The 70,418-nt window shown below is 51.9% G+C and overlaps 3 protein-coding genes and 1 long non-coding RNA gene across 4 annotated transcripts; 3 read left to right on the forward strand and 1 right to left on the reverse strand.

Annotated features, from left to right (window-relative positions):
• Positions 1-411: 411 nt before the first annotated feature.
• On the forward strand, positions 412-13,083 carry CXCL17 (C-X-C motif chemokine ligand 17). The gene is made up of 4 exons (XM_059151168.1): positions 412-680; positions 9,798-9,878; positions 10,530-10,631; positions 11,959-13,083. Exons 1-4 carry the CDS (start codon positions 602-604, stop codon positions 12,054-12,056), a joined length of 360 nt encoding a protein of 119 aa, XP_059007151.1. The 5' UTR covers positions 412-601; the 3' UTR covers positions 12,057-13,083.
• A 3,293-nt stretch (positions 13,084-16,376) lies between these two features.
• On the forward strand, positions 16,377-32,052 carry LIPE (lipase E, hormone sensitive type). Its single transcript, XM_059151167.1, is given in 11 exon segments — positions 16,377-16,765; positions 23,717-24,252; positions 26,008-26,098; positions 26,201-26,346; positions 26,556-26,741; positions 26,924-27,218; positions 27,987-28,214; positions 28,437-28,613; positions 30,749-31,152; positions 31,427-31,624; positions 31,626-32,052. Coding segments are annotated over 11 exon segments (2,547 nt in total). The 5' UTR covers positions 16,377-16,548; the 3' UTR covers positions 31,695-32,052.
• Positions 25,836-35,329, reverse strand: LOC131817618 (uncharacterized). The gene is made up of 2 exons (XR_009348564.1): positions 35,179-35,329; positions 25,836-26,072 (listed from the first exon to the last, which is right to left on the reverse strand). It is a non-coding gene; the product is annotated as an uncharacterized LOC131817618 (long non-coding RNA).
• A 7,606-nt stretch (positions 35,330-42,935) lies between these two features.
• On the forward strand, positions 42,936-43,923 carry CNFN (cornifelin). The gene is made up of 2 exons (XM_059151169.1): positions 42,936-43,133; positions 43,489-43,923. Exons 1-2 carry the CDS (start codon positions 43,025-43,027, stop codon positions 43,686-43,688), a joined length of 309 nt encoding a protein of 102 aa, XP_059007152.1. The 5' UTR covers positions 42,936-43,024; the 3' UTR covers positions 43,689-43,923.
• The last annotated feature ends 26,495 nt before the right edge of the window (positions 43,924-70,418 follow it).

Below are 70,418 nucleotides of genomic sequence, written 5' to 3' on the forward strand. Positions count from 1 at the left end.
TTCAGGGGCAATGTTCTGAGCAAGAGAGAAACAGCCTCTCCTCTGCAGTCCTCTCTCCTTCCCACCTTCTGTGGCCACAGAATTGGGAGGAAATTGTAAACTCGGTGAAGACAGGACTTCTCAAGCAATACTCCTGTTGCTCCAGGGGCCCCGACGACAGAGGGGAGACAGATCATACCACCCTCTCTTCTGCTGACCCTTAGTACTTGATTTCTTGCCCAATATTAAGCTAGAAAACATCACCAAAATGTACAAGGAAATTCAAAGAGCAAAAAGATTTGGGGGAGAAATCATAGCACCCTGGGAGGTAGGAAGCGGGTGAGGAGGAGGGGAGGGAACCAGTATTGCTGCCAAGTTGTCAGTCACCTTCTTGTGTTCTTAAGAATGCTTCATTTCTTTTGTTTGGTCAGTTTTTCCTCCCAGATTCCTGTAAACCTGTTACCTAACGAGGTCAGTGTCACTTAGCCGTTCTCGCCCTTTAACAGGAATACTGGCCAGGGATTAAAGCCCAGACCACCATCTCAAGGAAGACTTTGGGAGCCTCCAATTGGGAACCCTCCACACTCTCTTCAAGTGACACACAGCAGCACCAACAGTCGCAATGAAAATTCTAATCCCTTCCCTCCTTCTGTTGCTGCCACTAATGCTGATGCCTGTGGTCTCTAGCAGCCCAAATCCAGGTAATAAGATTAATTTTCTATAAAGGGGAAATGGGGCGGGGGGGGGGGGTGTGGATGTGGCAGAACACAGAAGAAAATGAGGCAAAAACCCTGCAACAACCATGCATTGAAATGTAGCCCCTTCCAGCTACAGGGATTTGAGACAAGTTAGTTTCTGCCAGTGCCTGGTTCCTCATTTACAAAAAGGAGAAGACTATACTTATATCCAAAGAGTGTTTCAAGAGCAAAATGAGATAGTGAGATAGTGGGTATCAAAATGTCTGAAACTGTAGCTGCAAAATACTGATATATACTGGCTCAATAAAAATCTGCTCTCTGGAGGCGCTTGGGTGGCTCAGTTGGTTGAGCTTCTGCTTTCAGCTCAGGTCATGATCTCAGAGTCCTGGGATCAAGTCCGGCATTGGGTTCCCTGCTCAGTGGGGAGTCTGCTTCTCTTCTCTCCCTGTTCTCTCTCTGTCAAAAAAATAAAAATAAAAATCTGCTCCCTTACCTTCTGCCCTTTGTCCCTTCCCAAAAGAGCCAGTCTTGGTGAAGGCGGTATAAAAGTATTGAAGGCAACTGTACATTCAAGGAGGATGAGAAGTCCTTGCTTATATTCTTTAGGGGCACCTGGGTGGCTCAGTCATTAAGCGGCTGCCATCAGCTCAGGTCATGGTCCCGGGGTCCTGGGATCGAGCCCCACATCGGGCTCCCTGCTCAGCGGTAAGCCTGCTTCTTCCTCTCCCTCTCCTCCTGCTTGTGTTCCCTCTCTTGCTGTGTCTCTCCCTATCAAATAAATAAATAAAATATTTAAAAATATATATTCTTTATAGTACACCGCGATGCCACCAATAATTTTTAATACTATTTTTTTAAAGATTTTATTTATTTATTTGACAGACAGAGATCACAAGTAGGCAGAGAGGCAGGCAGAGTGAGAGAGAGGAAGAAGCAGGCTCCCCGCGGAGCAGAGAGCCCGAGGTGGGGCTCCATCCCAGGACCCTGGGATCATGACCTGAGCCGAAGGCAGAGGCTTTAACCCACTGAGCCACCCAGGCGCCCCAATTTTTAATACTATTTAATGGTAAAGTAAAAAACTAGAAAGATCGTGTCACTGGATAGTATCTATATTGGAAGCTTTAGCCATACTACTAAGCTCACATTTTTGGGAAGCAGGCCTTAGGTTAAAGACTCCAAATCAGCCCCAGCTTTCACTCCATCTCAGGTGAGCTCACCATTAGCAGAACAACCATGCAGAAGAGAGCTCATCCCATGTATGTTTCTACTCAAGAAAACCAACTCCTCAAGGGCTAGTTTGAGGTAAAATAGCTTTTTTACATATTTACCAAAAATTTGATCCTTAAAATCAGAAGCTCAACTTACTCCACCCCAATTTTACACTTCCCTTCCCTTGTAGAGAGAGATCTCTGGGAGGTGCTGGACCCCATAGTTCTAGAGCCTAGGCTGCCAGTCGGGAGGGGAAGGCTTTTCCATCATGGTGACCAACACCAAGGCTAGAGTCCTTACCCTTGATTCAAAGCCCTAACCACAACCTACCTTTCCAATCCACTCCACATCTCACTAACAAGTGCTCTGTGCTCCATCTAAACTAGACTGTTGGCTGTTCCCCGAACGGGTCTTGTGCTTCCCCACCAGCTTAACTTCTCTCATACACTCAGCTCAGAGACCACCTCCTCCTCACAGGCTTCCTGATTCCTCTCTCAACCAGATATGAGCCCTCCGTCCTGTGAACATGCTTCGTCCAAACGTGACCCTCTCTTTGCATTTGTCATATTCTGTCTCATACTGAAGGTATTTGTGTGCCTTTCCTACCTCCACCCCTGCCCTTCTAGACTGCAACCTCCTTGGTAGCACAATCTGGTATAGTGTTTCCATATCCCTCATTCTATCCAGCATAGTATTCAGTAAATATTTGCTAAGGGAAAGAATAAATGCTCAGGTTTCTAAGTTCAAAATGTTGCCCTTAAAAGACTCTACACCTGGGTTTGATAGCAGCTCTATTAACATTTGGGACTGGGCAATTCTTTGCTGTAGCTGCTATTCTGTGCATTGTAAGATGTCCAGCAGCACGTGTGTGACCTCTATCAACTATATACCAAGCCTCTCCTCCCCTGCCCCCAGTTAAGATAGACAAAGTTAACTCCAGGCGTTGCCAAATGTCCCCTGGAGGGGGTAACCACCTCCAGCTGAGAACCCTTGCTCTATAACAATAGTTCTCAAACCTGGCGACACGTTTAGACTTTCCTAGATCTGTAGACTCAGCTTTGGAACGCAGGGAACCTAGATCTAAATCCTCCTTCCACCCTTAATTTGCAGCCCTAGACAAGCTGCTTCACTTTTTGGAGCGTTTTACCATCTTAAAATGAGTAAAATACCATTTAGAACATAATTGTTTTGAATATTAAATGATCTATAATGTGTACCTAGCAAGGATTCAATAAATGGACTAAGTAAAATATCTCAAGTAGCTCCTAAAAGACAACAGCAATGAATTGGGGAAAGCTCGTTCTGCCGCCAGATGGCGCTATTACAGACAACCAGGCTCCATCCCAGTCTCTTTTTTTTTTTAAGATTTTATTTATTTTATTTGATAGAAAGAGATCACAAGTAGGCAGAGAGGCAGGCAGAGAGAGAGAGGGAGAGAGAGAGGAGGAAGCAGGCTCCCTGCTTAGCAGAGAGCCTAATCCCAGGAGCCTGAGACCCCGACCTGAGCCAAAGGCAGAGGCTTAACCCACCCAGCCATCCCAATCTCTTGATCCAGTTCTGCAGCACCTCTCTGGCTCGTGGAAACAACACTCTCCACCTTCCCATCCCCCCAAAATAAAATCTAATCTTACTTTATTTCTTAAAATAACCACATACATGCACAGTGTGTTTTTCACAGAGAGGAATGAGAAAAGATAAGAATATATGAAAATGTTAGGAAACAAATCATTTATAATAATAGATTAATTACTTATATAATTAACTATGAAGTTATCTACAATGATTGTTGAAATATGCTAAGTAATCCTATGTGGCAGGCGATTTTTTTTTAATTTTTTAAATTTATTTTATTTTTTCTTAAGATTTTATCTATTTATTTGATAAAGACACAGTGAGAGAGGGAATACAAGCAGGGGGAGTGGGAGAGGGAGAAGCAGGCTTCCCGCTGAGCAGGGAGCCCCATGTGGGGCTTGATCCCAGGACCCTGAGATCATGACCTGAGCAGAAGGCAGACATTTAACGACTGAGCCCCCAGGCGCCCCTAGCAAGGGAGGTTCCAAGCACTTCATACATATTACCTCATTATGTCCTCACAGAAATATAATGTATTTTTAAATTCACTTTTAATTTTTCAGACTCAAGAAATGTTATAAAAACAGAGTTCCCATATATCCTTTATCCAGTTTTTTAAAAATAATATCTTACATTACCATAACATGATTACCAAAACCAGGAAGTTAGCATTGACATAATACTATGAATGAATGTACTAATATTCAGGTTTGCTAATCATCCCGTTAATGTCCTTTTCCTGGTCCAGAATCCAATCCAGGATACTAACCTGAATAAAGCTGTCATGTCCCCTTGGTTTTCCCCAAGCTGGAGTAGTTTCTCAGCCTTCCTTGTCTTTCATGATTTTGAAAGTTTTGAAGACTACTGGTCAATTATTTTGTAGAAAGCCCCTCAGTTTGGATTTGTCTTATGATTCTTCTTGATTAAGATCAGATTATGTGTTTTTGGCAAGAGTACCACAGAAGTCATGTGTACCTTCTCCATGCCTCACATCAGACGGCCCATGATCATTCCCAACTACTGATGATATTCATTTTGAACACTTGCTCAAGGTAGTGTCTGCCAGGTTTCTCTACTATAAAACTACTCTTTTTCCCACTGTAATTAATAAGTATCTTGTGAAGAGATACTTTAAGACTATACAAAAAGCAGGGCACCTGGGTGCTTCAGTGGGTTAAAGCCTCTACCTTTGGCTCAGGTCGTGATCCCAGAGTCCCAGGATCAAGCCCCACATCGGGGTCTCTGCTCAGTGGGGAGACTGCTTCCTCCTCTCTCTCTGCCTGCTTCTCTGCTTACTTGTGATCTCTGTCTGTCAAATAAATAAAATCTTAAAAAAAAAAAAAGACCATACAAAAAGCCTATTTCTTCAAAATCCATTGACGATTCCCACCTTCAACAAAAGTTACTATGGAATTAGCCAAATGGTGATTTTCTATGTCCATCATTCCTTCTACATTTATTAATTGGGATTCTACTATAAGAAAAGCTTCTCGGGACGCTTGGGTGGCTCACTCGATTAAGCAACTGCCTTCGGCTCAGGCCATGATCCTGGAGTCCCAGGATGGAGTTCCAGAATCGAGTCCCACATCAGGCTCCCTGCTCAGTAGGGAGTCTGTTTCTCCCTCTGACCCTCCCTGCACCCTCATGCTCTCTCTCTTACTCTCTCTTAAATAAATAAAATCATAGAAAAATCTTCTCCTTCTCTCCCATTTACTTACTGAATTATTTATGAGTGAAGACTCATGGATATTTATGGATTATAATCCATTACTATCATTATTTGTTATGTTGTTCATGTTGTCTCAAAATTGACTATTGAGAGCTGCCGCAAGCAGGCTTCTCTTTTTGGCTTATCATTTTTTAACAGTTCCAGATTTTCTGATATCATAAGATGTTCCAGGTTCATCTTGTACTTCCCTGGCCTGCCTTGGAATCAACCATTTATTTCTCCAAGGAGCTGTAGTTCCTTTCACTAGGCCATGGTACTCACGAGCCCTGCACACTAAGGTCTGGCCCGTGGCTACCGGGAGCTAGTGCTTCTACGCCCTCTAGTGGACAAAGCTAGGAACATACTAATCCGCAGGCACATACTAATGAACAATTATTAGCCCTATTTTACAAATTAGGTAAATGAAAGACAGAAGTTAGGCAACTTCTCCGAAATCATAAAGCTAATATGTAGTGGAACAGCGAAGTCAAAATGATAGATCTACCACAAGTCCTAACAAGTGGGAGTTAGCTTCTTTACATATACAGGTCAGTAGAAAGCAACAAACCTAACATTCCAGAATAGACATTCTCTTTGGTACAGAGCGACAGAAGTCCACAATAATAACAATCATGTACTGAACACCTACTTGGGAACTGACCACTGGGCACCCCCAGTAGCTTATTTATTCCTAATTCTGCAAGGTGGATACTACTACTCTCGTTTTACAAACCAGAGAACCAAAAATCAAAGAAGCCAAGACTGCATCGTTAAGGGACAGAGCAAGTAGTAGATGCCACATCTGCCTGGATGTAAAGTTCATGCTTATTCCACTATATCAATATTTTCCAAAACTGATTTTCGGTAGGACATAAATTAGCTTTTACTTCAATAGTTATGTTTTTGTTAATGCATGTTAGAAAAAAATCTAAGCATGTATCAAACTCCTAATCTCACAGATAATATAGCAGAGGATGAGGCTGGTTTTATAAATTACATCTGTTTAAAGAAAAAGTAAGAAGTAAATAATAGCATCATAAAGGTGGTCCAGAAATGTCTGAGGTTTGGTAAACATCATATTGTAGGAACGTGCAGCTTCATTTTAATTTATGCCATGGAATTAAGGTTGTAAAGACTGCGGAAAGAACAGCACTTAAGAAACTTGGACCTGAGTTTTAGCTTCAGCTGGGTCACCATTACCTTTGTGAACTTGGGCATTTCATTTGCTCTCTCTCAGTTTCCTCATCTAAAAAAAAGGGGGGGGGGGATAATGATTTAATTTGTACAATCCTTTTACAAGCAATTTAATAATAATATCAAGAAACATAAAACTATTCTTAACTTTTGACCCAGCAATTCCACTCTGGGAAATCTGCCCAAGACAATAATCTAACATTTGGAAAACAGTTACAAACATAAGGAATTTTATCAATACCCAAAAGTAAAACAATCTAAATATTCAGCAATGAGTGAAGAGTTAAATAACTTGGAGGTCATATGCTTATTGGGAATATTAGGTAGTCATTAAAAATGTCTGTTTGGGGGGCACCTGGCTGGCCAGGTTAAGTGTCTGCCTTGGGCTTAGATCATGATCTTGGGGTCCTGGGATCAAGCTCCAAGTTATCAATGGGCTCCCAGCTCAACAGGGAGTCTGCCCCCCACTCATGCTCTCTCTCTCTCTAATAAAGAAATACAATCTTTTTTAAAACGGGGGGGTGGGGAAGCCTGCGCACCTCAGTAAGTTGAGTGTCTGACTCTTGATTTCAGCTCAGGTCATGATCTCAGGGTCATGGGATCCGGTCCTGAGTAGGACTCTGCCAGGGCATGGAGCCTGCTTGAGATTCTCTCTCTCCCTCTGCCTCTCTCTGCTTGCACTCTCTCTCTTTCTCAAAAAAAAAAAAAAAAAAAAAAAAGTTCATAAAAATGTCCATCATAGAGGGCCTGGGTGGCTCAGTGGGTTAAAGCCTCTGCCTTCGGCTTAGGTCACAATCCCAGGGTTCTGGGATCGAGCCCCGCATCAGGCTCTCTGCTCAGCAGGAAGCCTGCTTCCTCTTCTCTCTCTCCTCTCCTCTTCCAGCCTGCCTCTCTGCCTACTTCTCTGTCTGTCAAATAAATAAAATCTTGGGACGTCTGGGTGGCTCAGTTGTTTAAGCTGCTGCCTTCAGCTCAGGTCATGATCCCAGGGTCCTGGGATTGAGTCCTGCATTGGGCTCCTTGTCCAGCGGGGAGCCTGCTTCTCTCTCTGCCTCTGCCTGCCACTCTGCCTGCTTGTGCTCTCTCTATGACAAATAAATAAATAAAATCTTTTTAAAAATAAATAAAATCTTTTTAAAAAGTCCATCATAAAGATGATATAGCAACATGTTTATAAAGTGAACAACAACAAAAAAAAAACTTGTTCACATACTATGGTTATCACTGTAGAAAGAAAATCATATGCAGGAAACACACCAAAATACCACCAGATGGTAAGAGTGAAGATTTCTTTATTTGTACTTTCCAAATTTTCTCTAATATAGCTCTATACATTTAGAATTTTAAAAACTTCTAACTAAAGAGATTCAATTAAATAAGCTCCAAGATTCCCTCTGGCTCTAGTATTCTGTGGCCTTCCTCTGGAACTACAAGTAGAGGTCAGGCGAAAGTAAAATATTAGAAAAATTTAGATGGCAGGGGCTATGTGTGTCTGCTTGAGTTATTTTAATAGCACTCAAAACAGCACATGAGAACATTTGGAAACTAGTACTTGGGGGAAATGGTGCAATACCTTCCATCTGTGTGGCAGAAAGGGCACAAGTCTGGGAAAGAGCCCTAGATTGAATCAAAGGATCTCTAAGGGCCCTCTCCAGACAACTAGTCCATTTGCTTATTGTACAAACATCTACCAAGTGCCTGCCATGTGTCAGCTCTGTACAGTTGAATGAGTATTGAGCCATTGGTGGGAGCAAGATTTTTAGTTTCCTGTAGCACAGAATGAGGGGCTTAAACAACAGAAATTTATTTTCTGACAACTCTGGTATCTCTTTGCCCAAATCTTTTCTTCTTATAGGGACTCCAGTTGGACTGAATCAGGACTCACCATAACGCCATAACGACCTCATCTTAACTTGAACTCGTTTTAACACAGTCACATCTCTAAAGATCCTATCTTCAAATAAAGTCATTTTGGGGGTTAGGGCTTCATCGTGAATTGGGGCGGGGGGGACAATTCAATGTCCACAACAGATTTCAAACAACAAACTATATGTATAGCTGTGCATTAAGAGAACTGCTTTCAAATACAGTGGGAAACCATGTAAAGGCATAATTGATTCTTACAGGATATATCAGAAACCACTATGCCAAGGAAGCACCATCTGGGCTCACTTCTAGCTACAGTATCTCAAGTCTATTAACCATCATCCTTGACTGTCATAGAAATATTACCATTTCACAAAATCAGAATCTTAAAAGACAGCATCAGGTGGTAAGACAGACTTGATTAGAGGCCAAAAGAGGAATGGATTTGTTCCAGAGGCACAAAAGTAAATACCATCCTCTTATAGTTGAACTGGGATTATGGATGCAAATATAGGGAACGTAAAGGTCAGGTGACGAGCTTAGGTCACAATCCCAGGGTCTGTGAAATAATCTGCTCCTTGTTCTCATTTCTGAAGTCATGAGAACTTTAATGTGTGCTGGGGTAGGGTGTATTATCGGGTCCTCTTTTTCTTTTTCCTAAAGACTTATTTATTTATTTGAGAAAGAGAGCGAGAGCAGGAGAAGGGTGGGAGGGACAGAGACACAGAGAGAGAGAAACCCAAGCGGACTCCACACTGATCACAGAAGCCGACACGGAGCTCAACGCAGGGCTTAATCTCACAACCCTGAGATCATGACCTTAGCCAAAACCAAGGATCAGATGCTTAGTCAACTGTGCGGCCCAGGTGCTCCCGTCAGATCTTGATTAACACCCACCTTTTATCCTTTCTTCCATCCAGAAGCCATTCTTTTTCCACCTACCTCCAGCTAAGCTCTTCTCTAAGCCATATCTTAAACCTCAATTCCTTATCCATTTAAAATATTCCTCTCATGGAGCACCTGGGTGGCTCAGTGGGTTAAAGCCTCTGCCTTCAGCTCAGGTCATGATCCCAGGGTGCTGGGATTGAACCCCGCATCAGGCTCTCTGCTCTGCAGGGAGTCTGCTTCTCCCTCTCTCTGCCTGCCTCTCTGCCTACTTGTGATCTCTATCAAAAAAATAAATAAAATCTTAAAAAATAAATAAATAAAATAAAATATTCCTCTCTTGAAGTACCCTAGATCCCTGAAAAATGAAGGAGGGGCATCTGGGATGGCTCAGTCAGTTAAGCATCTGCTTTTGGCCTAGGTCTTGTTCTCAGGGTCCTGGGATCCAGCCTGGCATGAGCATTGGGCTCCCTGCTCAGTGGGGAGCCTGCTTCTCTCTCCCCCACTCTCCCTCTGCCACTCCCACTACTTGTGTGCGCACTCTCTCTCTAAAATAAATAAAATCTTAAGAAAAAAAAAAAAGAGGAAGGAAAAACCAATGATGCAGGTAGCACAATACTGGGGGACCATTTCTGTTGGCCTCTTCCCTTTCCAGTGCCTGGCCATGACCTGTTTTCTTCCACCAGGGATCGCCAGAGGCCAACGGGACGATCGCCAGGCTCCTAGGACGTGGCCCCACAAAGGCAGCCAAGAATGTGATTGCAAAGGTCAGTATCAATAATAGCACTGCACCATCCCAATCCAACTCTCTCCCCTGAGCCCCACTCCCGCCCTCCAAACACCAGTGCAGATGTTTTCTGAGCTAACTTCACCCACTGCCCTCTCCACCAGCCCACCACATGTAGCACCAACACTTGTCTTCTTCCTGAATCTCTGGCAAGAGCAGGACCCCTCCAAGTTCTAGGGGGAGCTGGTTGAATCTCTGGCTGCCCTTCCCCCCTTATTCTTCTCCCCAAGAACCCAGGGCTGCTTTCCAAAAACTCCCTGAATCTTTTTGACCTTCATTAAATCATAAATAAGACTGAAATCAGAGAGGCAAAACGTTTGGCCAAGACAAGACAGCCAGAGGAAGACACTAGATCTTTTCTTCATTTTTTGGTCTCCTTAATTATATCTTGATGCCCCCTCCAAACCTGCCACTAAATTCTTGCCAATACAGGTCAGGCAAAACAACTCAGAAATCCTGGTGCTCATATAACTGGGTATCCCCACTGTTCTGTGTTGACTCCTTTCCCCAGCTCCACTGCAATCTGAAAAAGAAACTGGAAGGCAAGGAAGATGGCAAGTAAAGCCCTGCCCTACTCCCTATTCTCAACGATATTAACCTTCCCCTCTAAGTACCAACCCTGTTATTTCAGACTGGTTCCTGAGAGCCCCTAAAAGAAAACTTATGGCAATGCCTGAGATGCCAAAGAAGCAGTGTCCCTGTGATCAGTTCAAGGCCAGTGTGAAGAAAACCAGTAAGTTTCAAAAAGAATGACCTTCCCTCAACCAGAGTCACCCTGCGGAATAACAATTCCACATTGTTATTCCATATGATTCCATATGATGGAACAGGGGTTGAGAATAGACAAAAGAAGTGAAACAAAGATTAAGATAAGCACACCTCTCAGCCCTTTCTACTCAATGTCAACTTGAGGAAACAAGAAGAAGGGAGGTAGATACAATTTTCCTAATACTAGAAAGGTTCGACCAAATTCTTAGATTTTAGGAGTCCATTGCTTATCAAAATGGAGGGAGATGGGACTATTGGGGACTTGGTCATCAATCTCTGAAGATATCAAACATAATTTGGTTCCTTCCTTGAGAAGTTTTTAAATGTCATATAAAAAGTAAATTGGGGGCGCCTGGGTGGCTCAGTTGGGGGCGCCTGGGTGGCTCAGTTGGTTAAGCTGCTGCCTTCAGCTCAGGTCATGATCCCAGCCTCCTGGATTCGAGTCCCACGTCGGGCTCCTTGCTCGGCGGGGAGCCTGCTTCTCTCTCTGCCTCTGCCTGCCACTCTATCTGCTGTGCTCACTCTCTCTGTCAAATAAATAAATAAAATCTTAAAAAAAAAAAAAAAGTAAATTGGCGGGCACCTGGGTGGCTCTGTGGATTGAGCTCAGGTCATGATCTCGGGGTCCCCCCAAGCCCTGTGCGGGGCTCTCTGCTCAGCAGGGAGCCTGCTTCCCCACTCTCTCTCTCTGCCTGCCTCTTGGCCTACTTGTGAACTCTATCTGTCAAATAAATAAATAAAATCTTAAAAAAAAATAAATTGGCAAATTAAACTGATTGAAATTATGATATTATGAAGGATGAGATAAATCAAGATCCTTATCACCACTGGCAGAAGTAAAATTCAATTTGGTAGTACCTATCGAAAATTTATTTACTTATTTTTAAATATTTTATTTTGGGGGGCATCACGGTGTCTTGGTTGGTTAAGTATCCAGTTCTAAGGAATGAAGAATGAAGAATATATTTTCTTATTTTAATTTCTAAATTTTTTTAATTTTTATTTTTTCCATTGGACAAGTCTCACCTTTTTACCATTTTGAAAGATTTCCTAAAAATTAAAAATTTTTAAAGATTTTATTTATTTATTTGAGAGAGAGAGAGCATGAGAGGAAAGAGGTCAGAGGGAGAAGCAGACTCCCCTCCGAGCAGGTAGCCTAATGTGGGACTTGATCCTGACTCCAGGATCATGACCTGAGCTGAAGGCAGTTGCTTAACCAACTGAGCCACCCAGGCACCCTAAAAATTAAATTTTGAAAACATTTTTAACATTAATCTTTATTTTCACCCTAGGGCACCAAAGGCACCACAGGAAGCCAAACAAGCACTGGAGAGCCTGCCAGGAATTTCTCAAACAATGTCAGCTAGCAAGTTTTGCACTGCCTTTATAGGACTCCCTCTCCCAATGAAGCATTCTCAGTCAAGATAGTAGAGAACACCTAGAGGATACCCTCCTTCCACTTCCAGCTCCCCTACCCTGTCCGTACTCCAGCATTCTCACAAAGCATTTTCCCCAAGATTATTGCTCCCTCTAGTGCCCTCTTCTCTTGTCAGTCTTTTTTCCTGTGCGCCTCCTCCCTCCCTTTTCCCAGGCTTAAACTTAATTACCTGGAAACCCTGGTTTCTTAACTAGTCCCAAATGACCTTACATATAACCAGGCAAGTAGCAAACAGAAAATAAATATTTTTAAATGTAGTAAGTCAAAATCCATTTCTTTCACATGGGGTCTGGCAACTCATTTAATCTCCACTTTAGCCCGTTTACTGCAAACTCTACCCAGATTCTACACACACTTCCCACCACCAGCTTCATTCTTCCTCTCCACTGCCCAATTTTTTATTCTTTTGCCGTTTTAACAAACCTTTTTGAGGTAAGAGCTAAGTGGAGAAAAGACAGCAGGTATAGGAACAAATCTGACATGATCTTACTAAAGATAATGTAAATTTAAAAAACAAAACAAAACCTGGCACTCTCCCAACACATAGAATGCCTAAATACTAAATACTAAAGTATTAATGATCCTTCTTATCATCATCATCATCATCATCATCATTAATGGTCATTGTACTCTGTGGGTTTCTAATCTAGTACAGAAAACTCATATTCACAACCACAGTTCAAGGCTAGAGAGATGGTGTGGAAGATCTCAAATGCCATTGAAAAGGCCTTCATGCTGTAAAAATGGGAGGGTGTCATTTTTTTTAACATGGAAATAAAATGATCAAAACAATAATATAGGGCGCCTGGGTGGCTCAGTTGGTTAAGCGACTACCTTCAGCTCAGGTTATGATCCTGGAGTCCTGGGATCGAGTCCTGCTTCGGGCTCCTTGCTCAGCAGGGAGTCTGCTTCTCCCTCTGACCCTCTCCCCTCTCATGCTTTCTCTCAGGTAAATAAATAAAATCTTTAAAAAAAAAAACCCACAATATATAAGGACATTAAACTGGCAGCCATTTTAAAGAATGAATAAGGAAGTAAAGGCTATCACAGCAGTATAAAGACTGCCTCTTCTCCGGGTGCCTGGGTGGCTCAGTGGGTTGAAGCCTCTGCCTTCAGCTCAAGTCGTGGTCTTAGGGTCCTGGGATCAGGCCCCACGTCGGGCTCTCTGCTCGGCGGGGAGCCTGTTTCCCCTTCTCTCTCTGCCTGCCTCTCTGCCTACTTCTGATCTTTCTCTGTCAAAATAAATAAATAAAATTTAAAAAAAAAAAAAAAAAAAAGACTGCCTCCTCTCTAACCCTTTCCTGAAAGGTCAGAAGGGGAAGGGGGGAAAAAAAAGAACATTCATCCAGAATCTGGCTTCTGTCATCCCAGAAGAAACAAAGGACTAAATTAGGATGCTTGCCTTAAGAGGAAAAAAAACACTTAAACTGAGTGGTAAGTGGGGTGGGGTCCTATTTATGACACAAGAGGGCAAGCCCCTCCCTTTTGGTAGGAGAGTACTGGCCATTCAGCCTCCTCCTGTTCCTAATCCCTCCTCCCACAGCAGGAGGCACAGAAGTCCATCACTTGGTATAGGAGTGGAGGTCAGCAGTGCTACCTGCCAACTGCCTTAGAATGGAAGAACCAGGGATGCCAAGATGAAGGAGTGGAATCCAAAGGGAGGTGCCATCATGAGGAATCAATGAGAGATCTGTGACAAAGGAAGTCTTGGGGGCCCAGAAGGATGAAATCTGGGAAAGCAACACCTCCCAAGATGGAAGTAACAACAATGGAGCCACATTCTAAGTCAGTATCTAGGCATGACTTAGAACCCAAGCCACCCCAGACACCTATCACCCAGCCAGAGCCTGAGCCAAAAGTGACAGCCACAACCCAGCCAGCATCTAAGACTCATCAGGGACCCAGTACTCAACAGGAACTGGCTCCCCAGCAAAGACCCCTCACTCAGCAGAATCCCCTTGCCCAACATGAAGCTGAATCCCAGCAGGAACCTAGCACCCAACAAAATTCAGCTCTGCAGCAGGAACTTCTCACCCCACAGGAGCCTGCACCACAGCAATCACCTCCCATGCACCGGGTGTCCTCCTCTCAACAGGAAGTTACCTCACAACAGGGACCTGGGCCAGGAAAAGAATCTGAAACTCAGCAGGAGCCAGAACTGAGAGAGGCACAGGTTGGCCAGCCAGGACCCAGTCCAATGAAGCAACCTCCAGCTCATCGAGAAGCTGGATCAACACCTCCAGCTCAGTCTAGACCTAGACCCGAAAATGGATCACCTGACCAGAGTGAATCTACATCCCAAGAGAGACTGAGACAATCAGACCCTATAGCCCAGCAAAGAGCTCCAGCCCGAGGAATGAAAGTCCAGCTGAGATCTTCCACCGAGTGGGGATTTCTATCAAAACTACACCAAATATCCACGCAGCGACCAGCCTCAGAGTGGAGGATGTTTTACGAGTGGGTCACAGATTCTGACTCAGAACCAGATGTGGGGTCTCCATTAAAGAGCAATTCATCACCCAAGAGAGGGGGAACAGTGGCCAAGGGAAAGAAGCTGGCCTTCAAGGGGAAAAATGAAGGGGCATCAGGGCATGGGGGGACATCAACACATGGGAAGAGAACTGGCAGCCAGACTCACAGACACTACAGGGACGCAGGTGAGTTTGAGGCCAGAGGAACGGATCCTCCCAGAGACCATCAAGGGGAGCTGAGGACCACCAGTATGTCTGGTTGGCTCTAGGAATCCCTCACCATTCCTTGCAGACAAAGATCAACAGCTCCATCTGATAGATGAGAAAGCTGAGGCGGGGAGACACAGAGGCCTTGCAAGAGGCAGGACAGATATTGGGACTGGCAGACCCCAGCTGTGACTTCTTCCCCACACCAGACTGCCTCCCCACGGGGACAGAAGTGGGACAGGGCTCTGACCTAGGGGCCAGGAAACAGAGTAGCTGCCACTCCACCCCATCCCCCACCAGTATTTGCCCATCGGTCCCCAAACTCACAGCCGTGGGGCACCCCCTGCCTTAGGCACCAGCCACCTGGTGCTGCACGTAGACCCTTACCCTCATGGTGCTTCCATCCCCACTAGGGGTAAAATCGGGCCTCAGGGATCCTTGAGCTTTCCAGGTCGCCCCAGGCGGGCGGGGCGGCACCTACTCCTCTGCCAGGCCACCCCCAGTCCAGCCAGGCTCAGTGGCCTGGGGGTTGTGTTCTCAGGAAGTGTGGCGTGGGAGAGGGGCTGCGGGGTCCTCCGAAGTCTCCAGTAAGGTTGAATCCGGACAAAGGGAGAGTTGCCAGGACCTGTATGCGAGGGGGCCGGGCCCGGGACTCCGCGGGCTGCCGGCGCTGCCCCCTCCTCTGACGTGCTCAGGCCCAAGGGGGTACGTGAAGTCTCATCCATGGAATGAGGGGCTGGTTGTGGACGCAGCCTGAGGGGAGGCAAGGCAGCCCCAATCCAGAAGCTGAGGGCTCCCATATGGCCGGGTAGTCCAAGGGGCCGGCAATGGTGGCCGTGGCTCATAGGCCGGTCTCTTCCTGAAGGGCTGGCCATCTCTCTCGCACCTGCGAAGAGAGTAACAATGTCTCTCAAGGGCAGGGCTGCGCATGTGCTTCGGGAGGGAAAGAAGGGTTTGAGGTCCGCTTTTTCCGGCGCTGAGGATGAAGAGCTCTTTCTGTAGGCTCCAGAACCCAGTGTCAGGGCACGCGCTCCACACACCAACAGGGCAGCCTCCCCCCCACCACCACCACTGCACCCCGCCGGCAGTTGACTGTGTGCGCATGCGTGAGCCTCGAGACTCATCTGTCTCCCGCCTTTTCCCAGGCACGCGCCAGGCCCTATGCGGTCGCTCTCGGCGGCCGATCCGCGGCTTCGGGCTAGTGCGCAGGCGCCGAGCATTCTTCTTGCCCCCCGCCCTTCCACTCTCTTGGAAAGGTAGAAGGCGGAGAAAAGAACCCCGAGAAAGAGAGTAATAGGACATCTACGGCAGGAAGAAGGCGGGGCTTCCTTCTCCAACGGCTATCAGGCAGAGCCACGCCTCTAGTGCTGTCGCCCCTCCCCGGCATTGAATTGCCGGAGGACCTGGCCCACCCCCACCCCCAAAGGCGGGGGATCAGAGGCGCCCCTCTTTCCCCTTCCACCAGGCAGTCCGGGTCGCGTTCTAGGGGATCCCTACTTGGGAAGGTGAGTGGGAAAGCGAAGTTGAGAGCCAGCACTTGAGAAGAGCGAGGCTTCCCTTCTGGGACGACCCCCGCGGGACTCCCCGCTAGTCCTGTCCGAAGGACACTTTTCGCGGCCCTGGGGCTGCATTTTCGTTGGTCACGGGCCCTTTAAAGTGTGCGAGGGGGCGGGGCCAGGCTTTAGGCCCAGGGCGGGACCCGGCAGTGGAGTGCGGCCCGGATCGCTCAGGGGGCGGGACCCAGAGAAAAGCAAGCCCAGGATTGGATGGTATGGGGGCCCGGTGGTGGTGCGCCGCGAGGATTGGCTCTCCCGGCGAGGCCCGGCGACTGGAATCAGCCCCCGCGTGGGGATCGCCGAGAATTGATGGAGTCTGACTGGGGAAGCGGGGCAGCCAGGGCCGATGGGGCCCTGGCCTCGAAGAGGGCCAAAGAGGGTTCCAAGAGTCGTAGCCGTCGGCGGTGGCGAAAAAGCAAAACCAAAGGTGAGCGCCCGGGGGTCGGCTGCAGAACGGAAGGAACCCTGGACATCCTGCAGGGAACTGGGGACTAAGTGGACGGACCCACGGCCCCGAGAAGTGGGGCAGCCCGTGGGCTGGCCCAATGCCGCCCTGCGAAGGGGTGCGGGGATGATCCATTGTGAGAATGGGTGACGTGAGAGTGGAATATTACCCTCAGCCTAGAGACTACCAGATGTCCCAGTAGCGACTCGGGAACACGATCCTGAATGCGAGTCTCCAAAACTAGGGGTCCCTGTCCTGCTCCGTACTCGCTGTGTGACCGTGGGGTGATTCCTGGCCTCGGTCTTTCCTACCAGAAAAATGGTTCGAGAGCCGGTTTTCAGGGCCCCAGCACTCATGAGAGGATAGTAGAGAGGTTTAGAAACGGTTGCTCCAAGAGGAAGTTTTAGAGGGCATTCACTGTCAGGAAAAGGTAGGAGGAAGGGGTACCCCATAGTGGGAAGTGCCCCAGGCTCAAAACAGTATGACTCAAAACAGTCCATCCTCCTTCATTCAATCCATGTCTCAGTTCCTTGTCAGCCCACCTGCTTCAGCCCAGCATCATTGGGGTCTAACTTCCTTACCTCCCCCCATTCTTTTTTTTTTTTTAAAGATTCTATTTACTTATTTGACAGACAGAAATCACAAGTAGGCAGAGAGGCAGGCAGAGAGAGAGGGGGAAGCAGGCTCCCCGCTGAGCAGAGAGCCCAATGCGGGGCTCGATCCCAGGACCCAGGGTTCATGACCTGAGCCGAAGGCAGAGGCTTTAATCCACTGAGTCACCCAGGCTCCCCAACCCCCCATTCTTTTTAAAACTAGGGGCCCTGGGTAGCTTCAGACCACCACACCCACCCTGGCGCAAAGAAGGGAGGGCTGTCCACTGGGTTCCCAAGGTGTCACATTATTTACAGATCTCAGCAGACAGGAGAAAGACTGACAGACCAGCAGAGATGCTGCAAGCCCCAGGCAGGACAACACATTAAGTTCTTGCTAGGGATGAGTATTTGTGAAGCCAAGTGAGGACCTGTAGGAAGTTCCTGTGAAGGAAAGAAACTGACATAGCCCCCAGGCCCTAGAGACCCCAAGCCCATTGTTCTGTCTGCCTTAGGCAACATCATTAGCCAGAACGAGAGTTGGCTATACACAGGAATACAGGCACACAAGCACACCCACACAGACAGGCAGACAGGCTCCGAGCTCAGGCTGGGACCTGAGGGTATTCACTGTCACACTACCAGACACAGCCTCACGAGCAGGACAGTGTGCCCAGAGGCAGTAGAGACCAAAGTTAAAAACGTGGGTGTTGCTGGTGTGGCTCCTGGGGTTATAAGCTATGGTACACTGGGCAACAGGCTGCTTCTTTCCCTGTCTGAACTTTCTGAGCTGTAAAGTGGGCACAATGATCGGACTCCCTGGCTCGTAGGGCTGTTGTGAGGTTTGAATGAGTGTAGCACATTAGACACGGGCACACAGCATGACTGCCTGAGGGGCGGAGGTTATGATGACTGTTACTTCCCAGTAGGCAGTGAGTTCCCCTAAGAAGGGGCTGTGTCTGCCTTGTTTAGCCCACATTTTCATAGCCTCACATGCCGGGCACAGAGGCACTCAGATATTTATTGGATTAGTAAGTGAAGGAATGTATAAACTGTAACACCGGGATAATAATAATTGTACTGCCCTTAAGGCTGTCATGAGGACTCAGAATCCTATCAGGTGGGGTGCTTTGCACAGGGCTGAGCCAGTCCTACCCACCAACCCAAGGGCCCACCTACTCACAAAGACTCATTCCACTAAGCTCTGAGATCCACCAGTCATTTCCTGAGTTTCTGCCCTGGTGCCACGCCTCAGTAGGGTGAATCAGACCTTGCCCCAGCCCTCTAGGCTGGCTGCAGCAGTCCTAGTCGTCAGTTTGATCTTCCCAGGAACCAATGACTCTAACGTCATTATGATCACCCCATTTCCGAGATGACGACGCTGAGGCTCTGAGGGAGCAAGGTCACCAGGGCTTCTTTACCTGGCCAGTGAGGGCAGAGAGATGGCCAACCCAGCCTCCTGAGGGCAGGAGTGTGTGAATTCAAAACTGCTCTGCGCCCCCACCTTGATTGTGGATCCAGAAGGCTCCAGTCACACAGATTTGTTCACTGAACATTAACTTGTGTCAGGCCTAGACTCTTGGTGGTGAGGACAGACTCACACTGGAGGTATAAGTGAATCACATAATCCCACAAATCAAATATAATTGTTAACTGTGGCAAATACAAGAGAGAAAGTGCTAAGAAAATGAAAGAGGGAAGCTTCCCAGGAAGGTGACATTGGACCCAAGGATGAGCAAGTGTTGATGGCTGTGCAAGGGGGGCAGGGAGCCAAAGGAGACAGTGCGGGCAGAGACCTTGAGGCCCAAGGAAGTGGCTCATTACAACACAGAGGGAGCTCAGCAAGGGAGGGGAGGAAGAGGGGGCTGGGTGGGCAGGGGGCCCAGAGAGCACCTGGTTTGGAAGGTCATGTCCAGGATTGGGGGCTTTATCCTGAGAGCAAGGGTTGGGGGTGTTGCGGGGGTAGGAGTATGTGACTGGACTAAAGTTCTAGAAAAATCCTCTGGCTGCTACGTGGAAAAGAGATTGAAGGGGGCAAAATCAGAGACACATAAAAACTTAATACAATTATCTAGATGAGGGGTCACTAGAGGTGGGACAAGGGCCAGATTCCAGAGGCTTCTGCGGAGGCAGAGTGGGCAGAACTTTGTGATGCATTAGATGGTAGTGGGAAGTGGCCACACACACACACGGATGCACACAGATATGAGTATACATGTCCATAAACACACAGACACATGCCTGTGCAATCTCACAGGCCAAGAAGAACACACAGATACACTCACAGGGGCCACGACACATACATACACACAGGCCCTAAACATACAGAAAAACATACAAATGCACAGACTGGAAAAAAATGTCACCCACCCACAAACACAGGCCAGGTGAACATGAGGCATGACATGTTCCCACATACATACATACATCATGGGTGAGCCTCCAAAACACTCATACCTGACCACCCAGAAAGCAGCCAGCTGAGACGTGATGGAGAGGAGACACACACACACACACACACACACACACACACACACACAGCAGAAACACTGCAGAGACCCCCTGAGCCGCCCTCCTCAGCCCTGTGACCATGGGCGGTCCTGTCCTCCTCTGCATCTCACTTGTCTCTGCTGCCAGAAGGGGCGAGGACAGTCCCAGCCCCTGGGCTGCGGAGAGCACGAGATGAGTTACTGTGCCTGGCTCACAGGGTTGTCAGAACAGTGTTTGCCCTTTGAGGCAGACACACTCAGGGAGCAGGCTGCCCTCGCTGTCCCCCACCCAGCTTCTGCCCTGCAGGGCTCTCCCCTTCAGAAGCTCTCACCCCTCCCAGGCCTCAGAGCTGGCCCTTCCTCCTCCATCCTCGCTGAGCTGCCTTCCTTTCTCACCCTTGCTCAGTCCCCAGGGCCCAGAATCCAGCCTGGCTCCAGCTGTCCTGTGACTCTTTAGGGCAAAGGGCTGGCGCGAGGTGGCAGGACCCCTTGGTCCCACCTCTACCCCAGTTGTTACCCACGGGCCTTGGGTGCCTGCCTCTGCCCCAGTGCCCTCTGCCTGAGATTCTTGGCAAGTTTCTGGCAACCTCAATATCCCTTCCTCCCTCCTCCACCCAGCTCAGCCCCTGGGGAGCTGCCTAGAACAGGGTGGAAGGGCAGGGCCCTGGAATCATGACGGCCTGGGATTCAGCCTCTTCCTCGCCACTGCTCATCCCAGCCCATCCAGGCTCACCTGGTCACCAACCTCAGCACTGTCTCCAGAGGCGTCTATCTGTTCGTCTGGTTGTCTGCCCTGGGGAGGGGTGGTCCTCTCCCAAGCTCCCATTCACCTGCTTCTGCCCCCACTCTGACTCTTCACGCTTTCTTTCCATCTTGTCAGGTATTTGCTGAGTAACTTTTATGTTCCAGACCCCATGATGAGCCCTGAGGCCACCCCCTGCCCTAAGGGCATCATAATCCAAAAGAAAAGAAATGGGGGCACCTTGGCGGTGCGGTCTGTTAAGGGTCTGACTCATGGTTTTGGCTCAGGTCCAGATCTCAGGGTCATGAGATCAAGCCCTGCATCCCGGCTCCCCATTTAGCGGGGAATCTGATGGAGTCTGATGGAGGTTCTCTCTCCCTCTCCCTCTGCCCCTCCTGCTGTGCTTGCTCTCTCTCTCTCTCTCCAGCAAATAAATAAATAAATCTTAAAAAGGAAAAAAAAAAAAGAGAGACAGAGGATTCACCTATAGCCAAGCAGATGACCTCAGGGCCTCCCATTTGTGCAGACCCCTTCCAAAACCCTGTCCCTAAGTTTGTATTTGTGATTTTACACCTTTTTTTTTTTTTTTTTTTTTTTTTTTTTCCTAAAAAGAGCTTTACTTCTACACATACCAGCTTCACAGCTCCACGAAGTCTGGGTCTGTCCCTGGTGGGGAGACAAACAACAAACATGTAAATGAATGGGTCTAATTGCAAGTGTGTAAAATTCTAGGAAGAAATGCAAGTATGATGGCAGAGAGTAATGATAGGGGTGTGTGTCTTAGGTGGGGAGGAATAGTTAGAGAGGGCCTGTGTGTGGAGGGGAAGCCAAGGCCTAAAGGGTAAGAAAGAGCTGGCCAGGTAAGGAGTACATGGAATCACATCAGTAAGGTGTTTATTGGAGCCTCAGTTTCCCATATGTGAGGTGGGGATGACAGTCACAGCAGGATGGCCTGTGAAGGGTAAGTGGCATGTGCCCAGTGTGGGAACACCACACCGTAGGACACGTGGCTCAGAACCCCTAGCTGAGCTTGGCACCACCCTTAATAGGCTTTTTTTTTTTTTCCTAAAGATTTTTATTTATTTATTTGACAGAGGGAGATCACAAGTAGGCAGAGAGGCAGAGAGAGGGGGGGGAAGCAGGCTCCCCACCGAGCAGAGAGCCTGATGAGAGGCTCGATCCCAGGACCCTGGGATCATGACCTGAGCGGAAGGCAGAGGCTTAACCCACTGAGCCACCTAGGCGCTCCCCTTAATCGGCTTTTGTGCTCTGGGGAGGGACAGGCAGGGCTGACTCTCCCTCCCCGCCTACCACCACCAACAGCTGGGGCCGGCTGTGCCAGGGCCAGCATAGGGGACAGGACAGGAGCTGAGATCACTGGGCCTTTGCTCCCTGAAATCCACCCTGGGGAGAGGGAGGGCAGCTGGGCTTGGTGAAAAGAGACAGTTTGTTCAGAACAGAGGCTAAGATTCCTGGCTTCTAAGAGAGAAGAGGGTTGGCAGGCTAGATACCTGTTTCTAATTGTTGAGGGGGTTGAGTGTCTGGATGCCTGGATCCAAGGGAGGAAGGGGCTGGGGCCTGAACTCCTGGGTTCTAAGGCAGAGGAGCCTGGGACAAGGACTCCCATTTGAGCCGAGGCCTGGGAACCAGCAGAGGGGGAGGGGCGCTGGGCTCCCTGCTGTGTTTACAACACATGGTTTCCCTGTCCTTTCTGGGTGGGAGGTGGAGCCGGTGGCCACACCCAGGGCAGGCTCTGCTCCTCCCCGCTGGTTTATCGCCCCAGGCTTCTGCTGGCACCCGCCACTCTCAGCCCTAGCGGAGCCTGCAGCTCAGCCTGGGGGAGCTCAGAAGAGGTCTGGGAGGGGTGAGTGCACTGTCTGCTGAGAGACAGGGGTGGTAGAGCTTTAAAACCCCAGGGACTGCAAGGGAGGGGAGACACCTTCTCGGGGATGAGGCAGCAGCCAGGCAGGGTCCTTAGTGGGCTTCAGGAGGGAAGAGTCCCCTGAGCAGAGGGCACCATCTCCACCAAGGGAGTCAACGGCAGCTTGCCCAGGGCGTGGGTGACAGTACAGGGATCCCAGAGGGAAGATCACCAGGAACCCTGAAGTGTGGGAAGTCAGGCCTAGGCCAGGGCAAGTTTTTGAGGGCCATAGTCAGAGGCCCAGCTTCCAGAACCCTGGGAGGGAGACCAGCAGAAGTAAGGGCTCTGGACCCAGAGATCAGGGTTTGAATCCCGCGCTGCCACTATCAATGCAAGCTTCAGCTCCTTACTGAACACCTCGGAGCCTCAGTTTCTCCTGTAAAATGGGGATGCTACCCATAACAGTTGAAACAAAAATGGAGGCAGTCTGGTTCTCAGGGTGAGCAAGCACTAACGGAACAAACACATGGAAAAATCTTAGCACAGGTCTGGCACAGAGGGAGCTCAAGGCTAATGGCAGAGATGAAGGCGACTGTTCTAAGCAGGGGAATGGGGCTGGCCCGTGCGATCTAAGCCAAGTGGAGAGGCCCAAAGGCTGGGGGAACCAGCTGGGGAGCAGTGGGACCGACCGACCTGTGGGGATCCCACAGAGGAAAAGGGAGGCAGCTGGAGCTTGGAGGAGGTTCCACAGCCAGATTCAAGGGACCAGGAGGGGGACAGGACTGACTCCTCTGTTTTAAGTAAGGCTAGGATTATGAAATGGGTTCAGGAAGAGAATTAGGCTTGAGACCAGGGTCTGGCAACATCACCAGGTAGATGGGAATGGATGGGCTGAGAGCTGAGCTCTCCCAAATTCTGGTGGAGGGGATGGGCCTGTGGGTGGCACCTGGGGCCTGAGAGAGGGGGGACCTAGTTAGGCTCCACACCTCTCAGAGAACCTCAGAGTCCTGGCCCCCAGGAGAGCAAGCACCTGAATTCTTGGGTCCCTGGAAGGAAACAGAGGAGTGGGTAGACTCTGGGGTTGTAGGAGAGACGTGGAGCTAGGAATCCAAGAAGAGCCCCACATAGGAGATAGCAGGGAGAACGGGGGTCTAGGGTCCGGACTCTTGGGTCTGCAAAAGTAGGGGATGGGGCATTAGACTGCACCCTTGGCCTTAGCCTGCCTAACAGAGGCTCCCCGCTGGCCCACAGCCTCGCGGCTCACACACAGCATGGACCTGCGCACGATGACCCAGTCGCTGGTGACTCTGGCGGAGGACAACATGGCCTATTTCTCGAGCCAGGGCCCCGGGGAAACGGCACGGCGGCTATCGGGAGTCTTCGCGGGGATTCGGGAGCAGGCACTGGGGCTGGAGCCGGCCCTGGGCCGCCTGCTGAGCGTGGCACACCTCTTTGACCTGGACGCCGAGACGCCGGCCAATGGGTACCGCAGCCTCGTGCACACGGCCCGCTGCTGCCTGGCGCACCTACTGCACAAGTCCCGCTACGTGGCCTCCAACCGCCGCAGCATCTTCTTCCGCACCAGCCACAACCTGGCAGAGCTCGAGGCCTACCTGGTCGCCCTCACCCAGCTCCGGGCCCTAGCCTACTATGCCCAGGGCCTGCTGGCCACTAACCAGCCAGGGGGGCTCTTCTTTGAGGGTGAGGATGGGCTCATTGCTGAGTTCCTGCGCGAGTATGTCACTCTGCATAAGGGCTGCTTCTATGGCCGCTGTCTGGGCTTCCAGGTGAGCTCCCCCGGCCACAGCCCCACTCCTCTGGACTCAGAGTGAAGGTGCCCGGTGGGCCCCTACCTGGCCCCACAGCATGGTACAGTTGCCATAGTGGTCGGTTTGCCTGAACTCCCAGGATGGTAGACCTGGAAAGGGGAAGCCATCTAGGGCTCAGGCAGCTGCATGGGACGGGGTGGGGGGGGGGGGGGTCGGGGTCCTCAAACTTGTGGGGAAGGCCAAGGAGCACTTCCGAGTTGGTGACTACCAGGGGGACCTGGTGGTGGCCCCACTCCAGACACTCCCATGGGGGTACTGCTCACCTTAGCACTGAAAGGAAGGCAGCCTGGGAGCCTTTGGATTCTGAGCAAGTCATCTGGGGATTCAGAATTGGGGTGGGGGACGGGGTCCTGAGGCCTCAGAGCAGAGGTCCAGTGTACTCCTATGAGGTCAGTTCTAGGTGCCCCAGGCACATCAGGGAAGCCCCCCACAGGAGCATCTGAAGCTGTGTGACTCTGCAGCCCCTCAGATTCTCTCTGGGTCCCCCTAATCCCCCAGCCCAGATGGGCTTGGCAGTCTCTCAGCGTTCTTTCCCGCTTCCCCACGGAGCAGCCTGTCCTCACCAATCCAGCCTGGATGTTCCTGGGAACTTCCCTTCACCTAAACTGACCCCCAGCAAATATCGATCAGTCCAGCTGGGCCAGCTGGCTCCTCCCTGTGTCCCGGCCACGACCTTGGAGTCACGGGAGAGTGATCCTGGGGCCACCCAAGCCAGCACTCCAGGCAAAATGGCCAGGCACCGCTGTGCTCTCTGGCCCACTGGGCCCCTGGCCAGGGGCAAGGTCATGCCTGACAGCTCTTCTCTGAGGGCCCAGCAGCTATGCTACAGAACTGGCTTTGTCCTGTAAAATGTCAGCCCCCACAGGGCAGAAGCCTCTGCGCACCGCTAGCTAGCACCTCCTCCTGCCCATCCCCCACCCCCCACCCAAAGCCTAGTGCCTAGCTTGAAGTAGGATGTAGGCCTGCATTTGTTGAATGAACAAAAGAACCCTGCTGGCCCCATGCCCAGCTTCCTATGGCTTTTTTCCTCTGATCTTGTCTCCCCATTGTCTTTTCTTAGCTGCCTGCCTCCTCCCTCAGATGCGTCTCCCCATTTGGCTTTCTGCTGCAAGATCTCTGGCCCTGTCTCTGACCATCTCCTGTCTGTCTTCCTGCCACCCAGGAACTGGTCCCCATCCGTGCACCTGGCCTCATCTCTGTCCTCGATGACTTTCAGGAAATCTCTGCATCACCTTACTCCCAGCCCTCTATGGCTCCACCCACATCTGGAATACATCCACATTCCTCCATGAGCCCCCTCTTCTCTTACCTTGGCCACTGCCCCTCTCTCCTTATTCACTCTGCTCCAGCCACACAGTTTACCCCCACCAAGCACAGGCTGCCTCAGAGCCTTTGCACTTGCCATGTCCTCTGCAGGGCCCAGCCTTCCTTTGCTGCGTCTGGATCCCTCCTCCAGCACCCTCTGGATACCCATCTAAGTAGCCTGACCCCCTAGTCATCAGTCTGTGTCCCCTCCACCTACTGGTTTTTCAAAGCATTCCTTGACATTGAACATGCACCTTTATTTGCTTCCTGTTGCCTAGAGCAATGTGAGTAGGAGCTCACTAAATGTTTGCTGAATGACCACGCCTCCCCCCAAACCACATCTCTGCCCCTCACTCCTGCCTCCAGTCCCTCCTGGGCAGCAGGTGACCCAGCAGCGTCTCTCCACAGTTCACGCCTGCCATCCGGCCATTTCTGCAGACCATCTCCATCGGGCTGGTGTCCTTCGGGGAGCACTATAAGCGCAATGAAACAGGCCTTGGTGAGTTCCTGCCAGACCCTGCCTACAGCCCCACCTCCCTTCCTGTCCCTCCTCCTTCCATCTCCCCCCACTGGAGTCCCTGATACCCCTCCTGACCCCCAGGTGTGACTGCCAGCTCCCTCTTCACCAGCGGCCGCTTTGCCATCGACCCAGAACTGCGTGGGGCTGAGTTTGAGCGGATCATACAGAACCTAGATGTGCACTTCTGGAAATCCTTCTGGAATATCACTGAGATTGAGGTGCTATCGGTGAGCAGGGGGCCTGATGAAGACCCCACGGGTGTTACAAGATGGGCACACTGGGGCCCACAGACCCATCCCAGGCCACGTCAGGCCTCAGTGAGGCTCCAGGCTCAGGGACAGTGCGTGACGGAAAAGGTGAGGGTGGGGATCCGAGAGGAGACATGAGAGGCTGCAAGCAGCTCATCCCCAGCACCCCTCCTGTCTCCTCCCACCAGTCTCTAGCGAACATGACATCAGCTACCGTGAGGGTAAGCCGCCTCCTCAGTCTGCCACCAGAGGCCTTTGAAATGCCGCTGACTGCTGACCCCAAGTTCACGGTCACTATCTCGCCCCCCCTGGCCCACTCGGGCCCCGGGCCGGTCCTCGTCAGGCTCATCTCTTATGACCTGCGTGAAGGACAGGTAGGAGATAACAGCCAAGGAGCACTGACAGCCCCTTTACCTAGACGCCCTCCCACCTCCCACTTCTTACACCTGCTCCCTATGCCCATCCTGTGTCTCTGAGCACATCCCTTTGGTGGGGTGAGGCCCGGGCAGGCTGCCCCAGCCTCACCCACATCATCCTTCCTCATCCCCCCGCCCAGGACAGTGAGGAGCTCAGCAACCTGGTGAAGTCTGAGGGGCCCCGGAGCCTGGAGCTGCGGCCCCGCCCCCAGCAGGCACCCCGCGCACAGTCCCTGGTTGTGCACATCCACGGCGGTGGCTTCGTGGCCCAGACCTCCAAATCCCATGAGCCCTACCTCAAGAGCTGGGCCCAGGAGCTGGGTGTTCCCATCCTCTCCATCGACTACTCCCTGGCCCCCGAGGCTCCCTTCCCCCGGGCGCTGGAGGAGTGCTTCTACGCTTACTGCTGGGCTGTCAAACACTGTGCTCTCCTCGGTGAGCCCCCGCCCCTCGCTGTCACCCAGCGTCCTGGGTCCTGCCTGGTGAGCCCCCGCCCCTGCCTGTCACCCAGGGTCCTGCCACCACCCTCTACTGCGTAGGGAGAGAGCCATTTACCTGCTCAGGCCTCAGTCTTGCACCTGCTGCCTCCCCTCCCATCTCCTCCCACCCAGCTCTCTGCCACCTGTTCACCCCCTCCTGCCCCACTGCCCCCCGCTCTCCCCATCTAGCCCTGATACCCCACATGCCCTCGGACCTTTTCTTTCCTCCTCCTGTCTCTCCACCCGCCTGTCCTGCATGTCCAGCTCCCTGGCCCTCGCTCCAGCCCATTCTTCCAGCTCCTCTGACCTCCTTCTTCTGACATCTCCAGAGGCCCAGGACAAGGCAGGGGTGTGCCCCAGAGCACACGGATGTGGCTCTTTTGTATGGTCAGTTGAACCCTGCCCTTCCATCTCCAGGCCTCCGCTGCCCCTCCTTCCCGAAATGGGCCCTGTCTCTCCTTTCTCACCACCTGTCCCCCTTGCTTCTGACCTCCAGCCTCAAGCTCCTCAGAGCATGATCTCTACATCATCAAGTCTCCCTGATCCCCCGACTGCTGTCCCCCAAACCCCTCCCTCAGTTTACCAATCTCTAAAATTGCAGTTGGCTAGACCTTGGGGTTGGAGCCCCCATATCCTACCTCTGAGAGTCCATTGCTCCTGGCTCAGAGCTTGAATTCCTCCCTGCCAAGCTAACCAAGCCCTCTCCAACACCCCTCCAACCCAGGCTCAACAGGGGAACGGATATGCCTCGCAGGGGACAGCGCAGGTGGGAACCTCTGCTTCACTGTGTCCCTCCGGGCAGCAGCCTATGGGGTACGGGTGCCAGATGGCATCATGGCAGCTTACCCAGCCACAATGCTACAATCAACCGCCTCTCCCTCCCGCCTTCTGAGCATCATGGACCCCCTGCTGCCCCTCAGTGTGCTCACCAAGTGTGTCAGCGCCTACGCTGGTAAGACCACCACACACACAGCTGGGGGCCTGGGGAGGGCTTGGACGCCGGAGTCCTACAGGGACCGGGGCCAGCGCCCAGTCTCCCAGGGCTCGGGAAAGGAAATCAGAGACTCCTGGTCCCCACTGAAGCCATCAGACATTCTTGGGTCCCTGAGGGCACAGAGGCTTGACGTTGGCGAGTGCTGAGACTGGGCCTCAGCCCTCTGCACACACTCCACAGGTGGAGAGACAGAGGACCCCTCCAACTCGGACCAGAAGGCCCTGGGCATGATGGGGCTGGTGCGACGAGACACAGCCCTGCTCTTCCGGGACCTTCGCGTGGGCGCCTCCTCATGGCTCCACTCTTTCCTGGACTTGAGTGGGAACAAGTCCCACAGGAACTCAGTACCCACAGCAGGTGAGTGAAGCCCTCCCCTCACGCACCCATTCGAGGTAGAGAGCCCAGTCCACCAGAAGTCTTGGGGGGAGGTAAGAGGCTGTGTCCTGGAGTGCTCAGGGAATCGGAGATAACCTTCTGGCTCTAACCTTGTATTTATCCCTGGGGACTACCGCACAGCCTTGATTTTCCACAACGATCCACATCCTGGAATTTCCAGGACTTCCAGTCCACCAGGTCATCTCAGAACTTCCAGGAACTATAAGAGTTAGCCTTCCAAAGGTTGTTACGTGTGCTGATTTTCGATCCTGATAATGCCACTCAAATCTCTTGGGCCCTCAGAGGGGAGTCCAGCCCTCCTAGATTCTTCCCAGACTTTTAACAGAGACACATGGGGGTAATACCCCACTCCAGGGGCTGGCCTAGAAGCCTAAGGGCAAGGAGATCAGCAGACTGCACAGACCTCAGTCAGTGGAAGAGATTCCTAGCCTCAGGGCAGGTGGCAGGATCCTCATGCATCCAAAAATCACTAACATCCAGGGATCTATTTTTTTCCCACCATTTTTTTTTTAACATTTTAATGATCTTAAAGTACAGCCAACTCGTTTTCTATCTCCAGCACCCCAAAGTACTTTTTGAATAATAGCACGTGGTCAAAAGTAGATACCATTCCTATTCAGAAAATTATTCCAACCGAATGTGTCCTACTTTAAGATTTTTTTTTTTAAGATTTATTTATTTATTTTAGAGAGAGAGAGAACAAGCTGGGGGAGTGGGAGAGGGAGAAGCAGGTTTCCTGACGAGCAGGGAGCCCAATGCGAGGCTTGATCCCAGAACCCTGGGATCATGACCTGAGCCAAGGCAGGCACTTAATGACTGAGCCATCCAGGCGCCACTACTTTAACTTTTTAAATCTTAGGATATTCAAATGAATGCAAATACACACAAAAACAATTAAAAGGGATTTGAACCGTGGATCATTGAGCACTGGGGCTTTCCCTAAAGGTCAGAGGTGGCAAGTACAGCCCCTAGAGGCACACAGGCCAGTATAGCAACCTCAGGGGATGGGGGTCAGGGACCCAATCTGGGAGTCTTGCTTTGCTCCTCCATGAAATGAGTACAGTCAGGGGACCTGCCTCATGAGTTTGTTGTTAGGACTTCATGCAACTGTTTGTGCCGAGCACCCAGCACAAACCCAACACCCAGTAGGTGTTCCTAGCAGAAGCTGGCAGCCTGACAGGCTGCACCCCATGACTCCCATCACTGGTTCCGTGCCTGTGACCCTCTGGGTCATGAAGCACTTAGGCCGTTATTCTCCTATCGTCTTGCATCTTGCCTTCGAGGATTTATGTAGACAAAAAAGAAAAAGATCTGCAGAAGGCAGCGTCCTGGTGCGCTAGTGGTAAGCAGCACAGATCTGATTAAATCAGCCAAGGTAGGCATTCAACACCAGCCGAAGCCATCTCCGGCATCAGCAGGGCACTTCCCGGCTCACTCAAAGGGAAGGGATAAAACCAAAGCACACGAAGGAAATGTTGGGAACAGATCTTTGGGGCTGCAGGGTTGGGGCCCCTGAGAACCAGTTTCCCAAGACTCTTTAGCTCCCTGTGAACACGGCTTCCTTTCACACCGTGTGGGCCTGCTTGCTACTCCACTGTGGATACCCTGTGTCGAGCGGCCCTCACAGGCTAGCTGGGCCTCGTGCTGGGGTCGGGGAGGCCTACTACTACTACTAAGACATGAGGATAGTGTATGACCTCCCAATGGCGAGCCATGGCTCATCCCACTGAGTCCTCACCACCTCCTGTGAGATAAGGACTATTTTTATGCCCTCTTTGTGCAAAGGAGGAAACTGAGCACTCAGAGGTGAAGTGACTTGCATTTCACCATCCTGGTCACCACACACACAGCCCTCCACCTTGACTCCTTCCACCTCTCCCTTGGAGTTGCAGTCGGGGGGCACGTGGGGCTCCCCACCCATCCCCAAGGACACAGTCTGGGGGAACACGCAGCCTCCAGAGCCCTAGCACTCAGCTCCTCCTCCACAGGCCGCTGTCCTCCCCCTGACCCTTCCTTTCAGCCACTCACTCACCCAGCACACAAAGCCAGGCTGATGGGTGGCCCGGACTGGCCGCCTTACCCTGCCCCTTTTGCAGAACCCATGCGGCGCAGCGTGTCTGAGGCAGCCCTGGTCCAGCCCGAGGGCCCGCTGGGCACGGACTCCCTCAAGAGCCTGACACTACACGACCTGAGCCTAAAGGGCAGCTCGGACACGTCAAACACCCCAGAGCTGTCACTATCCGCGGAGACACTTGGCCCCCCCACGCCCTCGGACATCAACTTCTTCGTGGGCCCCGACGACGCGCCGGATGAGCTGAGCACCAAGGACAGAGGCTGTAGCGCAAGCGCCGCCTTCCCAGAGGGTTTCCACCCCAGGCGCTCCAGCCATAGCACCACCCGGATGCCCCTCTGCTCTTTGCCCATCGTCAAGAACCCCTTCATGTCGCCGCTGCTGGCTTCTGACAGCATGCTACAGAGCCTGCCACCCGTGCACATTGTGGTGAGCACCAGACTGGGATGATGCAGGGACAGGTGGACGCAGGTGCACCTGGGGAAGAGAGCCCCCAAGCGGGAGCCACAGAGGGGGAGGGGGTGGGGGGGAAGGGGGGAAGCCTGTCCAGGAACTAGGGCTGCCATTTCCTCTAGGGACAGTCGGGGAAGGGGAAAGAGGCAGTGGGTCTGGGGGGTGGGGGATGCCGGGCCGAGGCTCATTCTCCCACTCACCGGCCCCTCCCCTCGTTCCTCTGCCCCGTGCCCACCCCGCCGTCCCACAGGCGTGCGCGCTGGACCCCATGCTGGACGACTCGGTCATGTTCGCGCGGAGGCTGCGCGGCCTGGGCAAGCCCGTGACGCTGCGCGTGGTGGAGGACCTGCCGCACGGCTTCCTGAGTCTGGCGGCGCTGTGCCAAGAAACGCGGCAGGCGGCCGAGCAGTGCGTGGAGTGCATCCGCCTCATCCTCGCCCCGCCCGCCGCGCCGCGGGTCTGAGCCCTGGCCCCAGCCAGGAGGCGCAGGGAGATGGGGCTGCGGGGGGCGACACTAAAGGCCTCTTGTTCCCATTTCAGCCGGCCTCCGTGGTGAATGCGCCCCGGGTTGGGTGGCGGGGCCCCCCTGAGGGGCTCCGGGCTCCCTCGGACTGAGCGGGAGGGGCAGGCTGTGCCTTAAGGTGGGAGGACGGCCAGGGGTAGGGGTGGGGGCGGGGGTCCCAAGCCAAGACCCTGGCCTAAGGGGTGGGGGGCGCACACCAACTAGTCTCCGTGGACAGCTGGAGCTGCACTCCATCATTGCCTTCTACTGCTGCTGTGACCACCGCAGGGTGGGGGCCTGGCCCTACCTGGCAAGTCGGTTTGGTTTTATTCCTTTGTAAATAAAAGTATTTAATTAGTTTGGCCTCTTGCAAATAGTGTCGGGTGTCGCCCACCAGGGGGCAACATCAGGCTCTTGCTGGGATCTGAGAAGCCTGGCGGTAGAAAGCTGGGAGTCCAGCTTGTGGATCCTGAGGAAGGAGGGGACTGCAGGCCCGGATTCTTGGGTGCGGAGGGACTCGACACCCCTACTAACACACACCACCTTCAGACTTAATCCAGGTGGTGTGCCGAAGGGCTCTGGGTTCTCAGCTACTCCCCTTTGCAGACCCAGCCCCCGCACCCACCCAGAAAAGAAAACCCATACTTCCTAGAGAACTACAGCAAACTTAACAGGGAACCAGAAACAAAACTGGTCACCCCAAATACTGGAAGCCCAAGCTCTGCCCAGCTGTGACAGTCACTCAGTCCCTCAACCAAGACTCAGAGGTCTTGCCCTTTCGTACGCCCTGGGTTTAGAGCAGAGATAATTTCTTTTTTTTTTTTTAAGGTTTTATTTATTTATTTGAGAGAGAGACAGTGAGAGAGAGCATGAGTGAGGAGAAGGTCAGAGGGAGAAGCAGACTTCCCATGGAGCTGGGAGCCCGATGTGGGACTCGATCCCGGGACTCCGGGATCATGACCTGAGCCGAAGGCAGTTGTCCAACCAACTGAGCCACCCAGGCATCCCGAGCAGAGATAATTTCTATCCAGGGCAGGGGGGCGGGGAGAGTTGACAAAGAGACCCAGACACAGGCTGTCACAGTCCCCTCAGATTCCATTAGTGGTAGTCAAGGAGGGCTTCACAGAGGAGGTGATATGAGCTTGACCTTAAAGGAGAAGTGTTAAGTTTGCTAGGCAGAAGAAACATGCAAAGTTGTGAGAGCTACTGGGCAGTTATCAAAGTCTATCCCTGGCCAGAAGGTCAGGTGCAAAATGGGGAGTGGCCTAAGGGGCCTGGAGTGGTCAGCAAAAGCAGATCCTAAAGGGCTTGGAGTACAATCTGGGCTGTAACTGGAGGGCAATGGGAGCCACAGAAGGACTCTGAGCAGGGGAGGGACAGGATCAGACCCTGGGACATTGGGGGATGGACTGAAAGGGGCAAGTCCTGGAGGCAGAGAAAGCTGAGGACAGGGATGAGGGTAGGGAGTAGGAGTAGGAGCCGTAACTGAGGTTGAAGAGGACTTACTGAGGGTAGAGCAGATGGGGATGAAAATGGCACCCAGGCTAGCCACAGGAGCACATGGACAGTAAGACTGTCTTTACTCGAAAGAGGCTCTGGTGTGTACAAGGTAGGTGACAGTATGTTTTGCACATGGAGAGATCAAAAGGTCTTTGTGAGACCACCCAGGGGGACATCAAGGAAGCAGCAGGAGGCAGGAGAGCAGACTAGATGCTCACATCTGGCTGGAGCTAGATTCTTTCCAGGAAGAGTGGACAGATGGGATGAGCAGAGGGTCAGGACAGAGAGAGTCCTGAGGGCTCCCCAGGAAAGGGGTGGGCAGTAAAAAGGGAGTCAGTCCTGGAGGGTTCTAAGGTGGAGCTGGAGAGGGAAGAAGCTAAGCAGGAAACAAGAGAAGAGGACTTAAAGCAAAGGGGATTTCAGGTGAGAGGGAGTGGTCTGGGTGAAATGAGGATGGAAATATCCCCAACTTCAGCAGGGAGTGGGTGGGTCCTTGGTGACTTGTCCAGAGCCATTGCAGGGCCAGGGATGTGGGCAGCCAGACATGGAGGGCTGAGGAGGTAAGAGATTTGGCCAGTGAGTACCTCAAGTCTTCAGCTATGAACGGGGTAAGAAATAATTCAAGGGAGCTGGATGTAGTGTGTGTGTGTGTGTGTGTTTAGAGATGACAGAACATGTTTTAATGCTGCTGGGGAAGGAAGGGAGAGAGAGAGACTGAAGATGCAGAAGTACAAGAAAAGTTTCCTGAGCAGATGGGGCAGGGGGACCCTCACCACAGAGGCCCTCATTCAACCAATAAGTGACTTCTGAGCAAGGGCTGTGTGGGGGAGGGAACCATGGCCCAGAACTCTCCCTAAAGGTCCTATTCCCTCGTTGAGCTCATAGAACCCCTTGTTCATCTCCCCCAAAACAGTCAACCAGCCACCAACCTGCTCCTATTTCCTGTTCCCATCTCAGAGACAGCTCCTGTACGCCTGTAGCCTAGGCCAGAACTCTGGGTCTTGTCCTGGACAGCCCCACAGCCCATCAAGCCCCATATGCTATTGTTTCTACCTCCTGAACCCCTCTCTGCCTTATCCTCTTGGTCTCTGACCTAATCCACGCTTCATCTCCTGCCTGGGTATCTGCCCAAGCCACCTTCTGGGCTACTGGCATCCAGTCTCCTTCCTCCAATTCTGGCTGCAGCTCTGACCTGGTCTTTCCCTGCTCTAAACCCTTCCATGGCTCCCCACTACCACCCCGCTCCAGGACAAAGTCCGAGCTGCCAAACTGGCCTTGCCCACTTCTTCTTCCTCTTCCAGCCTTACAGGTACCCCACTGCAAGGACCTGACTGGCCTCCTTGGGCACCTACACACAGTAATATTCCCGCATGCTTTGCTTTCCCCGCTTATGAGGAAACATCCTCCAACACGCTCTTCTCCTTTGCTTGGTACTTGTACCCCTTCAGGATCCAGAGCCAATGTCCCCTCCTTCGGAAACCCTTTCCTGACCCAGTAAAGCTAAAAAGGATTCTCCTGTACTCCCCCACCTCGGCACACCCCTGCCCATCAACGTGTCCGTCCTCCCATCTGACCCGGGATCCTCGAGGGCAAGGCCTACGCCTGACTCGTCTTGGTCACCACTGTAGTCAGCCAGCACAAGGCCTAGCACACTGGAAGCCTCAGGAAACGTTTAAGTAATAGTGGCCGAGTGTGCGATGAGCCAGCAAGCGAGTAGCAACAGAAGGAAATGGGAAAGCCAGTGAGTGGGAGAGAGAATGAAGGCAGGAGAGACGGAACCGATGGGTACGCACACCAGGTAGGAGCAGCCGAGGATCAGGTTTAGGGTCAGAGGAATGAAATGGAGAGATGAACATCTGGGACTCAGTTTCTCCAACAAAGCTAAATGCTCGGTCCTCCGGGCTAAACGGACCCTCCGCCTTCAACCCCACCAAGCCTCGCCGTTTCCCCTCCGAACTATGTCCATAATACCTATACTGGGCCTGCAGGAAGGGGCTTACCGACTGCACCAGCAGAACCTGTTTCCCTCACCAGCAGCTCCAGCCTCCGCGGTGCGTCGAAGGAGTCCCACCCCACAGGTGCGCGGCCTATTGGTTGACTGGCAAAGACTAGTGGAGACTGGCGTCCTCCAGAGCCTATCGCCGCCCGACTTAGGCCATGGGCTCCGCCTACCACTCCCGCGAGTGGCCCACGGCGATAGGGGTGGAACGCCTATTGGCTGGAAGATAGTGTCTGACGTCATGGGTAGCTTATCACAGCCAGCCTCCGGAGGCCTGCCTCTGGCAGCGGAGGGCGTAGTGGGCTGCAGAAGCGCCCCGAAAGTGGGGTTTGGCTGCTCGCACTGCTCGCTGGCCACATCCTCGCGTCCCAAGGGAAAATGGGGACTTGAGAAGTCCGGACTCCTTGGTCCTGAGGGAGGAGGAATGGAGGAACCTAGACTTCAGGGTCTGAGGAACATCTGAATGAATGGTTGGCTCTTGAGGGAGGAGGGAGTTGGGAACCTGAAAGACTCATTGGTCTGCCCAGGGATGACGGATTTGAGGTTTAAGATTTTATGTGGCTATGTATGGGATTGAAGCCAGGCCTTGCCCCAGGCAAGAGTTCTGGGTCCCGCGAGGTGAGGCTTGGAATAGAGATGAAGAGGAGGCGGCTTAGGGGAAGCTCTGGCTTCTTTGTGCTTTTCCACCACCGCCTCCACCCCCCAAGGAACCTTGTCTGCCAGGGGCACCCAGAGCGTGAGGAGACTTGAAACTCACATGGAGACAAAGAGAAAAACATTGATACCAAGAGAGATTAAAATGTTAAAAACAATAATTATAAGAGAGCTCTCTCTTGCATGGCATGGACAGTGGCCCCGCTTCTATGCGAAGCATTTCGGTTAATTATCGCATGTCTTCCTCATTACAGTTCTAAGAGATCAGATTATTATAATCCCCATTTTACAAGTGAGAAAATTGATGCCCAGTGAGGAAGAATCAAGATGCAGATGTAAAGAAACAGGAAAGACACAAGACACAGATGGAGATAAACAGACAAAGCGATAAAGACAGGCCCAGAGAGGTTAGAAAAGGTAGACAGCAAACAAAGGAAGAGGGGCTGCAAGTGGGGACTCCTGGGGTGGGGGTTTGGGGTCTAGAACTCCTGGGTCCTGGGGTTGCAAGGACCCAAGACCAGGACTTTCAATGATCTCCTCTTCTGATTTCAAAATACCAGACTTGTCCAACCCTTCTCACTGTGGGTGTTGGACCCAGTTGGGGTCAAAAATAGTGATTAGGAGGGGGTAGGTGTGTCATTATCCTATTAGGAAGTGATAAGAAAATGATTCATGGGGGTGCCCCCAGCCTGGGCAGGGCCTTACCCCCATGGCTTCTGTTCTTTCATCTGGACAGTTTGGGCCTCAGGAAGGACTAGGGAGGGGCAGGGTCCTTTCTATCCCTCTCCACCACTGTGTCTCCATCACTCAGAACTGTCACTAAGCCCCACCATGGAGACAAATGGGCCACCTTGGGACATCTCTCTGGGTCTCTCTGCTTTCCCCACATCTTGAACCAATGCCCACCAGAGGTCCTGGCAAATTGTAGGAGCTCAGCAACTGTGTATCAAATGAATGGACAAACCTCTCAGTGCAGTCCTTCCTCCATCCCCATCCTAACCATCCCTCTGTGCCCCATCATGTTTCTCAGCCTCTCCCTGGCCTCACCCATTTCCTCCCAACTTCCCTTTCACACAAGGGTTTCTTCTGAGGCCACAGGGCCCCTTGTCCCCAATAAGAAGAAACTGAGACTTTGGGGTACCTGGGTGGCTCAGTTGGTTGAGCATCTGACTCTTGATTTTTTTTTGTTTTAAGATTTTATTTATTTGACAGAGGGAGATCACAAGCAGGCAGAGAGGCAGGCAGAGAGAGAGGAGGAAGCAGGCTCCCTGCTGAGCAGAGAGCCAGATGTGGGGCTCGATCCCAGGACTCTGATATCATGACCTGAGCCGAAGGAAGCGGCTTAACCCACTGAGCCACCCAGGCACCCCTGACTCTTGATTTTTAACTCCAGTCATGATCTTGGGATCCTGGGATCAAGACTTGTGATGGGCTCCACACTCAGCTGGGAGTTGGCTTGAGATTCTCTCCCTCTCCCTCTGCCCCTTCCCCCCACCAAATAAATAAATAAATGTTAGAAGGAGGAGGAGGAGGGGAGGAGGGAGGGAAGAAGAAGGAGGAGAAGAAAAAGAAGAGGAAGGAGGAGGAGGAAAAGAATGAGGCTCATTTTGGGAGGAGGACGAGGAGAAACTGAGGCTCGTTTTGGGAGGAGTCGCCCTCCCAGGGTCACCTGGGGGACATATAAAGGAGGAGCTGAGAGTGGAGTTCTCACTCTCAGCTCACAATATACAGACACATTCCTGGCATCTCAGAGTCAGAAATGCAAGATCATGACATCTGGGTGGCTCAGTCGGTTAAGCATCTGCCTTTGGCTCAGGCCATGATCCCAGAGTCCTAGGATGGAGCCCCACATCACATCGGGCTCCCTACTCAGTGGGGACCTGCTTCTCTCCTCTGCCCCAGCCCTGCTCTCATGCTGTCTCTCGCTCTCCCTCTCTAAAAAAAAAAAAAAAAAAAAAAAAAAAAAAAAAGGCAAGATCACAGCGAACACGTGCCCTTAATACCTGCTTAGTGGGATCTTCATTTGCACCCACACAACCAGAGAATCATGGGCACCAAGCATGATCACCTACAAACACAAACACAAACATCAGCACACAATCACACAATCACCCTTACTGACAACACACACAGAAATACCTTATTCCACATGCAAATCAGACACCCCAGGTATGCAATTACACGCCCAGCCATGGGCAGGGCATGCACTCAGTCCTGGCCAAGACCATGAGCAGACTTTGTCTGTTCTCGACTATATCTCCAGCAATTAGAACAGCACCTCGCTGTCATCACAAAACGTTCCCAAGGGCCAGGCTCAGTTCAAAGCCCTTCATGAACTAACCCGTGGAATCCTCTCAACCACCCTATTTGCCAGCACTCACTTTGCAGATGGACACAGGGAGGTCCAGGCAAGCATAGTAATTGGCCAAAGTTTGCCCAGCCACGAAGAGGCTGCGACAATTTGAACCCAGGTACACAAAACTACTACTCAATAAATCATTCTTTCCTTAATCCAGTTGGAGTTAAGGAACCATGACAACTGACCACACCTAAACCAGATGCACAGTAGGGAAGGGAAAAAAAAAATGCACCTCGGATAAAAAACCCCCTCACTTGGGAGCCTGGGTAGCTCAGTTGGTTAAGGGACTACCTTTGGCTCAGGTCATGATCCTGGAGTCTTGGGATCAAGTCCCGCATAGGGCTCCCTGCTCAGCGGAGACTCTGCTTTTCCTTCTGACCTCTCCCCTTTCATGCTCTCTCTTTCTCTCAAATAAATAAAATCTTAAAAAAGAAAGAAAAGACCCCCCTCACATGTCACACCCCAGAACACATAGGGACTTTGGGATAACCCCCACAGAGACACACAGCACCCAGAGAGAGACGCACACACCACACGCACAGACGCAACACACCCAAACCCAGTCCCACCCAGAACTCCACTGAGCTCTTGCTCTGCTCCCAGCATCATTGGGCTGGCCCTCGAGGAAGCAGCAGGCTCAGGATGGGAAGAGGGGGCAACCTCACTTGTCCGCTCTGCCTGACCGGTTCCACGAGGGCCAGGGGTGGCACCACCCGCCTTATGAAACCCACATTGGGCAACTGGACCCAGACCTGTCCTGGACGCTTGGATTCTGGAGACAAAGGGGCTGGGAGACTGAACTCCTGGGTTCTGAGGGAATAGGAACTGGTACCCCCATCATGGATTTTAGGGGACAGGAGGATGGGGATCAGGACCTGGACTCACAGGTTCTGAGGAGGAAGAGCTGGAGGTCTGTGATCCTGGGTTCTGGAAAAAGATGGGCCAGGGACTTGGATTCCTCTCTTCTGTCTTTAAAGGCAGGGTTCTAGAGACACCTGGGTGGCTCGGTTGGTTAAGCAGCTGCCTTCGGCTCGGGGCAGTGTCCTGGGATCGAGTCCCACATCGGGCTCCTTGCTCGGCAGGGAGCCTGCTTCTCCCTCTGCCTCTGCCTGCCATTCTGTCTGCCTGTGTTTGTGCGCGCTCTCTCTCTGACTTATAAATTTAAAAAATCTCTAAAAAAAAATAAAATAATAAAAAAAAATAAAGGGAGGGTTCTAGAATTAGCAGATTAAAAACACAGGACACCCAGTTAAAGGTGAATTTCAGATAAACAACATATAACCTTTTTAGTATAAGTATATCCCAAATATTGCATGGAACATACTTAAGCTAAAAAAAAAAAAAAAAAATTGTTAGGATACCTGGGTGGGTCAGTCAGTTAGGTGTCTGCCTTCATCTCAGGTCATAATCCCAGGGTCCTGGGATCGAGTCCCGCATCCTGCTCCCTGCTCAGCGGGGAATCTGATTGTCCCTCTCCCTGCCTCTCCCCCTCCTTGTGCTGTCTCTCTCTCTCTCTCCCTCTCTCTGACAAAGAAAGAAATAAAAATCTCAAAAACAAACTGTTTACCTGAAATTCACATTTAACTGGGCATCCTATATTTTATCTGGCAACCCTACTGAGGGGATGGATGCCAGTCCTGGAGACCACCATGGCCACTGGTCAGCCCCCAGGCACGAGTTCTTCCTGCTCCTGCCCTCTTCCTCACCCCTAAGCAAGCCACCTCACAGCTTCCCCACCCGATTTCCTCATCTACATGAGTTTCTGTCTAATTGCAGCCCCAGGCTGTGTCGGAGTGGGGAGAGGAAATCTGAGGACAAGTCGGGGTGTCATCCTGGGAGCCTTAGGGTCCTCAGAGATGACTGACTCTGAGTCACCTGCAGCCCATGGTCCATCCAGCTGAGGGGTGGGGCCTTAAGGCTGCCTCCACAGGGAGGCCTGGAGATGGCGATGTGGGGATAGGAGGCAGAGACCCCCCAGACGAGGGCAGGAGACCCACAGCTTGGGGGAACGGAGAATCAGAGATGGGGGGGTGAGAGAACCCAAGCAACTTGGAAACAGATTGGCAGAGATCAGGAAAGAGATTCAGAGCTGGCGAGGTGATGATGCAGAGATGGGGGCACAGGGACCCTAGACCAAAAGTGGAAAGAAGACATTCCCCAGACGTTCAGGCTCCTGGACCAAGGGACAGACATGCACCAGCAAAATGCCAAGTGCCACTCATCAGTCTGGGGACAAGGATAGCGAGCCATGTGGGTGGTGCTGGGAGACCAAGGCTTGGGTCCTGCTGTGTGATAGGTTAGGAGGTAAGGGAAAAGCTGGGATCCCAGGCCGACAGGGTGAACCACCTGCCATCACCCCATACCCATTCCCAGTGGGGTGACACCATCTTCTCTGCAAGTGACACCCCAATTTTCCAGCGCCTCCTACATTTTTGGGGTGACACCCGTGCTGGAAACCCCACCCGGCTCTAATGTTGCTTCCCTCACTGAGTCATTTCCAACCCTGCCAGGCCTGTTGGGGGCAGACTTTGGTGACTCAGGCTTCCAGGCCCCTAGCTCTTTTCACCCCTCGGAAGCCCAGCAAAGATCCCAGGAACCCCCTAACTGCACACTCAGGGGAGCAGCCCAGCCTAACCCAGGAGTCTACACCACCAGCCAGAATCTGAGCCCCTCCCCCTCCTCTGTTAGGGGCCCAGATAAAGCGCCAGCCTCTCATCCCTCCAACTCAGGAGTCCAGGCCCCCCCCTCCCCCTCATCTGCTCTGTTATCACCCCCAACCCCACCTCAGTCCTGAGCCACATCCACCTCCTTCCAGAGCCACAGCTTCTCAGTTCCCACCCTCCTCCCTTCCCAGTTTGAAGGTGGAGTGAACTGTGTATATTTACTTTGGTTTCAGCACGAGTCACCCCCAAAACACACTGCCCATGTGCCTGGTGGCCCCGAATGGGAGAACAGTGCCCCCTCTTCTAGGGAAGTGGGAACCTCACTGAAGGGGACAGGGGAGGTGGGGGGGGGGTGGACCCCACTGCACTCTCCTGCACCCCCATTCCTTCCTCCACCTCCCTGCCCCTCCGCTTTCCACCTCTGTCTCTCTTTTCTGAATCTGGCTCCTCTTCACTGTTTCTCCCCAGATCTTTGGCCCTCTCTGTCTCAGCATCTCTCTCTTCACCTCTCTATGTCTTCGTCTCTCTCCATCTCTCTGATCCCCTCTCTCTCCCACCTGGACCTCTCCCCTTTTGTCTCTGTGTCCCCATTTCCTCCCCATCTCTCTGCCTTTCCTCTCTTGCTGTCTCTGAACTGTGGCCCAGCTGCACCCCTCACGCCTCCCTTCTACCTTCTCTCCTCCAGCCTTCTGTCTCTCTGCCTGCTCCCCTTTTCGTCTTCCCTCCCAGCTCTGCATCCCTGCCCCCCTCCCTGATTTCCTTGGTCCCACAAGAACTGGAGGGGAAGAGGGGGGAGGGGAGATGGACAGCAAGGGAGGGGAAGTTCTTGTAGGGGGAAGAGGGTTAGCCAGACCGGCTGGGCTCCCTGGGCACCTCCGCCAGAGCCCCGCCCAGGACTGAGTGGCCCGCCCCAATATAAGCAGCTCTTGGCCAGAGGCAGAACTCAGTGCACAGCTCACCCACACCTGTCCGCATCATCACCATCGCTGTCCTGCAGGTAGGATCATCTGCCCACAGCCCTCGGCTCTGTGGTCCCCCCACCCGGCTCCACTGACTTCTCTGTCTCCTTGCATTTCTCTGTCTCAGTGGACATTTCTGTCTTTCTCAATGCCCTCTGTGTCCACCTTCTCAACCTCAGTGGTGCTGGTTGAACTTGGAAGTTCTGGGGCCCAGCACCACCTCTACTAACCCCCTTGGCCTGGGCCATCGGATGTGGGGCATTTCTCCTCACCTCTCTGAGCCTCAGTGTTCCATCTGTGACATGGGCTTGCAGAGAAGATAAGGCACTGGACAGGTGTGAGTGGTACTGGTGGCATCTCATTGGGCACTGGCTCTGATCTCTGTCTCTCCTTGTCTCTGACTCTGCCTTCTCTTTCACCTGCTCTCTGTCTCCAGCTCTACCTCTGCTATGAGGAAGGTCCTCTGGGGTCTGTCGGGCAGTGGTACAGACACGGGCGAGTTTCTCGCCCTCACCCCATACATCCCTACTCCATGTTTCTGCCAGCTGGAAGGCTGACTTGGCCTCTTTCTCCCCAGCGCCCTTCCCCCTGAGAACCCAGCCCCCGTGCCCCTGCTTCTTGCCCATCCCCCCACCCCAGTATCCCGCAGCCCTTGGACTCAGCCACTGTCTCCACCACCACCTTTGCCGTCCCCAACGCTGCCACCTCCTCAGGGCCAGCAAGATGCAGTTTGAGATGCACGACAACGTGAAAGGCAAAGGTGGGATCACTGGAGGAACCAGCAACCCTTCCAGTCCCTGGAACCTGGCGGCTTCCCTCCCCTGGGGACCCCTGGCTTCGAAGACAGATGGCGCCTGATTGCACCCCAGAGACCCCTGGAAATGAGGGAACCCAGCACCCCAGGCCCAGACGTGGAGGAGGCGGCGGCACCTCTCAGCCCCTCCTGGAAATGGCACCCACCCTTCCCCAAACTTGCAGGAGCTCCCCACCCACAACTCAACCAGATGCGCAGGAGGCAGTGGCGATGGGGACAGACTGGGGTGTCAGTGCCTAAACGTGGCTGAAAGGAAGGGGGGGTGCAGTGGTGTCCCCTCCGTGGGCGGCCTGGTGGCCCCGCCCAGTCTGCCCGGCAGAGGAAGGGGCGGTAGGGACGTGGGATCCGGGAGGGGCTGTCGGGCTGCCCACTGACCCTGGCCCACCACCCTCGCAGCCATGTCCTATCCAGTGACCAGTCAGCCCCAGTGCGCCAGCAGCTGCTACCAGACCCAGCTCAGTGACTGGCACACAGGACTCACGGACTGCTGCAACGACATGCCCGTCTGTGAGTACAGGTGGCTCCTTCTGGGAGGGGGCGCGGCCCCACCAACGCTACGCCCCCTCTCTGCCTCAGACCCTGAATTCCCACACTCTGCCTTCACCCCTTCCTCCACCTCCAATACTCCCTAGGATCCTGACCTCACCTCTTCCAAGCTCCCCCGCGACCCTCAACCTCCCCCCTTGTACTCTCAACTTTCCCCGTTGTGGCCCGAGCTCCCCCTCCAAACCCTGCCTCGCAGCTCCTAAACCACCCCCGCTGGGACCCTTTATTCCCTCCGGGACCCTCGCCCCTCCCCACGGCGGAGCCGGCCCGGGGCACCCGGTGGAACCAGCTCTGACTACCCCGTGCCTGCCCCCAGGTCTGTGCGGCACTTTCGCCCCACTGTGTCTCGCCTGCCGCATCTCGGACGACTTTGGGGAGTGCTGCTGCGCGCCCTACCTGCCCGGAGGCCTGCACTCCCTGCGCACAGGCATGCGGGAGCGCTATCATATCCAGGTGCGTGCGAGTCGCGGGCCGGGGTGGGGACGGACCTCCTGGGACCCTAGGTGGGGCTCCTAACCTCTCTCTCTCTCTCCTACCCTCTAGGGCTCTGTTGGGCACGACTGGGCGGCTCTCACCTTTTGTTTGCCCTGCGCCCTCTGTCAGATGGCGCGGGAATTGAAGATCCGAGAGTAAAGAAGCTCCCCGCGCCCCCTTTTCCACCTGTCCCGCCCCGGCCCCTCTGTCCTCTCTGCCCTCTCGTTGGGAGGGCCTGCCCCTCCGCCCTATCCCGCTACCAGAAATACACCCACAATAAAAACCTGAAAACCAACTCTGCCCACATTCTTTTTGTCCCAGGGAAGGAATCTGGGTGGAGAAGGAGGTTTGGTGAGGGGTGTGGGGACACAGGGAAGATGCCTAGGTGTGGAAGGATGCAGGAGTCAGATCCTTGATCCCAGCCTGCTGTGTACGACAGTGGCAAGCCTCCTGCCTCACTAAACTAAGCCCTTAAGCTGCCCAGATGAAGTTCTGCAGGGATCCTGAAAATCAGCAAAACCAGAAAATGCTTTAAAAAAAAAAAAAAAAGTAGAAGAGCCCCTCTCCTACCCCTACTAAGTCAATACCTATGGACTCTTGGCCTACACACAATCCTAACAAGTTTTTTTGGAGGGGTGGGGCAGAGCAGGGGGTGGGGGAGGGGGCGGGGAGGGAGGGTCCTTTGTCTCCAAAGCAGAGAACTGCCAGGTTTAAGGCTCCCTGGAGCTAAAAATAATCCTTAAATTCACCCAGCTCTCTTTATTGCAAAAGCAACTAGCAGGGGCACCTGGGTGGCTCAGTGGGTTAAGCTGCTGCCTTCGGCTCTGGTCATGATCTCGGGGTCTTGGGATCGAGTCCCGCATCGGGCTCTCTGCTCAGCGGGGAGCCTGCTTCTTCCTCTCTCTCTCTCTGCCTGCCTCTCTGCCTACTTGTGATCTCTCTCTGTCAAATAAATAAATGAAATCTTTAAAAAAAAAAAAAAGCAACTAGCAGATAAGAAAATCTGGTATCAAAATGGGGCAGACCTAGGGGTGCCTAGGTGGCTCAGTGGGTTAAAGCCTCTGCCTTTGGCTCAGGTCATGATCCCAGGATCCTGGGATCAAGCCCCACATTGGGCTCTCTGCTCAGCAGGGAGCTTGCTCCCCCATCTCTCTCTGCCTGCCTCTCTGCCTACTTGTGATCTCTGTCAAATAAATAATAAATAAAATCTTAAAAAAAAAAAATGGGCAGACCTAGGATCTGATCTTGACTCTTGCCACTTACTAGGCGCTTTATCTTTTTTTTTTTTTTTAACATTTTATTTATTTATTTGACAGAGATCACAAATAGGCAGAGAGGCAGGAGGCGGGGCGGGGTGGGGGTGGGAAGCAAGCTCCCCACTAAACAGAGAGCACGATGCGGGGCTCAATCTCAGGACCCTGGGATCATGACCTGAGCAGAAGGCAGAGGCTTAACCCGCTGAGCCACCCAGGCACTTCTGTGTGTTATCTTAGTGAATCAAGAAGCTTCTGAGCCAGTTTCCTCTCTGAGGATAATCCCTAATATGTCATATGGCTACTGTGTTAGCAAGAGGCAAAACAGATGGAGAGACCAAAGAGTGAGCCTAATAAGCTTGTTAATATTATTATGTATAATAATATTATAACACTCTAATATGTTATTTGTATTATTTGCTGTTATTCTCTCTCTCTCCATCTGTGGATCCAACAGTGACATCTTCACTTGGAATATCTAATAGGCATCTCAAATATAAAAACCTAACTCCAGGGACACCTGGGGGCTCATTGATTAAGCATCTGACTCTTGATTTTGATTCAGGTCATGATCTCAGGATTGTGAGATCAAGCCCTGTGTCGGGCCCATGCTGGGCATGAAGCCTGCTTAAGATTCTTTCTTTCCCTCTACCGCCCCAACCCACAAGTACTCTCACTCTCTCTCAAAATAAAATAAAACCTAACTCCAGATTCCCTACCCAAAACCTGCTCCTCCCAGGCTCCCCTTCTCAGGAAATGGCAAACCCCATCTTCCCAGCTGCTCAGTCACTTTGTTATCCAACGCCCCAATCTGTCAACAAATTCTGTTGGTCCTACTTTCAGAATATACCCAGAACCTCTCTTCTCCCTACTCTGCTACCCCCACCTTATTCTAGCCACCCTCCTCTTCAGCCTAGACTAATGCAGTGGCTCCTCACTGGGCTCCCTGCCCTATCTCCACATCCTTAGTTTCCTCCCACAGAAAACCCCTTTGAACACCTGAGTTAGGTCATATCCCTCCTGTGCTCTGAAACTTCTCGTGGCTCTTCCTGCAGAGTGCAAGCCGGAGTCCTCGCTGTGGCCCAAGGACCTGCACCATCTGCTTCCTGCTTTCCCTGTGACCTTATCTCCTTATTCCCTCTGACTCCAACCACAGGAGTATCTTAGTTGTTTCTCAAATGCTAGTTGTGCTCCCACCTCAGGGCCTTTGCACTAGCTGTTCCCTCAACTTGGAATTCTCTTCCCTCTGATGTCCCTATGGCTCATTCTTTCTCTTCTGCCCACATGCCATCTTAAGAGAAAGGCCTTCTCTTCCACCTTGTATTCCATAGCGAGTACTGAGCCCCCTTCCCCTCCTTCATCGCCCTTTTTGGCCATATATATACATACCACATCATTTACTTATTTACTATCTGGCTCCCCGCTGGCCTCTCAGCTCCATGAGGGCAGCGACCTCATTTACTACTGAATCCCCAGCACCTCAAACAGTGTTGAGCCCACTGCTGGTGGGGATGAGTGATCATAAGTGGGAGACATGGACACAGAGAAGGGATGTGATTTTAGACATAATCGGTGGAGGTGGCAATGGACTGTCAGGCAGGCTTGCATCAGAATCTGGGCTCACCTGTTTATCTGCCCTGAGTCCTTGAGCAAGGGACTTAGTTTCCAGATCTGTAAAATGGGGGCACAAACCTGTACCTCCCAGCATTGATGTTGAAAGGAGTAAAAGACACACCAAACATCCAACACTCCCTACCCAGAGTGCTGTAGTCCCCCCCCCTTCCCTGAAGCCCTTAGGTAGGCACTGATAGCCATAGATAGACCCCCAAATCCAAGCCTTCATGCTCCCCTGTTCAGGCTTTCTCTCACACTCCCTGAGTCTCTTGCATTTGAGTACATGGGCAGCAGGGGGAGGTGCCAGCTAACTGGGGTGGGGAGGACAGTTACTATAGGGTATCCATACAGGGGCAGCTGCACAGTATGGACAAGAGCTGGAGAGGGCAGCTCTGCATCCCAGGGAAAGGACCCAGTCACAGCGCAAATGCTCTGCCCCAGAAGGCACAGTCCCAGGCAGGAGGCATGAAAGGGTCCTTACCAAACGTCTGATGGTAATGCAGGCAAGTCTTGAAGAACCTCCTTAGCTCCTTTCTGGAGGTGCAGGATGACTGTGCCACTGGCCTGGGCTCCACAAGGCAGCACGCCCTGCTTCTGGTGAGCTGCCTGGTGGGGAGATGGTGCCTCATCTCCCAAAGAAACTGGTCACTTCAAACACCTTCCCTAGTGCCCGCTCTGTGCTGGGACAGCTCTCAGCTAGGTGGGCAAAGTAAGAACCTGCACAACATCCCTTTTGCTTTCTCTGTGACCTTGTCTCCTCCTCGTTCCTTTATTCCCTGGGGCTTCCCTCCTCAGGGAGTGAGGGGGCCCGGTGGTCAGGCATTCGGATTTGAGTCACCCAGCAGCTGTCATTCAACAGCTAAATGATGTCTATGAACTTTCCTGTCCTCTCATCTGCAAAACGGGACCACCGGTTACCTCCCTCACCCAGTTGTTGGGCCGGAATGTGGCCAAGTGAACCGCCTAGCATGGGTTCTCAGCAGACACCAGTTCAAAGTCAAGTCATGGAGGCGAGGCACTACCAACAGCTCATCAGGGCAGAACTTCTGTGTGGGCAGAGTCATCCCCGAAAATCCCTTCCATTGCCCATAAATCTGAAAATACGATGATTTTCGTGGACCACACTGGAGACCCAAACACCCCCTAAGTGCTCCTCTCTGCTGTGTCTTCGACTAACCATCAGAGGAAGCCACCAGCCTATGCCCCGGGGGCTGGCTGAACGGGAAGGCATGGTGCTTACCTCTTAGTGCTTACCTCCTAGCCCCACGAGGCCGACGGAGGGCCCATTTCCACCACTGGCACCACACTCTGGCTTGCCCTAGGGGCCTGGCAAAGAGATGAAGGTGGCTGCAACGTTCCCTGTTTGGGCCGGGAGAGCCTTCTTGGATTCGAGGAATCCAGAGTTGTGGGATCTTCGTCTGTCTGCCTCCACTCTTCTGTCAGAGGCCAGAATAAAACCCAAACCCCAGACCTAGAGAATCTGTTTTCCCTCCTAAGGAAAGGAGGGTCTCCCTGCCACAGGGATTTGAGGAAAGGCCAGAGGTCACCTCCCCCAGGACCGCCCTTTCTAGGGACTAGCAGAATAGTTTCCCACCCCAGTTAGGAGACACAGAGTGGAGCCAGGCCAAGCCACGGGGCTCCGAGGGGCCAAGGTAAGCACACCGACTGGATTTATCCACACTTGGGTGCTGTTCAGAGAACAAGACACCCCCCCACCCCCACCCCCGCTACATGCAGACAGCGCTCAGACACCAGCCTTCTCCACATTCTTTATTTGCAGCTTCAACTGCTCCTCCCTCTTTCAGCCTCATAGAAGGGGACCCCCAGCAGAGAAGAGGCACAGGGCCTAGCTCCACAAGGTCCAAACACGCAGCTGGCAGATGGAGTCTTGCAAAAAGGAGTCCCAAGTTCAAGAAGGCTAGGATGGGGGTGGCCCTCAAGAGGGCCCACCAGAAGCTCCAAAGTCCAAGGTGGTGGCTGTGCTGTCAGGGAGCAGCCCCTAGGAAGAACCCCCACATCTTCAAGGCAGCAACGACTGGAAAAAAAGCGCACGTGCGCGCATACACACACACACACACACACACACACTCACACACACCACCCTGGGCGGCATCCCCAGCTTTGCCTCCTGGGACTCCTGCTGAGCTGGGTGACTCTGGTCCTAGGGTCAGTGACACCATCTGAGCTTTGTCCCTCCAGCCTCAAGGTGACAGCTGGTCCCTGGTGCTGCCTCACAGTCCCACCTCTGATCAGCAGACCAGAACAGCCAATCCCCTGCACTGGGTTCCTTCCGCTGAAATATGCAGAGCAGTCTGTCTCCCTGGCTGGGCCTGACTGAATGATGCTCACAGAGCATCTCAGAGCCTAAGGCTGGACTTCTGACCCCACGAGCCCCAGGCTGTCCCATGGTAATGGATGGCCCCCACCTTCCTCACAGAGCTCGGGCCACAAGGTCGAGGTCGTCCTGGATTCCCCTCCCCCTACAACATCCACATACATCCTGCACCTGTCCCTGACCCACCCCCTCCCCACTGCCGTCCTAGTCCAGCCCACTGTCGTGTCTCGTCCCCTCTGACCCATTTTGAGCAGGCACATCGGATCCTGTCATCCTCCCTCACCCACCTGTCCCTTGGCTTCCCAGTGCCCTGGGAATAAAACTCAAAACCCTATCTGGGGCCTTACCCAGCACTGGTGGCACCACCTGCCTGTCCCCAACCTCACCTCCTCTTTGCACTCGGTCTGGGTCACACTGGCCACCTCTCCAATCCCTCCAATAAAGCACACTGGTTCCCACCTCTGGGCCTTGTCTTTGCAGCTCTGTTCTGAAACCCAACTGGGAGGGGCCCTGCAACATAACCACAGTCCTGAGAAATCTGTGGGAGTCTCCTCTTTCAAGGGAGCATATGGCTCATTGACACGGACATGGAATGATTCTAGGGTCCCTCTAGTTAGAGAAAAAGATAGGAGCACCTGGTGGGCTCTGTGCATTAAGTATCTGATTCTTGGTTGCAGATGGGTCATGGTTTCATGAGTGGTGGGATGGAACGTCCTCGTCCTGCTGCATGCTCTGTGGGGAGTCTCCACGGAGATTCTCTCACTCTGCCCCTACCCCAAGTCATGCGCACCTCACAACCCTGCCTTTGCAACGAAACAACCATGTTCAGAATGGAAGCACTAGCCCAGTCTCCCAATGAGTTGACTTTCTCAGGACTAAGACACAAGTTTGGATTCAGGCAACGGGAAATCTCCACTGGCTACACCAGAGAGCTGGTCAGCCAGAGGCTTCCATTCATCCTTTAGAAAGAAGAGGAACCATGTCTGGCCTTAGATATTTCTCCACCCTTCAAGCCAGTGACTAGTGATAGCAGTCATTCAGGGGAAGCAGTGGTGGATTACTCTCTGTGGAAGCTCCTGTGTTTGCAACTGGGCCTTTGGTCAATATTCCCTGAATATGCTCAGAAAAAGGCCTCACCAGGAGTGGCAGAATACTCTGCCTGCCCTCACCATCTGCTCTTCCAAATGGAGGCATCAGAGGGAGTCAAAGAATAGAGCCAGCTGACCACCCATTCCAGTCCTTCCACCATGCAGCCAAGCAGCATGCAGTCACAAGCAGGAGCCCAAGATTCCTTGGCAATATCTGACCCTGACTGCTCTCTCTGAGCACAGGACCACAAGGGAAACTTGCCACAGACCAATGAGGGCTGGCTGTGTGAATGCCAGCTCCATATCCCAGGAGTGGAAGCCAAGGGAAGGTTCGAAATTCAGCAAGCTTGGGAGAAGCTACAGGAGGGCCAATGTGGTCCATTCCAATGGGAATGAAATCAACCTGACAATTGTATTAACTCTGTTTCCCTTTGCTACGGAAATCTGACCATCTGTCTCTGAGAACCTCCAGCCCAGTCTCTACTGCCATATGACAATCCGCTATCCCTTCCCATGTCCACGTCTTTCTGAGACTGGATTGTAGCGGATCCTGGGGCCCAACTTAATGTACAGGCCCAAGGTCTCAGCCGGACTCCCAGGTTGACTGAGACACAGGATTCGAATGGCCTCAGGCCTAAAGCTAGTATGCAATGAGAAACATACCAAGGGCCAGATTTCTTCAGTACAGAGGAGCATGTGATGATGTCGAAAAGGAAGGGACTAGCAAGCACACTTTCCTAGCAAGCTCCCCATATCAGGGATAAGAATCAGCTGTGGGCTTGGGCAAAGGGAACTCCAGTGGCTACACCTGGGAGCCCTGTCAACAAGCGGCCTGGGTCCTTTCTGCCAAAAGACAATGAATGCTTCTGGGCCCTGGCTCCTTTTCCTGTCCTTCCCATACTGACTACCATTACTGGCTAAGGGAGAGCTGGGGTGCTTTGGGGGGCGACTTCAAGTGTTTGGAACTGGGACTCAGTGCACTCTACCAGGCAAGGGCTCTTTCGGAGCACACCCTGCCATGCAGCATTCTGGGCAGGTGTGAACAACCTCTTCTTTCTCATGAAGGCATGTCAGTCAGCCTGGGGAAGGAGACAGCCTGGCTATGCATAAGCAGGCTGACACCAGCCACCCAAGAAGGAAGCAGAACTCTGTGTTTGTGTGTGTGTGTGTGTGTGTGTGTGTGTGTGTGTGTGTGAGAGAGAGAGAGAGAGAGATTCTTTGTGTGGTCAGTGTTGTTTCAGCGTGGTTTGTATCTGACAGGTGTTCTGACTGTTGAGGTGGTTGTGTGTTTTCCATAGTTGTGTTCCATTAGTGATTGTATATCTATGTTAGAGGTGTGTTGAGTGCATGCAGTTCACGAGTCTGATGGATATGGTGTGTGTCTTGTGTGTTTTACGTGGCGTTGGTGTGTGATTGAGATGTGTTTCGTATAGTGGATATTTGATGTTTCTCCAGTGCCTATGGGTGGGGGGGTAGGTGGTGTGTATTCATGATATCCATGCACTGTGTTAGTGGGGTATGTGTTGTGTGTGGGTTGTGTTCTTTTCTTCTGGTGTGTGTGCAGTGTAGATTACGGTGAACTAGGTGTGCTGATTTGGGGTATCTATGGTATGTGCATGGTGTGTGTGTGGGGGTGCCCATTAATGTGGTCTCTGTGTGGTATACTTGTGGGAAATGCCTGGTGTGCGTGGTGAATTGCGGTGTGTGTATGGTGTTTGTGTAGTATAGGCATGGCTTGCTTCTGGGTGGGCTAAGTTGTGAGCTTCTGGTATAGAAGTGGTGTGTGTTGTGATGTGACCGCTGCATATGGAGTGTATGCACGTAATTTATGCTGTCTGTGCAGTGTGCATTGATCCATGTAACAGATGGCCTTGTGTGTTGGTTTTGACATGGGTTCACTATGTGTGTTTGGCATATGTCTGGGATGTGTGTGATGAATATAAGGAATTCCTGTGGTCCATGTGTAGTGATGTGAGGTGTGGACTCTGAGGGGTAGAGTTGTGGTATGTAGGCAGTGGATGTGTGGATCGTGGGTGCTGCAAGTGCCGTGATTCCTTGGTTGCCTGTGGAGGTGGGTGAGGGGAGTAGGTAACTTGACTGCCCATAGTGGAATGGAGTGTCTTGGTGGTGTGGTGGTGCGTTTGTGTTTTGTATGGGTGGTGTGTGCAGGAGATATGTGTTCTGGGTGGAATAGGTGTAGTGATTGTGGAGCATAGGGTCGTGTGTGTGATCTCACCCATGTGGGTAGGTGTGTGTGTGTGTTCTCTATGTTGTGTGTGTCATGTATATCTGGTTTGTGATGGACATGCACAAGACAGGACAAGGACAAGTGGTACGAATCAGTTGGATGTGTGTTAAACAAGTGATATCAGTGTGGGGTGTGTGCGGGTGTTTTTGCTGGGCATAGTTTGGATGGCATGAGGTGTGTGTTGGCACTGTAGGGATGGTGTGTGCTGGAGGTGTCATGTGCCAGTAAGGGAGGTGTCTGCTTTCCTTCCAGTGTGTATGTGAGTGTGTGTGTCCTCTAAGTGTTGTGTGTAGTGTTCATGAGTTTTTACGGTCTATGTGTGGGTATGGTTGGATCCTGTGCCTGGGGGCCTTACCTGTGTTGGTGTTGTAGGTATGGCGTGTATGTAGGTATGTGTGTTCCATTTCTGGAATTTTTTGGTGCATGATTGATGTCGTGGGATGTATTGTGTGTCCTGTGTGTGTCCTGCCTCTGTAGTGGTGTGTTGCATGGGTGATGTCTGCCTGTGTGCGTGTGGCATATTTCGTTTTTGTGGAGTGCATGCCTGTAGGCTTTGGGTAGGTGTTTGGCCATGTGTCCATGTGACAAACGTGCTGTGTGTGTGAGGTGTACCTGTGATGTGTTTGTGAGGTCCAGGCAAGGAGAGTGTCTCGTCCATGAGGTAGGAGTGTGGTGTCTGTCGTGCATGTGAGTTTTGGTAGGATATGGACTGTGTGTGCCTTCAATGAGTTTACGTATAACATCGCTGTTCCATGCAGGTGATCTATATGTGTAGATAGTAAGGGGCATTTTTGGGGTGACTCTGTTGCATTGGAGGTTGATGAAATGGGTGTGAATGTCTGCAGTGCATGGTTTTGGATGGGCGTGTGGCATGTATTGTGTGTTTTGCACGTATTGTGTGCACGCGCTATGTGTGTGTGTGTGTATTTGTTAGTGTTGTGAACTTGGGGATTGTTTGCTATGTTTCCCTGCTAAGCCTGTGCTCCGTTTGTCCTGTGAGAGTCTTGGGTGTGGCCCTTGTGCACTGTGGGTTGCATCGGGGCACTGCGTGTGGTGACAGGATGGTTATACGGATTTGTGTGTGTGTGGTGTAGGTTTGCTGTGTGTGGTGTATATGTCTTCTGTGAGTTTTCTGTGTGACGAGTGAGGGCCGTGTCTATGTGTGAGTTCTCTGTGGGGGTTGTGTGTGTAGGGTGTATGCCTGTATGGGTGGGCTCTCTTTGTAGCCTATGGGTGTAGGTTGTATGTGTGCTGTATGTGTGATCTCTTGGTGTGGTGTCGGCAGACGATGGGTTGTGGATGGTGTGTGTGTGTAGTTGGTGCTGTGGCATGTGATGGAGTGTGTCAGTGTACAGGGACTTCACAGGGCTTGCAGTGTGTGCCTTGCTATGTGTTCTATACAGTGTAGTCACTGAGAGTGGGCATGTGTTGGTGGTTGTATGGCTAATCATTGGTGCACTAAGCACTGGACCTTAAGCAGAGCCAGCACTGGGTTGGAGGACCATCGTTTGGTGGGGTGATATCAGACACCAATTTTGGTGGCTGATCTCAGAACAAAAGCGAGGATTCATCAAAATCTGGGAAGATTCTGTGAGAGTGAGAGCTCCATGACCCCTGAATGTGAGCCAAGACACAGTTTGAAATATGGAAGGTTACGGGTGTGCCTTTTATGGGGATCTTCACAGATAGTGAACCAAACAGAAAATTCAACCAGGGAAGGAGACATCTAAGTTTGATTCCCCTTGCCCCAGGAATGAGGCCACCTCTCATCAAAACTGCTCTTTTGTCCTAAACACCAATGTTTCCTGCTGAGCCTCTTCAGACACCGGAAGTTTCTGGATGTGCCAGGTGTTCTGAAACCCAATTGGGAGGGGACTGCGCTGCAACATAACTACAGTCCTGAGAAGTCTGTGGGAGTCTCCTATATCAAGGCAGCATATGGCTCATTGACACAGCCATGGAATGATTCGTAGGTCCCCTCTAGTTAGAGAAAAAGAAAAAAAGATAGGAGCACTTGGTGGGCTCTGTGCGTTAAAGTATCTGACTCTTGGTTGGACCCGAGGTCATGATTTCATGGGTGGTCAGAGGGAACGTCCTTGTCCTGCTGCTTGCTCTGTAGGGTATCTCCCCGATGATTCTCTGACTCTGCTCCTCCCTCATGTCGTGCTCTCTCATGAACACTCTTTTTCTAAGGAATGAATGATGTTCAGAATGCAAGCACTTGCCAAGTCTCCTGAAGAGTTGGCTTTCTCAGGACTAAGACACAAGTCTGGATTAAGGCAACGGGAAATCTCCACTGGCTGCAACAGAGAGATGGTCAGCCAGAGCCTCCTTGTTCTATCTTCTTTCCCAACTGGGAAGACACTGCCATGAATGAGTGTCTGACTGAAGAAGTTTCACTAAACCCAGACATTTATATGGTCACCAGTATGGACGTCCAACACTAGGGCCCTGTACAGGACACTTCATGTTTTCAACAGTCAGTTCCATCAGCATTCACCTTTCCACAGGCTCAACTCTGTCTCTAGTCCGTCCTAAAGCTCACTTCCCTCACGACGTTTGAAGCATTTTCAACAGAGTTAGAATGTGTAGATGACCACAGGTAGTGCTCTGCCAACATGGGTTTCAGACACCTAAGAGCCTTGCCTGCACTTTACTCACAGTATCCAAAAGGCCCAGAGTCCGTCCTTGTTCTATCTTCTTTCCCCAACTGGTAAGACACTGCCACAATGGTTGTATGCCTCAAGGAGTTTAACTGAACACAGACCTTCCTACCATCACCAGTATGGACTTATGAAACTAGGGCCTTGTACGCGACACTTCAATGTTTTCAACACAGTCAGTTTGAACAGCTTCCAGCTTTAGACAGCCTCAACCTTGTTGTGAGCCCATCCTAAGGAATAATTCCCACGTTTTCGACAGAGGTAGACAGTGTGGATGACACAGGTCTTGCTCAGCCAAATAGCTTTTGAAGCCTAAGAGTTGTAGCATGCACTTTACTCACAGTATCCAACCCTCCCTGGGTCCGTCCTTGTTCTATCTTCTTTCCTCAACTGGGAAGACACTGCACAAATGGGTGTCTGACTGATGGAGTTTCCCCTGAACATAGAGCTTCCTATGGTCTCCAGTATGGATGTCCGAGACTAGGGCCCAGTACACAACACTGCATGTTTTTACCACTGTCACTTCCAATAGCTAACATCTTTTGACAGCCTCTATCCTGTCATGAGTCCGTCCTAAAGCACACATCCCTCACGACATTTGAAGCATTTTCGACAGAGGTAGACAGTGTGGATGACCACAGGTCGTGCTCTGCCAATATAAGTTTTGGACACCTAAGAGTCATAGCCTGCACTTCACTCACATTTTCCAACCTGCCCAAAGTCCGACCTTGTTCTATCTTCTTTCCTCAACTTGGAATACATTGTCAATAATGGGTGTCTGCCTGAAGGAGTTTCCCTATACACATACCTTCTTATGGTACCGGAATGGACGTCTAAGACTAGGGCCCTGTACACATCTCTTCATGTATTCAACACATTAAGTTCCATCAGTTTCTACCTTTCGACAGCCTCAACCCTATCACGAGCCTGTCCTAAAGCACACTTCCCTCATGATGTTTGAAGTGTTTTCGACAGAGGTAGACAGTGTGGATAACCACAGGTCTTGCTCTGCCAATATACGTTTCGGACACCTAAGAGCCATAGCCTGCACTTCACTGACAGTTTCCACCCTGCCCAGAGTCCATACTTGTTCTACCTTCTTTCCTCAACTGGGAAGTGACTGCCACAAATGGGTGTCCACCTGAAGGAGTTTCCCTGAACACAGACCTTCCTATGGTCACCAGCATGGATATCCGAGACGAGGCATGCACATGACTATTCATGTTTTCAACACACTCAGTTCCAACAGCTTCCACCTTTCGACAACCTCAACCCTGTCACGAGTCTGTCCTAAAGCACACTTCCTTCATGACGTTTGAAGTGTTTTCAAAAGAGGTAGACAGTGTGTATGACCACAGGTTGTGCTTCACCAATATATGTTTTGGACGCCTGAGAGCCATAGCCTGCACTTCACTCACAGTATCGAACCTGCCCAGTGTCCATTCTTGTTCTATCTTTTTTCCTCACCTGGGAAGACACTGCCACGAATTGGTGTCCGCATGCAGGAATTTCCCTGAACACAAACCTTCCTATGGTCACCGGTATGGACATTCGAGACTGGGGCCCTGTACGTGACTCTTCATATTTTCAATGCAGTCAGTTCTAACAGCTTCCACCTTTCAACAGCCTCAACGCTGTTGTGAGTCCATCCAAAAGCACACTTCCCTCATGACATTTGAAGCTTTTTCGACAGAAGTAGACAGAGTGGAGACCACAGGTCGTGCTCTGCCAATATATGATTTAGACGCCTAAGAGCCGTAGTCTACACATCACTGACAGTATCCAACTGCCCAGATTCCATCCTTGTTCTATCTACTTTCCTCAACTGGGAAGACACTGCCACAAATAGGTCTTACTGATGGAGTTTCCCTGAACACAGACCTTCCTATGGAATTTGGTATGGACGTCCGAGACTAGGGCCCTGTACGCGACTGCATGTTTTCAACACAGTCAATTCCAACAGCATCTACCTTTTGACAGCCTCAAGCCTGTCGCAAGTCTGTCCTAAAGCATAATTCCCTGAAGATGTGTGAAGCGTTTTCGACAGAGGTAGACAGTGTGGATTACCACAGGTGGTGCTCTGCCAATATACGATTTCAACGCCTAAGACCAGTAGCCTGCACTTCAATCACATTATCCAACCTGCCCAGAGTCCGACTTTGTTCTATCTACTTTCCTCAACTGGGAAGACACTGCCACCAATGGGTGTCCACCTGAAGGCGTTTCCCTGAACACAGTCCTTCCTATGGTCACCGGTATGGATGTCTGAGACTGGGGCCCTGTACGTGACTCTTTATGTTTTCAACACAGTTCCAACAGCTTCCACCTTTCGACAGCCTCACATTGTCATGAGTCCTTCCTAAAGAACACTTTCCTCACGACGTTTGAAGAGTTTTCGAAAGAGGTAGACAGTGTGTATGACTACGGGTCGTGCTCTGCCAATATACGATTTCAATACCTAACGGCCGTAGACTAAAACTCACTCACAGTATACAATCTGCCCAGAGTCCTTCCTTGTTCTATCTTCTTTCTTCAACTGGGAAGACACTGCCACGAATGGGGGTCCGCCTGAAGGAATTTTCCAGAACACAGACCTTCCCATGGTCCCCAGTATGGACATCTGAGACTAGGTCCCTTTACACGACTCTTCATGTTTCAACAATCAGTTCTAACAGCTTCCACCATTGGACAGCCTCAACGCTTTCATAAGTCCGTCCTAGAGCACACTTCCCTGATGACGACTGAAGCGTTTTCGACAGAGGTAGACAGTGTGGATGACCACAGGTCATGCTCTGCCAATATACGTTTTGGACGCCTAAGAGCTGTAGCCTGTACTTTACTCACAGTTTCCAACCTGCCCAGAGTCCTTCCTTGTTCTATCTTCTTTCCTCAACTGGGAAGACCCTGCCACAAATGGGTGTCTGAATAGAGGAGTTTTCCTGCACACAGACCTTTTCATAGTCACCGGTATGGAAGTCCCAGACTGGGGCTCTGTACGTGACACTTCATGTTTTCCACTCAGTCAGTTCAAACAGCTTCCAACTTTCCACAGCCTCCACCCTGTCACAATCCATCCTAAAGCACACTTCCCTCACGAAGTTTGAAGCACTTTAAACTGAGGTTGTCAGTGTGGTTGTCCACAGGTCGTGTGCCCTGCCAATATACATTTAGGACCCCTAAGAGCCATAGCCTGTACTTCTCTCACAGTATCAAACCTGCACAGAGTCCATCCTTGTTCTATCTTCTTTCCTCTACTGAGAAGACACTGCCATGAATGGGTGTCCGCCTGAAGGAATTTCCTTGAACAGAGACCAATCGATGCTCACTGGTAAGGTCCCTGTATGCAACTCTTCTTTTTTTCAACACAGACAGGTTCAACGGCTTCCAACGTTCCACAGCCTCAACCCTGTGGCGAGTCCGTCCTAAAGCACACTTGCCTCAAGACGTTTGAAGTGTTTTCAACTGAGTTAGACAGTGTGGTTGAGCACAGGTCGTGTTCTGCCACTATACATTTTGGACCCCTGTGAGCTGTAGCCTGCACTTCACTCACAGTATCCAACCTGCACATAGTCCGTCTTTGTTCTATCATCTTTCCTCAACTGAGAAGATACTGCCATGGATGGGTTGTCCACCTGAAGGAGTTTCACTGAAAAAACCTTCCTATGGTAACCAGTAAGGGCCTTGTACACGACACTTCATGTTTTCAACACACAGTCACTTCCAACAGCTTCCAAATTTCCACAATCTCAACCATGTCGCTAGTCCATCCTAAAGCACACTTCCCTCATGACGTTTGAAGTGTTTTCATTGAGTTAAACAGTGTACATGAACACAGATCATGCTCTGTATACGTTTTGTACCCCAATGACCCGTAGCCTGCACTTCACTCACAGTATCCAACTGGCACAGAGTCCGTCGTTGTTCTATCTTCTTTCCTCAACTGGGAAGACACTGCCACAAATTGGTGTCCTCATGAAGGAGTTTCCCTGAACACAGACCTTCCTATGGTTACCAGTATACATGTTGGAGACCAGGGCCCTGTACAGGCCTATGCAAGCTTTCCACACAGTCAGTTCCAACAGCTTCTACATTTCAACAGACTCAGCCCTGGAGCAAGTCCCTCCGAAAGCACACTTCCCTCTCCAGGTTTGAAACCTTTTCGACACAGAGAGACAGTGTGGATGACCACTGGTCATGCCCTTCCAATATGTGTTTTGGATGTCTAAGAGCAGTAGCCTGCCCTTCACTCACAGTAACCAATCTGCCCATAGTCCATCCTTGTTCTATCATCTTTCCTCAACTGGGAAGACACTGCCTCAAATGGGTATCTGAATGGAGGAGTTTTCCTGAACACAGACATTTTCATGGTCACCGGTATGGAAGTCCCAGACTGGGGCTCTGTACGTGATTCTTCATGTTTTCAACTCAATCAGTTCCAACAGCTTCCAACTTTCCACAGCCTCCACCCTGTCGTGAAAACATCCTAAAGCACACTCTGTGAGCCAGAAATAAACAGAGAAAATGAGATTCCCCTGCCAGGTGCTCCCTGCAGGGAAACTCAGGAACCTTAGCACCCACTCTACATCGCTGACAGTTGCATTAGTGTGACTTTTGGGCTCCACTGGGATGAGAGAAAACACAGGGTGTTTGGGGTAAAAGAGAAATTTTACCTCCCATGCTGGCATGGATGTGCCATTGTGCCCCATGGGCCTGCTCTTTTCTCTGAATGCTGATATCCTGGGACAAGAGGCAGGACTGACTCAGACGCTGATTTCCAAACTTCAGGTCTCGTGGAGCCAGAGCGAAGAAGGGTTGTCAGGTGCGGTAAGTAGGCGCCGCCCACCTAAAGTCTACGCACCTGCTCTGATTCCTGGGAGAAGGAGAGATACGTGCTTGTTTCTTAAGTGGTCATTCACTTCCTTCTCAAGCCGGCCAATGCCCTTGTCCTTTTTGGAGAAGGAAAAAGACTCTTCCAAACAGACACTCAACTCCTCAGTTCCAAAGGCACCATGAGTTAGGTTTGGTTCCCCCCATCTCCAGACCCCCACCGGGAGGACCCTCCTGAACCATCCTGACAGCAGATTACCAGCAAACCTGGGGCAACTGGGCACAATGCTGAGTGGGGGCCCGGCTCCAGGGTTGTTACTACCACTCTTAAACCTGGGGAAACAGAGTCTTCAGTTCAACACTCCATTCTGTAAAAACGAGCTGCAGTGCCTCACGTTTCAGGGTCTCTCACCCAGCACCTCACCACTGCCCTCAGAGCCAGCAGGCTGCACAGACTCCTGGTATGTTTCCCATGGCAGCTCGCTGCTGCCTCCAGTGGTGACAAGCAGCATTGCCATGCCTTCAGAGGTCTCTCATTTCACAGCTCACCACGCCCTCAAGTGGCATGAATCGGCACTGCCGGGCCTTCCACAGACTCTTTTTTTTTTTTTTTTTTTTAAAGATTTATTTATTTGACAGAGAGAAATCACAAGTAGACAGAGAGAGAGAGAGAGAGAGAGGGAAGCAGGCTCCCTGCTGAGCAGAGAGCCCGATGCGGGACTCGATCCCAGAACCCTGAGATCATGACCTGAGCCGAAGGCAGCGGCTTAATCCACTGAGCCACCCAGGCGCCCCTTCCACAGACTCTTAATGCACCTTACAAACCCTCCACAGGTCTGTCCCACTGGCACTTTCCCTCCAGATTGGGAACTCTAGGCCACACCCTGCCACCCAGGAGGAAACCGTGCCATCATTCTAAGCTATGCAGAACCCTAGGAATGGAACAACCCATATGCCTCCCTGAGGACACCCCCAACCTCAATGGCCCCTCCAGTCACAAACTCACTGCCTGATGTGCTTCCTGACCACTGTGCTGGACTCAGTCCCCAGGGTTCTCCCCTCAGTAGCGGGAAATAGGGCCTGGATACCCCTAAGCCCTAACCCAAACCCTAGTTTGTGTTTTCAGGCTTCTGTGCCCAGAGACCTGGCCCACAAGCCCTCCAGACTGGGAATCCCTGAGCCACACCTAAGGACTCTGCCTGCCAGGAGGAAACCCTTCGGTTCGGAGCTGCCCAGAACCCTCAGACCGCAAGAGACCCACATGCATTCCTGAGGCTACCCTCACCGCAGACTGCCCATACGTCAAAAAAAAAACCAAAGCTTGAAGTGCTGCTTGACCCCCATTTTCGACTCAGCCCATCAGGGAACCCACTTCAGCGCTGGGATATTGGGTCTGCCATGCCCCTAAGCCCTAACGCTAACCCTACGTTGGCTTTTCTGGCTTTCGTACCCAGAGAACTGGCCCCCAAGTCCTCCAAGTTGGGAACACCTGAGCCACACCCCAGGACTCTGGCTGCCACCCAGGAGGAAACCGTGCCCATCTAAGTTTCTCAGAACATGAGAAACTTGCATGCCCCCCTAAAGCCACCCCAACCATCAGCAGCCCCCAGCCATAAAGCCGGATTCTGCCACAGTGCTGGAGAAATGCCCTCAATTCATCCATGAGAGGAGCCAGCCTCAGTACAGGCAGATTGGGCCTATAATGCCCCTAGGCCCTAACCCTTACCCTAGGTCAATTGTACAGGCTTCTGTGCCCAGAGTGCAGGCTCCCAAGACCACCAGATTGGGGATGCCTGAGATTCACACAGGCACTCCGCCACCCACCTAGGGAGAAATGGTGCCATTTGGAGCTGCACAGAAATCTCAGAGCGGGGGCGCCTGGGTGGCTCAGTTGGTTGGACGACTGCCTTCGGCTCAGGTCATGATCCTGGAGTCCCGGGATCGAGTCCCACATCAGGCTCCCAGCTCCATGGGGAGTCTGCTTCTCCCTCTGACCTTCTCCTCGCTCATGTTCTCTCTCACTGTCTCTCTCTCAAATAAATAAATAAAATCTTTAAAAAAAAAAAAAAAAAAAAAAAAAAAAAAAAAAAAAAAAGAAATCTCAGAGCGGGAGAAACATGCATACCCCTGGAGGGCAATCCCAGCATCTGTGCCCCCACAGACCCAAACCCCCAAGACTCTGACCTGCCACCTGATGCCAGCCCTCTACTCAGCCCTTTGGGGAACCCTCCTCAGCTCTGGGAGATCAGGCCTGCCATGCCCTAGGCCCTAACCTTCACCCTACCTTGGGTTTTCAGACTTCCATCATCAGAGCCTGGCTGACAAACCCTCGACACTGGGGACTCTGTAGCAACACCACAGGACTTCTGCCTGCCCTCTAGAAGGAAAAGAAGTCTTAAGAAGATGCCCAAAACCCAGATTATGAGAAACCTGCACAAACCCTGAGACCACCCTCATCTATGGAGGCCATCCCTGGATAGTAATACACATTCCTACACTCAGCTTGAGACCTGACCTCTAGTCAGCCACCCAGGTAGCTGGCCCCAGAGCCAGTAGATCAGACCTGCCATACCCCTATGCCCTAATCCTAACCCTACCTTGGGTTATCAGGCATCTGTCCCTAGCGGCCTGGTCTCAAATCCCTCCATACGGGGGACCCATGAGCCACAAAACAGAACTCCTTCTGCCCCCACAGAAGGAAACCTTGCTATTTGGAGCCATGTAAAACCCTCAGAGTAGAGGAAACCTGCATGGCCCCTGAGGCGACCCTCACATTCAGACGCTGCCCTGGACACATACTCGCATTGTGACCCTCAGCCTGAGCCCCGTTTTCAACTCAGGCCCCTGGTTAGCATGCTACAGAGCCAACAGATGAGGCCCGCCATGACCATAAGCCCTAATCGTAACCTTAGGTTGGATTTTCCGGCATCCATATCCAGAGCCCTGCTCTCAAATCCCTCCAGATGTGGAATCCATGAGCCATAAAAGAGGACTTCTCCTGTCCCCCAGAATGAAACCTTGCTATTTGGAGCTGTGCAACATCCATAGAGCAGGAGAAACCTCCATAGCCCAATGAGGCCACCCTCTCATTCAATAGCCCTCAGAAACACAAACTACAAACTGAGCAACTGCATGACACTCGCCCTAACTGCACATCCCAGGGCGCTCGCGTCAGCTAACCCTGCCATGCTCTAGGCCCTAACCCTAACCCTAGCTTGGGTTTTCAGACTTCCTTCCCCAGCATCTGGGCCCAAAAGCCCTCTACACTGGGGACTCCAGAGCTACAACATAGGATCTGCCTGCCCTCCAGAATGAAACCGTGCCCTATGGATCTGCACTAAATGCCCAGATTAGGAGAAACCTGCATGGCCCCTGAGGCAGCTCTGGACACTACTGCGCAGTCTGACACAGCCTGAGCCCCACCCATGAAATCAACCCCTTCAGAAGCTCACAAGAGAGTCTGCAGATTAGGTCTGCAATGCCCCAAGCCCCAATCCTAAGCCTCAGTTGGGTTTCAGGCATTGATACCCAGAGCCCTGCTCTTAAATCCCTCCATATAGGGGACCCCTGAGCCACACAACAGGACTCCTCCTGTCCCTAGAAGGAAAGCTTGCTATTTGGAGCTGCGTAAAACCCCCAGAGCAGGAGAGACACCATGAGGCCAGCCCCACATTCAGTGACCCTCAGGGACCCAAACTCTAGCCTGAGCGACTGTCTGACAATTACCCTAACTTAAGATCCCGGGGAACTTGCCTCAATGTCTGCAGAATGGGCATGCCGTGCCCTAGGCCTATCCCTCACCCTAGCCTGGATTTTCAGACTTCCGTCCCCAGAGTCCTGGCCCACAAGCCCTCCAAACTGGGGACTCTGGATCCACACCACAGGACTCTGCCTACCCTCTAGAAGGAAACTGTGCCCTATGGAGCTTCACAAAACCCTAGATTAGAAATCTGCATGACCCCTGAGGCCACGCCCATTTACGGAGGCCGTCAAGGCTATCAGTAAAACACATTCTGACACTCAGCTTGAGACCAGACTTCCAGTCAGCTACCCAGATAGCTGGCAACAAAGCCAGCAGATGGGACCTGCCATGCCCCTAGGCCCTAAACCTAACCTTAATTTGGGTTTTCAGGCCCCTGTCCCTAAAGGCCTGATCTCGAATCCCTCCATATAGGGGACCCCTGAACCACAAAACAGAACTTCTCCTGCCCCTAGGAGGAAAACTTGTTATTTAGAGCTGTGTAAAAATGTCAGAGTAGGAGAAACATTCATGGCCCCTAAGGCCACCCCACTTTCATAGGACGCCATGGACACAACCCCTCATTATGAACCTCAGCCTGAGCCATTTTTTAACCTAGCACCTTGAGTATCTTGCCCCAGAACCAGAAGATCAGGCCCGCCATGCCCCTAGGCCCTAATCGTAACCCTATGCTGGGTTTTCTGGCATCCATACCCAGAACCCTGCTCTAGAATCCCTCCATATGGGGGACCCCTGAGACATAAAACAGGACTATTCCTGTCCCCTGAAGGAAACATTGTTATTTGGAACTGCACAAAACCCCCAGAGGGGGAAAAACATCCATGGCCTCATGAGGCCACCCTCACATTCCGTGGCCCTATGGACACAAACTCAAGCCTGAGAGACCTCCTTACACTTGCCCTAACTGCAGATCCCAGGGGATTCACCTCAGCATCTGCAGATCCGGCCTGCCATGCCTAAGCCCTAAAACTCACCCTAGGTTGGGTTTTCAGATTTCCGTCCCCAGAGTCCTGGCCCACCAGCCCCCCAGACTAGGGACTCTTGAGCCTCATCACAGAACTTGGCAATCCTCCATGTTAGGGTCCGTAATCAAAGGAGCGAGACTGATCCAAAGCGAAGGTCAAGCAAAGCTTTATTTCGCGCCAAGCATCGAGAATCAAATTGACCGGTCAGCGCCCTCTCTTGCAAAGAGGGGACCCCTCCCAGCCTCACAGACTAACTTTTATAGAGGTAGTTTAGCCGGGCTATACACAGGTGGTCAATGAGATTGCAATACACAGAGAAAACTGCACAGTCATGCTGAGCCTGACACACACAGGAAAAATAAAAATAAAAACCTGCTAGGTAACACACGGGTGGCCAATTGAATTTCAATGTACCCTAGTAGATATATGTGCGCCCCACTGATTGGATGTCTTCACCTGGCCTGACCTGCCCTTGTATCTAGGCTTTGCAAGTAAGTTCCTCTGGGAGGGGCAGGGTCAATCTAAGTTTACTGCATAGGGTCAATCTAAGTTCACTACATAAACACAAAATGACTCCCTCTGGCCAACCAGGCCCTTACACTCCAGAAGGAAACTGTGCCCTATAGAGCTGCCCAAAACACCCAGATTAAGAGAAACCTGCATGGCTTCCAAAGGACACCCCCATTTACTGAGGCCATCGCTGGACAGTAATACACATTCTGACACTCAGCTTGAGCCCTCACCTCCACTCAAGCCTCCCAGGTAGCTGGCCCCAGGGCCAGCAGATCGGACCTGCCATATCCCTAGGCCCTAACCCTAACCCTAGCGTTGGTTTCCAGACATCTATCCATAGAGGCCTGGTCTCGAATCCCTCCATATGGTGGACCCCTGAGCCACAAAACAGAACTCCTCCTGCCCCTCGAGAAGAAAACCTTGCTATTTAGAGCTCTGAAAAACCTCAGAGTAGGAGAACCTGCATGGCCCCTGAGGCCTCCCCCACTTTCAGAGGTTGCCCTGGACACACACACGCATTGTGACCCTCAGCCTAAACCTGTTTTCAACTCAGGCCCTTGGGGAGCTTGCCCCAGAGTCAGCAGCCTGTCAAGTCCCTGCACCCTATTCCTAATCCTAGGTTGGGTTTCCGGCATCCATACCCAGAGCCCTGCTCTTGAATCCCTCCATATGGAGGACCCCTGAGCCATAAAGTAGGACTCCTCCTGTCCCCCAAAATAAAATCTTGCTATTTGGAGCTGCACAAATCCCCCAGTGGGAGAAACATGCATGGGGCCATGAGGCCAGCCCCACATTCGGCAGACCTAATGGACAAGAACTCTAGCCTGAGCAACCGCTGGACACTCGCCCTAACTGCAGATCCCAGGGAGCTCATCTCAGAGTCTGCAGATTGGGTCTGTCAGGCCCTAGGCCCTAAACCTAATCCTAGTTTGGGTTTCAGACTTCTGTCCCCACAGGCCTGGCCCAAAAGCCCTCCAGATTGGGGCTCTGAAGCCACACCACAGAACTCTGCCTGCCCTCCAGAAGGAAACCATGCCCTTTGGACCTGTAAAAAAAAAAACCAAATTAAGGGAAACCTGGAAGCTTCCGATGCCACCTGCATTTAAGGAGGCCACCCCTGGACAGTGATACACATTCTGGCACTCAGCTTGAGCCCTGATCTCCAGTCAGCCACCCAGGTAACTGGCCCCAGAGCCTGCCATGCCACTAGGCCTTAAACCTAACCCAAATTTGGGATTTCAGGCATCTGTGCCTCGAGGCCTAGTCTTGAATCCCTCCATTTGGGGACCCTGAGCACAAAACAGAACTCTTCCTGCCCGCCAGAAGGAAACCATGCTATTTCGAGCTGTGTAAAAACCTCAGAGTAGGAGAAAATTGCATGGCCTCTGAGGCCACCCCCACTTCCATAGGCCACCCTGGCCACAACCCCGCATTTTGACAGTCAGCCTGAGCCCTGTTTTCAACTCAGCCCCCTGGGTAGCTCGTCCCAGAGCCAGGAGATCGGGCCTGCCATGCCCCTAGGCCCTAAGCCTAACCCTCAGTTGGGTTTTCAGACATCCATATCCAGAGCCCTGCTCTTAAATTCCTCCATATACGGGACTCCTGAGCCATAAAACAGGACTCCTCCTGTCCTCCAGAAGGAGCGCTTGCTATTTGCAGTTGCGCAAAACCCTCAGAGTGGGAGAAAGCCTCCATGGCCAAATGAGGCCACCCTCACATTCGGCAGTCCTCACAGAAACAAATTTCAGCCTGAGCAACTGCTTGACACTTGCCCTATTTGAGATCCTGGGACCTCATCTCAGCTTCTGCAGATCGGGCCAGCAATGCCCTAGGCCCTAATTATAACCCTAGCTTGGGTTTCAGCCTTCCGTCCCCAGAGTCCTGACCCACAAACCCTCTAGATTGGGATCTCCAGAGCCACACCACAGGTCTTTGCCTGCCCTCCAGAAGGAAAGTGTGTCCTATGGAACTGCACAAAATCCCCAATTTAGGAGAAACCTGCACGGCTCCCGAGGCCTCCCCCATTTAAGGAGGTCATCCCTAGACAGTGATACACATTCTGACACTCACCTTGAGCCCCAACCTCCAGTCAGCCACCCAGGTATCTGGCCCCAGAGCCAGCAGATTGGACCTGCCATGCCCCTATACCATAATCCTAACCCTAGCTTGTGTTTTCAGGCATCTGTCCCCAAGGCCTGGTCTTGAATCCCTCCATATGGGTGATCTCTGAGCCACATAAAGAACTAATCCACCCCCCAGAAGTAACCGTTGTTATTTGGAGCTGTGTCAAACCCTCAAAGTAGGAGAAACCTGCATGGTCCCTAAGGCCACCCCCACTTTCGGAGGCTGCCTTGGACACAAACCCACATTGTGATCCTCATCATAAAATCCGTTTTCAACTCATCCCCCAGGGTAGCTCACCCCAGAGACAGCAGATCGGGACTGCCATGACCCTAGGCCCTAATCCTAACCCTAGGTTGCATTTTCCAGCATCCATACATAGACACCTCCTCTCAAATCCCTCCATGTGGGTGACCCCAGAGCCATAAAACAGGACTCCTCCTGTCCCCCAGAAGGAAAGCGTGCTATTTGGAGCTGAGCAAAACCCCCAGAGCGGGAGAAACATCTATGGCCCCATAAGGCCAGCAACACATTCAGCGGCCCTCATGGACACAAACTCCAGCCTGAGCGACCACCTGACACTTGCCGTAACTGCAGATTTCATGGGGCTCACTCAGCATCTGCAGATCAGGCTTGCCATCTCCAAGGCCATAACCCTAACCTTTGCTTGGGTGTTCTGACTTCCATCCCCAGAGTCCTAGGCTACAAACCCTGTAGGCTGGGACTCCATTGCCACACCACTGGACTCTGCCTGCCCTCCAGAAGGAAACCATGCCCTATGGAGCTGAATAAATCCCCAGTTTAGGAGAAACTGCACTACCCTCGATGCCACACCGCTTTTGTAGGTTGCCCTTAACTTAATGCACAATCTGTCACACAGCCTGAGCCCCGACCTCCAGTTATCCACCCATGTAGCTGGCCCCAGAGCCAGCAGATATGGCCTGCAATGCCCCTAGGCCTTAATCCTAAACCTAGGTTGGGTATTCAGGCATCCAGACCCAGAGCCCTCCTCTTGAATCCCTCCATATGGGGGACACCTGAACCATAAAACAGGACTCTTCCTGTACACCAGATGGAATTCTTGCTTTTTGCAGCGGAGCATAAAACCCAGAGCAGGAGAAACCTCCATGGCCCCATGAGGCCACCCACATTCAACAGACCTCATAGAACCAAACTCCAGCCTGAGTGACTGCCTGAAACTCTCCCCTATATCAGACTCCTGGGAGCTCGCCTCAGCATCTGCAGATCAGGGTGGCCATGCCCTAGGCCCTAACTCAAACCCTAGCTTGGGTTTTCAGACTTCCTTCTCCAAAGTCCTGGCCCATAAGCCCTTAAGAATGGGGACTCTGGAGCCACACCACAAGATTCTGCCTGCCCTCCAGAAGGAAACTGTGTCCTTTGGAGCTGCACAAAACCCCCAGATTAGGAGAAACCTGCATGGCCCCTGAGGTCGCCCCCAAGTTAGGAGGCCACATTGGACAAAAACCCATATTGTGACCCTGAGCCTGAGCCCCATTCTCAACTCAGCCCCCTGGATAGCTTGCTGCAGGGCCAGCATATCAGGCCTGCCATGCCCCTAGGCCCTAATCCTAGCCCTAAATTGGCTTTCAGGCATCCATACCCACAGGCCTGGTCTCCAATCCTTCCATATGGGGAACCCCTAAGCCATAAAACGGGACTCCTCCTGTCCCCCAGAAGGATACCTTGCTGTTTGCCCCTGCACAAAACCCCCAGAGCAGGAGAAACATCTCATGGCCCCATGAGGACAGCCCCACATTTGGCGGCCCTCATGGACACAAATTCCAGCCTGATCGACTGCCTGACACACACTCTATCTTCAGATCCCAGGGAGCTCACCTCAAGAGTCTGCCATGCCCTAGGCCTAACCCTAACCCTAGCTTGCATTTTCCAACTTCCATCCCCAGAGTCCTGGCCCACAAGCCCTCCAGATTGGGGACCCTGGAGCCACACTATAGGACTCTGCCTGCCCTCCAGAGGAAACCGTGCCCTATGGAGCTCCACAGGTGCCCAGATTAGGAGAAACCTGCAAGGCTTCTGAGGCCACCCCCATTTATGGAAGCCAGCATTGGACCTAATACTCATACTGGCACACAGTCTGAGTGCCAACCAATAGTCATCCACCCAGATAGCTGGGCCCAGAGCCAGCAGATCGGACCTGGCATGCCCCTGGGTCCTAATCCTAATCCAAGCTTGGGTTTTCAGACATCTATCTCCAGAGGCCTGGTCTAGAATCCCTCCATGTGGGGGACCCATGAGCCACAAAACAGAACTCATCCTGCCCCCCGAGAAGGAAACCTTGCTACTTGGAGCTGTGTAAAACCCTCAGAGTAGGAGAAACCTGTATGGCCCCTGAAGCCACCCCCACTTTGGAGTCTGACCTGGGCACAAACCCGTATTGTGACCCTCAGCCTGAGCCCCATTTTCAACTAAGTATCCTGGGGAGCTCACCCTAGAGCTTGCAGATCAGGTTTGCATGCCCCTAGGCTCTAATCTTAACCCAAGTTTCAGTTTTCAGGCATCCATACCCAGAGCCCTGCTCTTGAATCCCTCCATATGGGGGACACCTGAGCCATAAAATAGGAGTCCTCCTGACCCCCAGAATGAAACCTTGCTATTTTTTTTTAAGATTTTATTTATTTATTTGACAGACAGAGATCACAAGCAGGCAGAGAGGCAGAGAGAGAGAGAGGGAAGCAGGCTCCCCGCTGAGCAGAGAGCCCGACGTGGGACTCGATCCCAGGACCCCGAGATCATGACCTGAGCCGAAGGCAGCAGCTTAACCCACTGAGCCACCCAGGTGCCCTGAAACCTTGCTATTTTGACCTGTGCAAAAACCCTACAGTGGGAAAGAAAACTCCATGGCCCCATGAGGCTACCCCTACATCAGTGGCCCCCCATGGACATAAACTACAGCCTGAGTGACCACATGACACTCCCCCTAACTTTAGGTACTAGGGAGATCATCTCAACATCCATAGATGCCTGCCATACCTTAGGCCCTAACCCTAGCTTGGGTTTTCAGACTTTCATCCCCAGTGTCCTGTCCCACAGCCCCCCATATTGGGAACTCCTGTGCCACACCACAAGACTCTGCCTGCCCTCCAAAAGAAAACCGTGCCCTAAGGATCTGTACAGAAATACCAGATTAGGAGAAAACTGCATGGCCTCTGAGGCCACCCTCACTTACATGGACCTGCTCTGGAAACTAATACATATTGTGAAACTCAGCCTGAATTGCGACCTCAATCAGCCACCCATGTAGCTTCCCCAGAGCCAGAAATTCGGGCCTGCTATGCCCTAGGCCCTAATCCTAACCCTACCTTGAGTTTTCAGGCATCTGTCCCCAGGGGCCTAGTCTTGAATT

This window comes from Mustela lutreola, chromosome 16 (assembly GCF_030435805.1).
Source record: "Mustela lutreola isolate mMusLut2 chromosome 16, mMusLut2.pri, whole genome shotgun sequence".
Taxonomy (NCBI): domain Eukaryota; kingdom Metazoa; phylum Chordata; class Mammalia; order Carnivora; family Mustelidae; genus Mustela; species Mustela lutreola.

Bases quoted from the DNA above. Each gene is read 5' to 3' on its own strand.
- CXCL17 (XM_059151168.1), top strand. From the start codon at position 602: ATGAAAATTCTAATCCCTTCCCTCCTTCTGTTGCTGCCACTAATGCTG. The intron at 681-9,797 runs GTAATAAGATTA...TTCTTCCACCAG, and splicing joins CTCTAGCAGCCCAAATCCAG to GGATCGCCAGAGGCCAACGG. The intron at 9,879-10,529 runs GTCAGTATCAAT...CTGTTATTTCAG, and splicing joins CCAAGAATGTGATTGCAAAG to ACTGGTTCCTGAGAGCCCCT.
- CNFN (XM_059151169.1), top strand. From the start codon at position 43,025: ATGTCCTATCCAGTGACCAGTCAGCCCCAGTGCGCCAGCAGCTGCTAC. The intron at 43,134-43,488 runs GTGAGTACAGGT...GCCTGCCCCCAG, and splicing joins CTGCAACGACATGCCCGTCT to GTCTGTGCGGCACTTTCGCC.